The 72,089-nt window shown below is 37.1% G+C and overlaps 1 long non-coding RNA gene across 1 annotated transcript; it reads left to right on the top strand.

Annotated features, from left to right (window-relative positions):
• Positions 1–24,580: 24,580 nt before the first annotated feature.
• On the top strand, positions 24,581–31,878 carry LOC118802826. The gene is made up of 6 exons (XR_005006785.1): positions 24,581–24,686; positions 27,008–27,132; positions 28,243–28,284; positions 28,786–28,937; positions 30,000–30,253; positions 31,708–31,878. It is a non-coding gene; the product is annotated as an uncharacterized LOC118802826 (long non-coding RNA).
• Positions 31,879–72,089: the final 40,211 nt, after the last annotated feature.

The following is a 72,089-nucleotide window of genomic DNA, read 5'->3' as shown; positions in this document are numbered from 1 at the left end:
ACATATGTTGCCAAAACATGTATACATCATTCAGCATTAATGGTGTCTTCACAGATGTGCACATCACCCATGCCATGGGCACTAATGCACCCCTATACCATCATGAATACTGGCTTTTGAACTGTGCACTGATAACAAGCTGAGTAGTCTTTAGCCCGGAGGACACAGTGTCCATGATTTCCAAAAAGAATTTCAAATGTTGATTTGTCGGACCACAGGACACTTTTCCACTTCCCCTCAGTCCATTTTAAATGAGCTAAGGCCCAGAGAAGGTGGCAGCATTTCTGGATCCTGTTTATATATGGATTCTTTTTTTGCATTTTAGAGTTTTAACTTGCATTTGTGGATGCAGTGCCTGTTTTCACAGACAGTGGTTTTCAGAAGTGTTCATGCAGTGATTTCCACTACAGAATCATGTCTGTTTTTAATGCAGTGTACTTGCAAGGAAGGGACTACTCTTATTTAATTCATACATGCTGCCTCTTGGCTAGGTATTACAATATTATGGGATATCTTACCACAGCTATGCAGACAATACTCAGATCTATAGTCCCCTTCACTCACTCTGTAACTGCCTTGAGCACACCATTAACTGAATGGGAAGACTCTGATGTCATTTTTAGCAGTTACTAAATCAGCTTTCTATAATCTCAAGAACCTCAACAAGTTCACAGATTTTCTGACTAAAGCAGACCTGGAAAAACTAGTCCATGCCTTTATTTGTAGTAGGATTGATTAATGTAATGGTCTCCTAACTGGATTCCCAAAAAAGACAATCAAACAGCTTCAGCTGATTCACATTGTAGCTGCCAGAGTCTCACTAGGAGTAAAAGAAGGAACACCCCCTCATTCTTAAATCCTTAAATTGGCTACCAGTCTGCTCCAGAATAGACTTTAAGATACTACTAATATACTGGTCTGTAAATCGCTCAGAGGTGGAAGACCAGCACAATGGAACCAGTTGACAGAGTATTGCTCAGCATTTGCTTTTTCTGTGTGTTTTCCCTTTTGGCTCTGTTTATATTTAGCCTCAGCTTACCTGTTAACCAGAGCTAAGTCCTTGCTGTAGCCATTAGCCAAAAGGAACAACAGATTTCACATAATGTAGTGGAGTAAAGAGTAAGATATTTGACTTTGAAATGTAGTGGAGTGAAAGTAAAAAGTCGCCCAAAATTAAAATGCCGGAGCCACTACTTTGGGCCATTCAATCTCTGTACACCCGGAGTGAGAGTTGCATCTGTATATGCAGCATTAAGTCAAGCTCATTCAGTGTGAGTGTTGGACTCCGCCAAAGCTGTGCCCTGTCTACACTCCTGTTCATGGTATTCATGAACAGGGTGCCAAGGGTAAGGGTGGGATCTTTGTTATTTGCAGATGATGATGTCCTTTTGGCTGCGCTCACTGGAGTGGTTTGCAGCTGAGTGTGAAGAGGTTGGTATGCACCTCCAAGTCTGAGTATGTTTTTCTAGCCTTGAAAATGATGGCATGCCCACTCCAGACAAGGAGAAAGGACCTGCCCCAGGTGGAGTAGTTTAAGTATCTCAGAGTCTTGTTTACAAGTGATGGGAAGAGGGATCATGCGATTGGCTGCAAGCTGGGACAGGCAGCAGTAGTAATGTGGTCACTGTATCAGACTGTAGTAGTAAAGAGGGAGCTGAGCCATAAGGCAAAGTCTACATCCCAACCCTCAGCTATGGTCATGAGCTTTGGGTAATGACCCAAAGAATGAGATCATGAATACAAATGATGGAAGCGAGCTTTCTTCGCTGGGTGGCAAGCTACACTTTACCTGATAGGGGAAAGAGCTCAGTCATTCAGGAGGAGCTCAGAGTAGAGCCTTTGCATTGAGAGGATCCAGTTGAGGTGGTTTGGGCATCTGATCAGGATGCCCCCTGGACACCTCCCAGTGGGGGTTTACCAGGCACTGGGAAGAGACCCCATTGTTGTCCTGGGACCCGCTTGAGGGATTATACACTGTATTGCCTAGAAAACGGTAATTGTCTGACTGCATTGTGCCAAGTGTAAAGTTTGGTGGAGGGGGGATTATGGTGTGGGGTTGTTTTTCAGGAGTCGGGCTCGGCCCCTTAGTTCCAGTGAAAGGAACTCTTAATGCTTCAGCAGACCAAGAGATTTTGGACAATTTCATGCTCCCAACTATGTGGGAACAGTTTGGGGATGGCCCCTTCCTGTTCCAACATGACTGCGCACCAGTGGACAAAGCAAGGTCCATAAAGACATGGATGAGCGAGTTTGGTGTGGAAGAACTTGACTGGCCTGCACAGAGTCCTGAACTCAACCCAACAGAACACCTTTGGGATGAATTAGAGTGGAGACTGCGAGCCAGGCCTTCTCTTCCAACATTAGTGTCTGACCTCACAAATGGGCTTCTGGGTGAATGGTCAAAAATCCCATAAACAGACTCTTGTGGAAAGCCTTCCCAGAAGAGTTTAAGCTGTTATAGCTGCAAAGCGTGGGCCAACATCATATTAAACCCTATGGATTAAGAATGGGATGTCACTCAAGTGGGACAAAATTATGCATTTCTAAAGTGAGGTCAGAATCTATGCTAAGCACATGCAAGTTTCTCCTCATTGCCTGTTTGGTTTTCCTGGAAAGAAAAAAAAACATAGAGAACAACAGATTTCTTAGTTGTACATCTATAATATGGTGTTAATTTTATAAAGTGCTGTGTAGCTCAATGCAGATTTTGAAAAGTAGCAAACAAAAACATATTTAAAATTTCTCGTTGAGTCCATATCTCAGTACATGACTAAATACTCTTTTCCTGTAAATCAACTTATTTCATGACTTTTGCGTTATGAAGCCTGGGTCTTTGTCTTCTTGCATTGTGCAAATAGCTCCCAGGGAACGACCCACTTCCCAACATGTTAAAAACAAAAACAATTTTGTAAATAGCAGTCAACTTCAGCGATATAAAACCAACATTCTTTGTCATTATGTCAGTACAAATACTATATTGTATAGTTTCATTCAAACCATAAAGAATTATACATCCTGATCAGTCTTCTGAATCTGTTTGAATACATACTAAACATGAATTGCGTTTAAAAAAAACTTCATCATCATCATCATCATAACTCCACTGATAGACATTGAGTATGGCTAGTGAATCACTGTATAAAATAAGATTGATTTGCTAGAGACTCCACCTTTATGATAAAAAAACAACAGCAAGACAATAATATATGCAAATATATAATGGTTATTTTTGACCATTAATTGAAACTATTGGAGGGAATATTAGATTTAAACATAACAAAAAAGCAGCATCACACTCATTATTATTATTATTATTATTATTATTATTATTATTATTATCATGTGAAGGACTGAGAACAATACATATGACCATGATGATGGATGAATAATCGAGCCCCTCTAATGTGTTATGACCCGGTCTAGGGTCAGGCTATAACAGAAAATGACACTGGGCTCTCTCCCCAGACCTGCTGCCAGACCAGACACCAGACACCATTTAAATCGCAGAAAACTGCAGGTTTATTTTCTTTAAGGCTCATCTAGCAGAACTACCCTAACTCCCTACATTATAGGAGAAAACTTGGCTAAAACAAAAGGCACTCGTCCCCTACTTTTCCCAAATTCACAAAGTCTAGTAAAGCTTACACAAATTTAACAAGCAAAGAGAAGCAAAGTAGAATGGAGTAAAGTGAAGAGTGCCAGGCTGGTTCTGGATAGATCTTCTTCCAGTTCATGTCAGAGAGGAGAGAGCCCTGAATGTCTCTTGAGATGGTGGGTTGGATGTTAATTTATACAGGGGTGCACCCCATGTGGCCAATCACAGACTTGCACTTAATGCAAAAAGTTACTGTTGTCGGTGGTCGTAACAAATGGAAAACCATATACTGACCATTCCGCTTTTTTTTTTTTTTGGCTTACCAGTAATTTTGTTTTCATCACTGATATCTTGCTCATCTGTAAACTGGCCCTCTCTGATCACCTGTCCTAATATTCTTTCATTTTATGCTCATTTCTAAAACTGTTCTTGGTCATTCACACCCTTATCTGGCATCCTCTGCAACCAGTGTCTGCTAAAACCAGGGCATCCCTTTATATTCAGTTAAAGATCTTAAACCCAGTCTTGATCTTAGTCATTTATCATTTCAGTCTACAGCTGCTAATTATGGGAATACACAGCAAAAACGTGACTTCATATATTTAATTTCTGCTTTTATTACTGCATAAAGAATATTTATAGTTATGCTTATACCTGCTAAACTTGCAAATAGTTGTTTTTATTTTCTTGATTTTGTTTGTCTATTACTTTTTTTTGTGCTGCTCTGTTTTTTTTTTAATATTTTCATATTTTTGTTGTTGTGCTTTGTGTTTTTTTTTCTTCCTCGTCTTTTCCTTCCCTACATGTGTTTTTGCTGCTTGCTAGTAATACTCTGTCAATAAGAGTTTGTTTTTAACAGCCAGCCTGATTAAATTAAAGATTAAATAAAAAATAAAAACATAATTTTTCATTTTATCCAGACTGTGATCAAAAGCAGACACACACAGTGATTTGATGTTTAAGATAAACTGCTCTGCAGATCCAAGAACAGATTAAACATTTTTAAACCTGTTCTGTGACTCACATAAACTTATTTCAAGAAAGTTCAATGTAATCATTATAAAAATGTATCATTTATGCTAATACATGATCAAACAGCAGAACGTACTGCCAATAAACTACATCTTATCCACCTTATTGTTCATGTGATTTCGAAATCACAACTATTTAATTTGAGATAATAAATGTAATATAATTTTATATCCCTTTAAATGTTTCTAAGGCATTTTTTGAAAGTGTGCACTCTGTGGTGGTCACTACAGCTGAGTGAAGATAAAAGTACGGCAAGGACAGCAATCATATGAACATAAACTTCTCAAGAAAGCGCAGAGCTTCAAAGGATGTGAATGTGGCTTCATAATCACTGCTTGAAAAAAAAAGCCTGATTGTAAATCTGTGTCCATTACACAAAGTAATTGAACTGTTTTAAGATTTTATGCCTTTATCTGACAATGTAAACAGAATGAAAAATTACTGAAATTACTTTATTAGTGTGCATAATTGGTGTAGCTTTAAATAGGATCCTCTGATTAAAGCGTTTCTCACAGATTCAGATTTCAGTTCACAGATCAATTACAAACAAAAGCATTTAAGCATCCCAACAATAAAGCTTATTGATATTTATTTATTCCCACATTTCTATCACATTAGGACGTTAGTAGCGTTTAACATTGTCTGTTTATACTTTGCTGGGAGTTATAAGTCACACAACGCATCATGATGTGCTTGAATAAGGTGGATGAATCACATAGTTCCAGTCCTAAAATCTGATTGGCTGATCCGCAGACATACTGAATGGATGAGTTTGGTGTGAAATGCTCCATTTTAGAGTAACTTAACGAGCCAGAATTGCTCACAGTAGTGGTGATAGGAACCAGATGTCCACCTCTAAAAGCTCCCTTACAGAAAGTTATTACATGAAATGGTTATAAATACACTGACTGATGTCTGAAACATTGTTTTACAATAGTTTTAAGAAAGTCTTTGTCTAAAACACATCTTTTTTTAAGATTTCCATGACAGAGAGTTAAATGCATAGTTTTGTAAGACCAAAAGAAAACAATGTTTTCAGATTTCATCATCCTCTACATTCCACATAAAACTCAGAAGACACCTGTAGGTTCACTGGTGGTTTTGGATAGTAAATAAAATGTCTATACTTGTGTTGTAGTCATGGCGACCCCTGGTTCCTATCACCACTACTGTAAAGAAATCTAAACCATTTCACACCAAACCACCCTGAATCTCTCTGTTTACATCTCAACAATTCAATTCAGTGTCAGGCATTGAACTGAAGTATTTACTTAGAAGTGAACTATGTGATGTGTGCATTGTTTACTCATAACTCAACATCACAGGCAGGAGATCAGATGCATGCAACTTTAATAGAACTTCGTTCACAATAGGAAAAAAGAAAAAGACATTGAAAAGTGGTCCTCATGCTGTAGCTGGAGACTGTTTTCCTTTGTTGTTTAAAAGTGAACCGAGCATGGCTCCTTTCTGCGAAGAGGAATCCACAGGAATCACAGTGTTAGTTATTTCTGCTTTATGATATGATTAATTAATATGAGCTGGAACAGGAGCTTACATGGTACCAAAAAAGGTCAGTTTTGATTTCATCTGGATGCCAGATAACTGAGACTTACCTGTGTCTGTGTGAGTAGCATGTAAGTCTATAGACAGACAGAGCTCTAAATACCAATGCATACTTAACAATGTAAACTTCCTACTATGCAGACTTATTTCTGAATGCAGTTTATTGTGTACATTAAGGCCTCCCTCAAGGTATCACTCAAGTATACGACTTACTTATACGCCCCTTTCAAAACACTGCTCTGTTTACTCATTATTTAACCCTCCGGGGTCTAAGAGCATTTTCTTAATTTTTGCATATCTTCTTAATCACATATAATACGATACCCATACATTTTATACCACAATGTTGAGAACAATCTTGGCTCTCTCTCTAAAAAGATGCCCTATTTTACCCAGCACAAGGGTTGGCAACTCAAATGTTAAGAAGAGTTATTTTGTCAAGTTTCAGCAAAAATCAAACCATCTTGGGAGCCACAACATTTCATTATTGAAGTAACATTTCACCATCTTGGCTGTAAATATGTCTCAGTATGTGGTATTGTACTAGTATAAGCTAAAAATATAATATAAACAAGAATGCACTTGTTTATATTATACTTTGCTTTAAGCTTTAGCTCAACTATGCTTTTCTCGCATCTCCGGCAGGAAACTTTCCCACAAAAGTGGAATAGTTTCTTGTTAAATGTCTCTAAGGCTTTGTTCACTCAGCAGGTAAGAGTGTCCCAAATCAGCTATTTTCCTTCATATGTGACACAGATGTGTTATGAGGCAGTGTAAATGGCAAAAAACACACTGAATCTGACATTTTTAATTCTGATTTGAGACGCTTTCATATGTGGTACTGAAATCTGATACATATCCGATATGCAGCAATGTGACTCCCAGCCAGATCGGAATTCATGCGACATTTACGTCAATCCAACTCAACATTCTCCATCATTTCACGCTGCTAAGATCCCATAAACATTTAGGCTGATGTTTCTGTGCCAAAAAATTAGAAGGCACTTATTGCCACCGCTCCGTGTTCAAAGAGATTTTGAAAGAAATGGCTGAACGCAGTCATAGGAGAATGAGGCAGCAGTGTCAAGGAAAAGTAAAGAATCTGAGGACGCAAACCAAAGAAGTGATCGTGCCCTTTTTACGGCGAGCTCAAACACGTTCTGGGTGATAAGCCGAGCTGACAGCCATCTCAAATTCATGATCACTCCTGTGATGCTGGCGAAGATGAAGCTGAACCCTTTGGAAGTGGACCTGCATTCATTGGCAGTCATGATTGTTCACCTCTGGATGAACGGGGAAGCCTTGTTTCTTTGCACATGCGGGTTAGTTTCGTAGCATGATCTGTTCAGACTGATGTCACATATAGATCGCATTTAAAAGATGTTGTGAACAGCCAAACCAAAAAAATGAGATTTGGTGAGAAAATCAGATTTGGGCCACTTTTACCTGCTATGTGAACATGTTCAACTTTCGAAGTCAGCTTCTCATTCACCAGCTTCTTGTTTGAATTTTCCCGTTCCACCTTAAATGGTGCCTGAGTCGCCAGAACTGTTGAACTCAAGCACAGCCACTGTCATTTTATTGGCTCCCTATTGAAACACCTTCATGAATTAGGGCATACTCCATTACTATTATGTAATAGTAAATTATATGCAAATGAGGCACAGGTATGCTGGCACTTGATTGTCTCATTTCCACATCACATCAGACGCAGAGTAATAGAAGGCAGCCACATCTGCACTCTATTTTTAATGTGTTTTTGTTATGGTTATGGCACTGTTCTATACTGGGCAAATAAAAGGAACATTGTGTGGTCACTATTTTTGGTCAGTCTTTGCATTTTTAATGTGCAAAGATGCAACATTTCAAAATGCCAAGGATCAAGAAAACCTTTAATACATGCTTTTATAAAATTACCATTAATATTCATATTACTGTTTAACGGTAAGAGCTGTTAACTGGGGATTGACCAACAAAACCAGAAATAATCATACTTATTCATAAAGACTAGCTCATTATAAACACTACTGTGCAAAGGTCTGAGACAACCATAACATGGTTTACTATTTATCATGCATATTTCTGCTAGTACATACACTTTATAACATTAGAATATATTCAAATAAACATACAACACAGTAAAACGTGTAGGTTAGATAAATACAGTGTTATCTGATCCTGAACATACAGTGGATTTCTCATCAGCAACTACACCTTGACTGTATCTGTACAACCTGTCCTTAATCACGTACCTGCATAAAGTGTCGATCACCATAGCGAACGTATGTGGCGATGTGCTCACAGTTGTTCGTGAACGGGTTCCAGTGTCCACAGTTTCCATGCAAGCGATTAATCCTTTCAGTGATGGTTTCTCTGGAGAGCTGTTGTGTACCTTCATCAAGGTAATTACTCTTCCTGCCATTGTCTCCTGCTTCCCTCATCTCACTAAACTGACAGCCAGATGAAGGAGGTATTGCATGACCTAAAAGAGGAACAGACTCATTACAGATAAAAAGAGCACAAATTCACATTGATCTTTTTACGTGGCCTACATTGTAAAAGTTAAATTTGAACTTAAAAAGTTGACAGAACAACAATCTGTCTTTTGCTCTGTCAACTTATTGTTTGACGTTCAGTTTGAAGCTTTATTACTTATTACTTTCAAGTTTAAACTTAATTTTTTTATTGTGTATGTTCTTTTGTCACCAGTTTCTAACAAGAATGGATTACTAACTGGGCCAGTTGGTAAACATGAGATATATAGCCTTTGTACAAGTCAACAAATACATTAAATAAATTAAGAAAAGTCAGGTCTCTGGATTTCTTATATAATTATTGACTGGCCTTAATTAAAAATGGCATATTTTAGATGGTTTATGATTGTGGTTTAATTTGAAAAAAGGAGAAAAAATTAAAAGTTTACACAAAAAAAACTATTACAATGTAGACTGTACATAACTGCAACTGCGTAACTGCAACAATAATAATAATAAATTGTAACTGTAATAATCAGTTATATATCTTCTGTCACACCCTGCATCTCCACTAGAGGGAGCAATGGCTTTGGGACTGCGCTTCACCACCCTTGATGCACATGTGGCTTAATTCCAGGCCTAAAAAAGTTGGCTCATGTCAGCTTAGTTGTGTCAGATCTTGACTGTTTGTTCTTGATTTGTTTTCATCTCCTTTTTGCTATGATGTGCCTGTTTTGACCTTTTAACCCATCTTAATGTGTTTGCCTGCTCTGAGAATCTCCATGAACATCTTGGTGACTGCCTCATTGGTGTTGCCCTACACTTGTGCTCTAAACAGGTTTCCAGAATTTGACATTTTCAAAATGTTTACTACTGGTTTTGGTCATTTGCATATGTGTGAATATGTCTTGGGCATATGAGGTTACCTTTGCTGTAAAAAACAATTAACCAAAACTTTGATCAGGCCATATTAAAATGATAAAGCAGATTTCATGACTTTTTTTAAACTGACACAACTTGGTCAGATTCTCCTAACTCACATTTTTTCATAATGCATCTGTAACGTCAATGATACAGTTTAAGTAGAGCTTACTTTCAAAAAGGAACAGAAAGGGACATCATCTAAGGAGGGTCCTTCTAAAGTCCACTTAAGTTGATCCAACTTAAACATTTGAAAAGTCATGTAAGTTTTCATGCATATAGATTTATAATCTCAATAGATCACACCTATAAAAGGCATCTAATGTTGTTCATCATTATACCTAAAAACATTTGGAGGCATAGTTAATAAGCAGCTTATTAAGGTGTAATTAGTGTGAAATGCTGCTCATATGAAGTTGATTCGCCATTGAGTCGACACAGAAATCAGTGATGAGACATTTAGAGCAACTAGTGCAAGTTTTAATAGAAAACCCTAACCATTGTTATTGTATCTTCACTGCTTCTTTCAGCTGAATTGTTTTGAAAGTGATATTATTTACCAAACATGTGGAAAATATCCTGTTTATCTTTTCTTTCTTTCAGATTTTCAGACCCGACGTACACGGCCCAGTGGATGTAGACTACACATCTTTTCTGTCCAAAGGTGAGACTGCGATCAAATGCAAGCATATCTCCAAACTGAAACTGAAAGTACAAATAAATATGAGAAGCACTTAAAACTGACAGCTGAACTCAAAACAGAAAAATAAACTCTGTACATTTTCAGGATGACTTAAGGGTGAAATACAGCAGATCTGATAGAAGAGTGCACAATGAAATGGAAAGTTTTCAACCAGTTTTAACAGCTACAGTATCGTAAATAAAGAAGTATTAATATTAATGGGCTTCAGTGACATTGTTGAGGGATGAATTTGTTTCATTTTATTTGTTATTATTTATTATATGTGAGTCATTAGTCTTAACACTTTACTGCATGGTGTTGCCATATGGCAAAAGTGACCATCTTTTACTTTTACTAGTGACTACTTTGTTTTTTTTTTTTGTTTGTTTGTTTTGTTTTACAGACTTTATATATTTAAACACAATTTTGTATAAAATGATCAAATATAATTGAACACGCTTGGAGGAGAACACTAATTGCCAGTTCTGTTACATCAGCTAACAGATGCCTGCAATGGCTAGCATCGTGCTGAGTGATGGAGGAGATGGGGGGGCCATCCTGCCCACCCAGAGAAAGTGAGGACAACTGTGCCCTCTTGGGCACCCGGCCACGGACGGCTGTAGCATCACCAGGGATCGAACTTGCGATCTCCTGATGATAGAGCAAACATTAGATGGGAGTCTTATTGAATTTTCACTTTCCTCCGGTCAGGAAAAAACATTTACAAAATGAAGATAATTTAAATAAACCATAAGAGAGATCTGATTAGTAAAGTCTAGTAGAGCATACAAATTAACTTCAAAACATTTCTTTATGCCAGATTTGGAGATGTGCAAGTGTTCAAGAACTGTCAGGAGGTTTTGCAAATAATTTGCTGAATAATATGATTCAAACAGCACTGATATGGGCATAGTTGATATTCTCAGGGAAACATTATTTAACAGCTATTTCATTGAAACCAGTTAAACAAAATTTTGATGGGTGAATCTTTTTAAGTTCAGATTTTCTAAACTACAAATTTAGTTATAAATAAAGAATTGAAATGACATTAATTCAAACTCAAAACTTCAGAAAGTACATTGTCATACTAAAGTGTCATACACAATGAAGAAAAGTCACTTGAAGGTACTTACAGATGCAGGGCTCTGTTTCACCACATCATGGCAGAAGAAGAGAGAAAAATGCACACATTCACTCAAATATGTGATGATACCTGAATAGAAACCATAAACTGGTGGTTTCTGTGACTGTGTCAATCTTTAGAGCGCTTTGGCACATACAGCTCAAATTCTTAGTCTTTAGAATACAGTAGAAGATCAACTGCTTTTCATTCAACATTTGTGACTTAAGATTTCACATGACAGTTTTTTGATAACACTGGTGTTGTAATCAAGGCCATTACAGGAGAGTCTGAGTCGATACGGAGACCAGACTGAGAACATAAAATAAAAGGAAGAAAAATGAAATTTCTTTGTTTTTCATTCATTATACCTGATATATATTAATATATAATATATACCTGATATATATTAATATATAAATAATATCAAATCACAATTTTTACAGTAAAATATTTATTTTTGTATTATAGTCTTAGTCCAACTGGAAGCAAATGATTGTGAAGTTCTTTTCTGTTCTAGTTCTTAAAAACTTGTTCAGAATCACCACCTAATGTCAACTGAATATTAACCAACACACATCCATTTTTATTATTAAATGAAAATATTAATAATAACATTCTGATCTGCTCTCAGGGGATGTTTAAATATTAGAACCGACAAACGTCAAACAAATAATACTCCATCGTGAAAATCCAGCATGTAAAATCAATTAGATCTTCAACCAGCAGACCAGATTTTAAACATGTGGAGAAAAGAACTGTTAATTCTGTTTGTGTTGTTAATGTTCAATATTCAAAGTTATCAATCCCTATAATACATAACATAAAATAAATTCTGTAGGCCTGTTTTCTTACTAAGAAAATTAACTTAAACATCAAAAGGTGGACATCCCTCTAATTAATGTACATAACAGAAGTGTATCTGCAAGTAAACTTACATGTCCAGGTTGTGGCGGATTGCACTAGAGAGAAAGAAATCCAGAGAGAGCAAAAACAGTTCAATTTATGGTAACACTCTATTTGAGTGGTCCTTTGTAGATGATTAACAAATCCTTAACAGATTATCCGTAACACATCAACAATATATCAGTGAAGTAGCAGTAGTGAAGCTTCTGAATATATGGAAGTAAATATCTTGTAGATGTTCTGTTGATTCATTACTTACATTAAATAGGTGTATTATTAATATGTTTCTTCTTTATTAATATAATTATTAATATGTTACTTAAACAAAACCCAACCCTAACCCTGGCCCTAATCCTGAGCCTAACCTTAACCTCAACCCATAACCTAACCCTGGCCCAAATCCTGAGCCAAACCTTAACCTCAACCCAAAACCCAACCCTGGCCCTAATCCTAACCCTAACCTTAACCTCAACCCAAAACCTAACCCTGGCCCAAATCCTAACCCTAACCTTAACCTCAACCCGTCATATGTTTTTCATGTTACTGAGAGTCTGTTGACTGTTTGTTTCATTTAAAAGGACCAATCAAAATAAAGTGTGACCCAAAGAATAATAAAAATATTTTTATATGTACATTTATTGCACACATAGCCAAAATGATTCTGCATGTTGACTTTGCTTCAAAAAAGATCCCATTTAAACTAACCATCCATTTGAGTGAAGCTGTCCTGCGTAAAATAGATGCAGTCATGTGCAAAGCTTTGAACACCCCTAGTCAAATTCCACGTTTTGTTGATTTTCTACACACATCCTCTACAGAGGACACACCTAACTAAATATGCCTGTAACGCTTCCAAATGAGTCAAACGCTCACAGATAACACAAAGCTTTGAGGCTTTAATAGAAATAGGGTAATCCAAACATGGGGTCAAAAAAACAGAGAAGGTCAAAAGCAGAACAAGCTACGTTCAAAAAACACAGCAAGCAAAGCCAAAAGGGTAAAAGCCAAAAACAGGGCCAAAAATACAAAAAAAGGGTCAAACTCTTGAGAATAAACAAACTAGAACAACCACTCAGTTTGCTCTGGAGAAACAAGGGTAATACTTTGCAAAGTGTGAGCAAAAACAGTGTTTATAGGGAAGGTGGAATTGGTTACAGGTGCAACACTTCAGTACTCAGGTGATGATGACCTTGAGTATGGTTTGTGATTTCTGTTGGGTGAGTATCACATGGGATTCTGGGATTTGGAGTTCGGGAGTGGATTGTTGTGCTGAGTGTGGTGGACTACAGGGCCGAGGGGAGCTGTGGTAATGGCATTCAGCTAATTTTACTGCACAAGTTCCATCTAAAATATTGCCATAAAATGTGCCATCATTTTGGCACAGGCCATATTTTATGTTTTATTTTTCTGCCAATGTGTTCAATTCAGTTAAAACAGTAACTGAACCATAAAATGTGCAGAAGTTTGTTCTGTGTAAAGGGCATGTTAACTTATTTTCACGTAGAAAATCTTAACAACATGGAATTTAACCAGGGACGCATGAACTTTTGCATACAACTGTAACAAAAACAGCCATAAATAATCCTCTGTATATCACCTAGAATTAGACTGGTTTTGTGACTGATTTAAAAAGCAGTCCGGGCTGAAACACTGCTTATAACTTCAGCGTGAGTGGGCGAAGCTAAATCGCTGTAGGCTGAATAGGTGGATATAAGTAAATTAGTTGGTATTCATAACATCACAGAAACAGGCTGTTTTTGCAGCTTGGTTTCCATGTATGGACTGTATAAACTAGGGAGTGAATGGCACGTTTTGAAACTTTAACAATGTTTTTATACCACATCAAAACTCTTTTATTCCAAAAAAAGTTTGATTTTATTTGATATGTGTCTTCTTAGCTATAAACATGAGTAAATTACATGCTGAGATTCTAAAAGGATCAATTACCGTGAATGGAGCAACAGAAGGAACAAGCTGGAGGAGTGAAAGCAGCACGAGCACTCTGCCAAACATCTCCATCACTCTCAGTGAGTCTTCAGGGAGGAAAAAATCTGCTGAGCGTCAGAGAGGAAACTTCTGTTTATGTTAATGTGCATAAACGTTGATAACTAGTTCACTTTAATACCGTGTATTCCCTATTGTAGAGAAGACCAGTAAAATGCATGTTGTCTTGATCTCGTAACAATATCAACTGTCAATTTTAACAGTGATCAGACGCACCCTGAAGACTCTTTTTATACCATAAAATTAGCTTTTTCATCATAAGTGTTTGTGATTAGTGAGCCGCACAGAGTTCACTCCTATGCTATTGTAATCTCCTCTTGGTGTGTGTAATATAGCAGCATTCAGAAGCAAATACACAGCTCACAGTGAGAGCTAGACAGGCTAAAGTACGGCCTCCACATGGGGAGGTTAGTCTAACACACTCTGAGAAAAAAGGTGCTAAACTGTCACTGGGGCAGGACCCCTCTTGTCACTGGGGTGGTACCCTCAAGGGTACATCTCAGTACCTTTAGTCAGGGAACATAACTGTACCATAATCCATTAAAATGATATTTTCTGTTGTGTTGACTCCACACACCCCATCTCGTCTCCAGACTTTTTATTTTATTGTTCTGTTTTTATGAAAAGGTACAAATATGTACTTTTCCTCTGGGAAAAGCTTATTTAATGTTCACAATTGAACCTTAAAACCACTGTTGTCCTTTGAGGAAACATTTACATTGTTTGTACCTTGATGAATGAAAAATGTACCTGCACAGAACCTTTATTTCTAACAGTGCACACTGTTACAACTAAAACCACCAAAGTAAACAGTCAGAAGAATACATATAACATCCCCCATATACATTTACAACAGGGCATTTTCACTAATCATATTTATATTTATTTGGCTATATTTTATGTATCCAGGTTAGACAGTTTGCCTGGTTCAAACAATGTAGAATTGTATTGAATTCATTATGTTCGCTTTGATTTATCAGCCTTTTTCAGCCACTGTTACAATTCACCCCTCAGTCTGTTACAGTTAAACCCCACCTGTGGGGTAGGTTCTAACATTTGCACTCACATGGCTTTTGGCTGAAATGTTCACGAACGGAACAGATGGAGCACCAAATTAAAATTATTCATTTGTAGAAATGTGTAGGCTCAAATATTTTCACAACTAAAAAACATGCATAAAATTTCACATTTAAAATTAACATTTCACATTCTGAATAAATTTGTTATGCCAAAAACAAACATTTAAGAGATTAGAATTCAAGATCATTTAAAATGGTAATTATCTAGAATTCAAGATCATTACCATTTAAAGCACTGACTCTCAGTGTACAGGCAGCAGTATGTGTGATCTTACTTACCTGTGAGGTGTCTGGTGGTGCTGATGCAGGCTGATGCTTACAGAAGGCTTAAATATAACGTCCAGCAGTCTGGCCTTAACCCTCATTTTAATTTGCCTAACTCAAACTGCAGCCTCCAGACTGCCCCACCGCCACTTCAGGGACACGTTCATCTGATAGGAGCTTCTGCATTCTAAACAAATTATGGAAATTTTCAAGTCTTCTTTTCGTTTATCTTAAACTTACTCATGAAATGATTAACCCCTTTAAATCCCAGGCTCATTACATACTAAGGCTTAGCATTCAGTAACTACAGGCACTTCAATGCAACCTGCTTGAGCTTATGTGAGAGAAAACAGGGAGCTGATGAAAGCGTTCAAGAGTTTGCATTTCGCTATCATGCTTTATGTCTACGATGGAATCTCTCCATGAAAGAAAAAGACATTATGAACGCAATTTTATGTAACTGCAAAATGACTACAAGTATTTTAAGGGGGGACAGTTTTCACGGTAGATGAGTTGGCATGGCTCAGCACTTTGATAGAGAGAGATCTGTGTGAGGAAAGAACGTATTGGAGACAAGTTCAACAAGAAGCCCAAAATCAAAATAAAAGCCGGACAATAGACAACCAAAAAGCCCTCCAACCACAACGCTGCATTACATTGTGAGCAAACATATCTGGATGTAAAAACACTCACCTTCCCAATCTACTTGAGAAGTCACAGATATGATGCTGTAGTTGACAATGGCAGCACTTTTTTGCTGATTCATGTATCATTAAGCGGTCATCTTGGTCGCATGAAAACCTTGAGGAGGTCACTCAATGTGGCTTACTTGCCTGAAATATGCAAAGACGTATGGATGCACTGCAAGCAATGCACTACCTGTCAATGCTACAAACCAACATTGTCCAAATTATCGTTACTGCAATCCAAACCTGTAGTAGAGCCCAGACATATGTTAGGCATTGATCTCATGGGTCCATTTCCACAGAGCAGCAAAGACAATGAACATCTGGTGGTAGTAATTGATTACTGCAGCAAATGGGTTGAACTATTTCCCATCCATACCACAGCTAGCCAACATCTTAACCCTCAAGATATTCACTCGTTGGGGGACGCTGGTTTATCTGGTATCTGACAGAGGACCACCATTCACATCTCAGTTGTTAAACACCATCTGTAAAGAGTGGGGAGTGGCACAGAAACTCACTACCGCTTATCATCCACAGATTACTTAACTGAGAGAGTGAATCAGACCTTAAAAACCATGATAGCAGATCACTGTTCTTGGGACCGTTGGATTCCAGAATTCAGATTTGCAATCAATTCACACACACATCCACATACCGGCCGAAATTGCTTTAGGACTCAAGCTCAAAGAACCATTAGAACACCTTGTACAAAAAACACCCAATCTGTCTGCATATGAGCTTGTGCAGCAACATCAGAATCTATGAAATAGAGTTAGAGCCAGTATGGATAAGGAACAGGCCCGACAATAGAGGTATTGCAACACTCGGCGTATGAAGTAACAGTACCAGGAGGGCGATCTTGTCTGGGTACGTACTCACCCACTGTCTCAGGCGGGGGAAACATTCATGGCCAAGCTAGCTCCCAAATGGCAAAGTCCAGCCAAAGTCATTAAACAACTTGACCTGGTCAATTACAAAGTAGCTATGCTTGACACACCAGATCAACATGTTACCTACTATGTTGCAAATATTAAAAGATTTTACGGCTTGGTAAAGCCTGAAACAAGGGGGGGGGGACAGTTGTCACATTTTCCGCTTTCTCTCATGGTAATTCCTACCCCATCCACTAAGTGGATAGTACTGCTGTAGGAGGCCAGCTTGCAGCCAAAAGGGGATCCATGATTTAGCTTTGCAGGCTTAGTGGAAACGGTTAGCTCCATGCTTCATTAATGAAGACCTATGTTTGTTGAATCTGTAGGTTCTTATACTGAGCGTAAGTTTGTTATTGTTTAAGTATATTTAGCCAAACTTTGTGTAAGTTGTATTCACGTAAGGTTTTGTGCTGTTTTCTTTTGCATAAGGGTTCTTTTTATTCTTGCTTATTTTTGTTTTGTTTCTTTCTCTCTTTGCTCACCTTTGCAACAACTGGTATTTCTTGTATGGACTTTGGGGATAAGCTCAACACACAGTTCATTTAAACAAAGCTTTCATGACTACATTGGCTCACATCGGCTCAGAACAGGGACGATTTCAGTTCTGACTTTTCTTCAACAAAACAATACACTGGATTCGTGAACTGTGCTGGGGTGAAGGATAGGTTCAAAGGACAATTACCACGGTGAGAGCCATCCAGTTCTCTTGCTATTTAGGTATTTCTCTATGGACACAAAGACTGAATGAACTTTTGAAAGACATTGAGAATAAACTGACTGACCTTTACATTTTTGTATGTATTGTGTTATTCTTTATCCTTCGTTGTGTTTTGGTTTTAATGCAATTCAGGTATAGTAAACAAGTTAAAACACTCTTAGTGGATGTACTCCCCCTTTTTAAACTCTGATAACATGTTTACAAAGCCGTAACCATTACATGCTTAACAGTTATTCTGCATAACAGTGTTCCATTCATTATTTTAGAACTTGAAGATTTCCTTTTAAACTTTTATTTCTTGAGCTCCTTTAATAGTTCTGGTGTATCTTCTATAATTTGGAAATCAAGACATCAATAACAGATTCCTCAGTAAACATGGGGAACTATTTTATTTGGCATAAAGATGTGCAGATGTTAGTTGGGAAGCCTAGCCGGCACTTAGCAATCGCCTCTTGGTGGAAATTAAGGAGGACCATTTGTTATTTAGAGCAGTAGAACAATAGATAGCACAAAATAAACATGTCATGGGAAGTCACATGCAGTGTCTGAAATGGTCCCCTGATCACTATCCCCTACATTTGAAAATCTGGGTCACTCTTCAGGGCACTATTATAGGGAACAGAGTTTGTGATGGGAGTAAACGATTTCGGACACTACGTCATTACTGTGCGACGGCAGATTCTGCGGCATAAACACTATAAACATCATTCCACCAGTCCACTATAACCACTGAGTCTGACTGCACACATCAGAAGAGCTTACGTCTGTCTGTAACAGGTGTTAAGAGAGCTCTGTGGAGATGCTGCCATTGTAGCTGGGCTTGTTAATCCTCTTTTGAGAAGAATCTTAAATCAACCAACACAGTGCATTATGGGTATCCTCTGTCTGCTAGGGTACATCGGTTGAACACTACGTTTTGCAGTGCATTGTGGGACTGTTTGAGTGCACTGGATCCTCTGTTTTCGAACACCACCACAAAATGGTGGAACCCCAAAATAGTGCACTATATAGTGAATAGGGCACAGTTTAGGACACAGCTACAGTGTATTATGCTGGCATGCATGTCCACTAGAAGTGTTAGACATTCATCACTGTAATACTGAACATTTACTTCGTGCTTAAAGAAATGCATGTAGACGATTTATTGTAATATACAGTTCTGTGCAAATCAGAATCCACCCTTCACCTATTTCATTTGCATTTTCTTCTTCATTTTTCAGTATCAGGGAAACCAAAAAAACATATATTAAACCAAAAAATAAAGCCTGAATAATTGTATATAATATCAAATTCGTCTGTGTTTAGCGTGTCTACCCCTTCTCTCAAAGATGGAAGCTTTAAGTGCTGTTTATCTGATGGGGACAGTTTTGGTGTCTACCAGGTCTTGCGCGGTTGTTGGGAGTCCCATTTCAAAACAGAAATTGGACTCCTAAGAACCACCTGGAAGACCTGGTAAACACCAAACTCCCCCCATCAGATAAACAGCACTTAAAGCTTTCATCTTTTAGAGAGACGAGAAAATCAAGCTGCTTCAGATCTGAAAACATCCACAGGAGTTTCTGTCCATCCTTCCACTGTGAGAAGAGAACTCAGCGCTATGGGTCTGAAAGGATGTGTTCAAGAAGCCTCACTGAGAAAAGGAGACAGACACATCAAACAAAGAAGCTGAACAATGGACTGACCACCCCAGAGTCCAGACCTCAACATCACTGAATGTGTTTGATTACTTCAAAAAATGATCTCACAGATTTCTTTGAGAAACTGAAAGTGAGTCTCCTGAAAAGAATGGAAGCTGTAATAAAGGTAAAGAGTGACACACTGAACACTCAGCTGAGATTAGATTTAGATGTTGAGGCTTCTGTAATTCTCTGTTAAATATATGCTATATATACTTTACCTACCAGATGCTATATAGTATATATTCCATTCTATACTATACTATTCACTGAATGTTTAATGTATTTTTCCATTAACTTCCACCTTACTTTTTAAGTGTTTTACTCAATAGTTCAAGAACGACTGTATCATCAAATGTAAAAAACATCTGTGATTATTTATTTATGTCATTTTTATTCTTCTCTGCCTTGGAATTTGATCTACACTTCTGGTGAATTCTGGATATTAATTTTCTAAAAACTAAAACTCTCAATGTTCTACAGCTTTCTCTGTCATTCTAAATCATTACAGCATTTATCTGGAACCAGATTTAATGGTTTAATATTATTGATGATATTGATTCCACATTTTTGAACCATAGTGTATATAGCATAGTGATATTCTTCAAGATTCACCTAGTCATCATGCTGTAATGAGAAGCTGTCAAAGGGTTTGACTGATCTACATATGTCGTTATTTTATTATATCTTTGTGTCTACAATTGTAGGCTTCTCATTCAATGTATCAGTAATGCAAAGCACACTGGGCAGATTAAAAGAATTTAAGGCAAATATAATTAAACCAGTTGATTTGAATGACAGTTAAACTCATAAACTGGCTCCAACTGCAAAGAGAGCTTATCACTGAGTTTTACATATTTATGGCTCACTTTTCCACATGTAGTAGCGCAGTAGTACGAGGGTATTTTAGCTGATTCCTCTGTACAAACCTAAATCATGTATATTTTTAGGATTTCTTGCTTAAATGGCTTACTTTAGACCACTGAAGCGAGCGCTCTGACTTGGACATTTTAAAACTATGTCAAAGGATATGTGCACATTACAAGCCCCACTGGTCAATTCAGATTTTTTGTTCAGTCTATGTTTGTGTAAGGCTATGTTCACATTACCAGGTTGAAGTGGCACAAATACGATTTTTTGCCCTAACATGATTCAGATTTGATGTTTTCAGGGCTGAGTGGACACACAAATCTGATCTTTTCAAATCTGACCTGAGCCACTTTCATATGCAGTCCTAGATTGGATACGTTTCCGATTCATGGCCATTCGACCTTAATGTAAACGCTCAAATCGGAATTCATGTGCTTTTTTCCACTGCGCGTGCGACATCATTTAGTGTTACTCTGGCAGCAGCGCCGAACAGAAGTTAAAGCCTGTAAACAGTGGAAAAGTGACACCTCAACTTTTTCGCCTTCGTCTCGCTCTAATAATGAACAGCTGAGACCCATTCAGAGTAATGTGAACGTAGCCAAAGTGACCTGTTTCTGTCTTTTGTGTGAATGAATTCTCATTAATAATGTCATGTGAATCAACCATGTGCATCATAACAACAACATCAGACAAACTGACTAGCAGAACAAGGCTTTGTCACAAAGATCTTTTGCTGTTTGTTATTAGATTAAGATGAGGAAATAGTCAGGTGCCCTGCTTTTGCAGAGCTTATTAGCATGAAATAAGAACTAGACCCGAGCAATCTAAGTACTCAAGTGCTCATTCATTACATTTGTATTCATTTCCTTATTTAGTATTCGGGAGTGTTTAGACCCCGACAAAATTCTAGATCACTCTCATGGTTTCCTGGCAACTTTCAGAGCCACAGTTTTATTTATCACTATTTCAAACAATGTATTTTATCATAATGCCACAAGAAAATTGCACTTACACATTGATTTCATTTGAAAGTTAGCAGTGGAACATGATTATGAATGTCATGATTTTCTCTCTTTTTTACTTGTCACACTAAATGGTTTCAGATATAAAGTGTAATTTTAGACAAGGAGAACACAACTAAACACAAAACAATTTTAGAAAAAACAAACATTTTCTTCATTTGGTGATGATGGCTCTCACTGTGCGTGTCTAGTTTAATCGATCCCAGTTTTGAATAGAATTAGATTGACTGTGTAACCTAGGGGCCAGTTATTTTTTCACAGTGTTGGATAACCGTTTTCTTTCAATAAACAACATGATTGTTTAAAACGTGTATTTTGTGTTTACCCAGATTGTCTGTGTCTTAAATTTTGTCTGAAGAGCTGAAACAAATTTAGTTGTGACAAATACGCAAAAACAGAAAACACCAGGAGGGTGCAAATACTCTTTCACAGCACTGTACATTTTCCTTTCAGTGGAGAATGCTGTGTAGACCTGGACTAGGCTTAATTCCGAAAAGCCACCCCACAACATTACAGTACATCTGAACGGTCTTGTTACATCCTTAGGATATTGACTGTAATAAAGGATGTATAAATGCGTACAACTCTTATGAATCAAAAACAGGAATATGTTATTAAAAACTAAACATCTAATGAAATGGCTAAAACAAATATACTTCGTATTATATAAAGTCTACTTAAATATACACATATTTACTCAAACTTATGATTATATATAAGAGATACATACTGTTTTTAGCGGTGCATCGAGAATAAGTAGTTTGCAGACACCAACAAGTATTGAAAGCCTGCTGTTTTGACCTTAAAAACATGTTATGATGTATGATGCTGAATAGGATATGTATCTGATCTATGACCACATATTAAAAAGGCTCAGAACTGATTTGAAAAGATCCACACAGCTCTAAAGATCTGGCAAAAAATTGGATTTGGTAATGCGAATGAAAGCCTCAAAAGAAGCTCCAGCATTTCCCCTCCTCTAAAATTTGTAAATTCAGCTCATGAAGGCCGTACTAATCACAGGTTTGTTCAAACTTCAGTGCTGCGGCCCACCAACACTGGAGGACACGTGGTCTAAAATATGGATTTCCTCTCTTTGGCCAATTCTGTTGTTGATTTACGTTTGTGATTTGGGTGAAGGGTTTTATTAAACTGCGTGCTGTAGGTTTCTCTTACATTTCATCACATTTCATCAATGCAAATCACACCCGGCTGGATAGTTAACACAAAGCAAGCGTAATCAAACTGCTTCATTTGAATGACAGTTTAAAGTCATAAAGGATGGCACTTTATTATACTACTTTACAACTTGATTATTGTGGTATAGTCATTACAATATCAGATCAAACCACAATTTACAGTCATAAAACTAGATCCAACTGGAATGAAGACTTAGCAATGAACTGATCATTTGAATACAATTTTGTGGTTTCACATGTTACACAAGAATGATTAGTATGATTATTCCCATTTACAGAGCTGTTTCAGGAGTAAGATGTGCAGTTTAGGGATAGATTTACAAATGTATAAATGCCAGCTATCATTTACACAGTGGCAAATTGCCATGATGAAAGAACCAATAGAAATGGTCCAAATGACATGTAATTACAAAATCTTGTTACTTTTACTTACCTAGTTTCGAGTTAAGAGCATATTTTCCTTCCTATGTAAGAGGAACCTATATGTAATAACAACATGTCCTATATATATAATAACAACATGTCCTATATATACATATATACATATATATACATATATACATACATATATATATATATATATATATATATATATACATATATATATATATATATATATATATATATATATATATATATATATATATTACCAATATGTAATTGTATGGCCCATATGTGTTATATATATCGCAAAATCTTGTATCTCCAGAATGTTAACTTTACAGGAGAAGGAAAATACCTACTTTACTTTTAATGTAAGTCAATGGAACCAGATTGTTTTCCAAGTAATTTTGGACCATTTCTTTTAGTCCATTCATCATTAAATTTACATACAATGTAAAGGGTAACAGGTATTTTCAAATTATGTCAAAAACAGAAAAATGTAAAAAATGGAGATACAAGGTTTTGTTCCTGACAACAGCGATATGTAAGCATCTATATGTAACAATAATGTTCTATATGTCGTATATATATATTTTAGTACCTCTGAGTAATAATCATGTCCCATAATTATTAAGCATTTGTAAGTGTTTTTATGTAATAATAATATGCACTTATGTATTAGCCTACATAAGTACCAATATTTGATATGTTCCATATGTGTCTACCTACACTGTATGTCCAAAAGTTTGTAGACACCTGATGATCCAGCATTTCTTCTGAAATTAAGGGTATTCATAGTGAGTTTGTCCTCCTTTGCTGCAGCAACAGCCTGTGCTCTTCTGGGAAGGCTTTACACTAGATGTTGGAACATTGCAGTGAGGATTTGATTGAGCATTAGTGAGGTCAGGTACTGATGTTGTATTCTCAGTTCTCGATCACTCCAACTCATCCCAAAGGTATTGGGTGGAGCTCCCTCAGCCCAGAGAACACAGTTCCACTGCTCCACAGCCCAATGCCGGGGGTCTTTAACCCACGCTTGGCATTGGGTATGGAGACCTAGACTCATGTATGGCTAGAGTGTCCCATTCTATTCGATGAAGCTTTTCTATGGAGACTATGCAAGCTGTTGCCCAACTGAGCACCTGTGTCAGCAATGGGTGCACCTGAATTCACTAATGAAGAGTGTCTGAAAACTCTTGGACACATAGTACATATGTAAAAAGAGTTTTCTAATCTTAACCCTAACCTTAACCTCAGAAACCAGAAAAGAAATAATGTTGCCCTTTGAAACATTTTTGTCCTGAATTGTATAAAAACAAGTGCACGTACACACACATGCTCAGCACTCTGCATGTCTCTGAGTGAACTCGCTGATAACTATGTTATATGATATCTCCTATCACACAAACTCGCCCCTGGAGTGACGTGGCAGGAGTCGGCTGTGCAGTCTGGAGACTGCAGTTTGAGTTTATGAGGATTAAGGCTGAACTGCTGGTTGATGTATTTAAGCCTTCTGTAAGCATCAGCCTGCATCTGCATCGCCAGACACCTCACAGGTAAGATCACTCATACTGCTGTCTGTACACTCAACATTTAGTGTGTATTTCTTAATGACTAGCTATAACAACTCTCCTACACACTGAAAAAAGGGGTTCTTTTGTAAAGAAAATGGATCTTTACAGAACCATGAACATTTAAAGAACTCTTTGGACTGAGAATGTGTTGTAAATGGTTATATTAATTTCTATTCACTCATTTCTGTTCTAACACCGACATTCTGACGTTGTCACGCTACACAACAATAGAAGAGATATGATTGTGTATCCTTACACTCTAAAAAAGATCCAAAGACAATAGTTATATATAAAACCATTAACACCCAAAGAACCATTTATATGCTTAAATGGTTCATTGCATCATGGAAGAGTTCTTCAGACTGCAGAGTGTTGTAGATGGTTCTTAATAGAATCTTTTTGAAAAGGGTTCTATATAGCAGCAAAAAGTGTTATGCTATTGTTATTGCGATGTCATGTCTGTAACAGTAGAAGAACCCTTTTTGGTGCTATATAGAACCATTTTCAAAATATATATATATAGCACATTCTCCATCAGTCTAATGAACGATTTCATCATACAAAGAACCATTTAATCATACAAAGGGTTCTTTGAGTGCTCATGGTTCTATATAGAGAACCATTTCCTTCCCAAAAGGACCTTTGAAGAACCATCATGTTAAAGAATGTACCTTATCAATACACAGTAATAACACGTGAGACTTTATCATGTTTGTCTTTTTAATTTTGTGTGTTAAATTTGATGTATTAGTTGTTATACACAGTGTAAGTGTGAACTGCACAAGTTATGGAGTTACAGACTCATCAAAACATGCTGCTTTTTATTGCTTTAGCACCTTTTAAGGTAAAAAGGAACAGTTTTAATCATGTTAAATTAATCTTTAATGATTTTTGATATCTATATTTTTTTGTTTAGATTAGAGAAATGATTAGGACCGAAATTCTGTGCTAAATTCAGACTTGTCTCTACAGTAACCAAAACTCATGCTTTCTAACTGTTACACTGCCTGAGAGGTGACAATAATGCTGCTAAGACAAATTTCAATCCAGCATATCATGTTCTCTTTGACAGTAATCACTCTTCGAGGCCACCATAGAAACATACTGAAAAATAAAATTCAAATAAAACAGAGTCAGTGTTGGCCTTTTGTGTGTTTAACAGTAACAGTGTAAGTTCTGCTACATGTGATTAAATATAAAATTACTCATAAGGTAATCAAAAGAAAACCCTAGTTTATGCAGCAAATAGCATTACTCCAAATTGGCTTTTCAAAAGAAGGAAAGAAATATTCTTGCCTTAAAATTGACACATAATATAGACAGCTGCCAGTCCCACTTTATATCAAGTGTCTCTAATAACTGTATAATTACACATGAATAACAAATGCAACAACAGTGTAACTACTGATGATTTAGTCGATGTTACAGATGGATGACAGAAGTACAGCCTATGTAATTACACATGTGTATCAACTTCAGTTTTGCCTTATGTGATTACGCAATCTTTTTGATACAACAGATCTTTTGATACAACAACAAGTCTTTTCAGCAGTAAAAGGAAGTATATTTTACATAACATTGCAGTTGTTTTACATAATTACTGTGGAATAACTGTGTTGTAACAAGGTAACCTAATCACATCACATTGATTAATACCATTCTGTAATTACATTGTACATATATAACAACTACACAGGAACTTTCCTGTAGTGTAGTGTTAAAGTTATACTTTAAAATGAGTGGACAGTTCCAGTGTAGTTGTTATGTAGGTACTGTGTAATAATGGATGGTAATATAGACATTGTTTTGGGGTAATGCCACACATTTAATTAATGTCATAAAAGTTACATTTTAAGATAAGGGGACATCTGCTGTACTGTCACATTACAGAAAGGTTTAAAGTTGAAACTGGTTACAATGTCACAGGAAAGCTGGCAGATAGCATGTAAGTAATGTCTTAACTTAAGTAAGTTATTACATATTTTCTTTTACTGCTGGAAAAGACCAAAAACAACTGCTGTTCCAGGCTGATTACAAATGTAATTATATTTGTGTTATTATCCATGTGTAATTACATGAGAGAGAATAGGCTGTTACAACTATCAAGATACATTTGTGTAATTACTTTCATCTGTTACAGTGACTAAATAATTAGTAGTTCATATGTAACTACACAGTTATTAGACACACTTTATTGCAACCCAGTTGCCATTTTATATTATATAAACAAATGACAAAAATGGAGACACAAGCTTTTGTTCTGACAGCGATGGCAAGCTTCTAACTACAGATTCTCTCGGCAGGTCTTCCTTTCTGAAGAGCGTGAGCTGCTGTGAGGGCGATGATGATGATGATGATGACGATGATGAGTGTGAAGCTATTTGTGTCCATCACAGTTCTCCAGCTTGCACATTTTGACATAACTGCGGTAAATGCTCTCAATTTTTTGAAGAGCAGTTCAGTGGTGTAGAGAATTGGTGACAGTTACCACCAATGGAATGACAGGTCATCATCAGACTCTTATACAGAGCTTTTGGGCTGGACCACCCCTTAATCCGAGACCCGAGACACAAACAATCGCGAGGCAAGTCCAGCGAGACCTAAAGCAATAGCGCAAATAAAAATCGATTTAAAAAGATATATAAACCAGTGTTTATATGTAAGGGCTAATGGTGACCTGAAACCTCATGACACCCAACAAGCCTTGTTCAAATTGATTTTAACAGCTACACATCAGCTGAAAAGCACAGAACTGGCACGGTGACATCATAACATTCAAACTAGTTACATTTAATAAGGAAGTGCTTGCCCACACTCCACATCATTTCACTGAAAAACAACAATAAATTACTGGCTACTAGTTGCATTACTTTCACTGTAAAACTGTAATTTTACATATTTAAGATAATATATTTTTATTTTAAAGTTAAAGATCATCTAAAAGAAAATCAAAAAGCAAAAAAGTGAAATATAAATATCCTAAACCGCATATTAAGTAGGGGCTAGGTGCGCCAGTGTGCTGATCGAGCTGATGGAAATGTAACCTCATTTACATAATTTGCTATGTTTCATTGAGAAATTTAGTTCAAAAGTTCACAACATAATAAAAGTAGGCCTTTATTATTCTCATTCCAAATGTTTTCCATTATCCCGAGGTATTAGACAGGCCTCTCCACCTCATTTTGCCTTTGTCAATAGCCCTAAAAGCTCACCTCAGTTCAGTCTCAAATGTTCTTTCTGTTTTTACAATGGAAAAATAATACTATAATAATAATGTATTAAATGAAATAAAGCCATGAAAAAAATAAATAAATAAACATGTTTGGATCAGATAAGTTAAATTTACAGAAAAGAAAACGTGGATGAGTAGCATCAACTGAATCATCAGAAAACAATGGGGATTAGGGAGGTCCTGTCTTTTATAAATATATAATTATATATATATATATATATATATATATATATATATATATATGTGTGTGTGTGTGTGTGTGTGTGTGTGTGTGTGTATATTGCACATTTGTGTATCTTTCCACAGGAAGCATCTGAATTCAAAGGCATGAAATCACCAAGCCCAGCGGTAACTAAACAAATTAATTTCCTAAAAAAAAATTTTAAATGTAAAAATTAAACAATGATTGACTCACTTGACTCACCTTACAGTAACTATGTAGTGTATACTAATGTAGTGTATACTAACCCCAGTGCTGCATGTTACAGTCCTGCAACTCCTGAAGTCTAGAGGTGTAAATTGATCACATAATTGATGTTATGGTAAAGTTTACCCAAGAGAATCTATTGCTATTGTTCACAAATCACATTTGTTTAAGTTGTTGTCATAAGTCATTCATTTCTGTAACTGTGCCTCTGTTCACAATTACTAGTCAAAATATGTTGCCATAGTTAAAGGCAGTCTACAAGTTATTTGTCCTTATTAGTTACAGAAAGAATAATTTAGTTAGTAATTTAATAATTGGATGAAGGTGCCTATTCATACTGAAGTGATGTGAGTACATCCATGAAATAATTGTATAATAAAATGGCTGCTTCCTTTGGTTAACCTGTCTTTTCTTTATTTCAGTATAAATTCGGGGACATCATTGCTTTTGAATACTTTAGCAAAGGTACCGGAAAGCAACAGCTGGCCCTTTGTGCATTTTGCTGTGTATGTGGGTGAAGAGGAAGGACTGAGGAGTTTAAAAAAGCCAGATGAGAACATTTTCCTCCTTAATGGTAAGAAATACTGACGAATGTTTTTGCCTACAAAGAATAGTTTGAAAGAAAAATCATATTTACATAATTATCCCCTTCAAATGTAATTAATCAGCCAAGATACTTGGTGATTGCTTCTTTAGTTTTTGAGTGATAAGGCTGGAGTAGCAAGTAATGGAGCACCAATCAGCATTGTGCAATGAACAGCATGAAATCATTGGTGGAACAGAGAACAAACAAAGCATCTTATCTTATTAGCATGACTATATCTTTAAACTGGGCTATGCTTGACTTTGTTGGTATGAATGTGGTGGTGTTAAAGTGTGTGGAGACAGCAACCTGGCTCAGAGAGATGCTGAAGATCTTTCAGCTGTTCGGCATAGTCACGATCTGGGCAGGGTTTCCCAAAAGCACCTTAGCATAAAGATGGTCCTTAACCCCTTAAAATCCCAATCTTATTGCAGGCTAAAGCTTATTCTTCAGTAACTACAGGGATTTCAATAAAAACTGGCTGAGCTATTCTAGGTTATAGAACAGTGTAATAAAACTTTGGACCTGTTGGCCATATAAGATTTTAAATGGTACAGTGAGCATCACAATAAATATTTTCTCTACCAGTGATCTTAACACTGAGATGCTTGGGAAACTGGGCCCTCGTATGTTGTCAGACCCACAAGTCTTGACATTAGCACCGGGGGACCGGATTCACAAAAGTGCCTTAAGAAAGAAAGTCATCTTAGATGTGCCTTTTTTCTAACTACAAACTTAAGAAAAAAGTTGATAGAAATTATTATCTGTATTTTCTACGCAGGAGTGCACTTTGCCACTTTGATAGTGCTGGACAACCTGCCCCTAGCTGAGCTGAAGGCTGCCTTGTCTCCTGATTAGAAGGCAATCTTAAATATTAAGTTTAGCTGCTTACAAAATATTAATATTTCACTTTAAATAATGAAATTTCAATAATTAGAACAAACAATCAAGTTAAGCAGAAACCTGAATATGGATAACTTCTCACGAATGAACTCAGTTGGCTGGCTCTTTATATAGCTCTATGTCTAATTTGTAATTACTCTCCTCTGTCAGGGATTAGGCCCCTTCAAAAGGAGCCCCAGTGTGTGTTTGGTAAACTGAATGATGTCCCACAGATGCTTGATGGCAGTATGACATTAAGGAGAAGTTTGGCTAACTTCTTGGATGACGGACTTAAAGTCAGGGGCAAAGAGGACATGATCAAGGAGATCAAAGCTCTGCGCTCAAACTGCCAAGGCTGGAATCCTTTAGTGAACCCCTGTAAGCACTTGGCCATGCACATCCGCTACGATCAAAACAACATCGAGGTAAATATGCAGTTCTGCTTGAAATGTGTTTGTCAGCAAATGATGTGCTGCCAGTGAGATGGAATTTTGCCAAAGAAAGTAGTGTTTTAATCACAAATTAGTATGTAAATAAGGAGTGGAGCTGTGCTTTACAAAATCCTAGTCAGATTTATTGTAAAGAAAGGCTGCACTTCGTCGTTGTCCAAAGAAAACCATGTATCTCAATTTTTGACGATTTTTAGTTTTCCACATCATTTCAACACAGTAGCTGTCCTTTAGGTTGTGTAAAAGTTTAATGATGCATGGACTGATAGAAATGCTCTAAAATCACTTTGAACAAAACCTCTTTACATTGACTTACATTGAAAGGTAAGAGTGTATTTGCCTTCTCCTGTGAAGTTACTATTTTGGAGATACTTGTTTTTCATTGGACAGTGATGATATGTTAACCTTTTACATAAATGCTATTATATCATTATTCTAATATTGAGGGCCCAAGTTTTATCCACAAAGAGCCGATGTGGGTGCAGGTTTTCATTCCAGTCAGGTCGGAACAAAGATGCAGATAAGATTAGTGACCCCTGTTATAATATATGATATATGATACTCCAAGGTGGTCTCCTAGAGGAACAATGGGAAATTAGAAAATTGATTTGAAAAGTAAAAAGCCATATTATTTGGACATGTTCAAGAAAATAAACTATGCTTTTGTTACTGAATGACTGCCAAATTTTTAAAGGGCTCTGAAATGGGAAATTATGGATATCAGCTTAGATCTGCGCCACGTCTTTTCACACTGGTACATCTGATCCTGAGAGTTTAACCAGTGTTCTGATGGTAGACTCGTTTTTGAGGCTAATTTGTGCCTTATTTACATCTGGTTTTAAAAGACTAAGGAAAATCGTTATTCCATTGAGTGCACTATGTTACCAGCCACACATATCATATAAAATCTGCTCCCTCGTTTTGTGCTGCCCTCCCTCCAATGTCCTTCTGCAAAAGGCTGAGTACATCAGGCCCAGGGTGTATTTTTTTTGCTCTGTGTCCTGAGCAGAGGAAGGGTCCCTTTTTAATGCTAATTTGCATGACACAGGGGAATTGCTAAACAGGCTTAGCTACTATCAGGTCCAAATAAGAGGACATTGTACCTCCACAAATGTATAGTGCCAATAGTTGCATTATCCAAAAAAATATCATGAGTTTGCACATTTTACACGCTTTGAAAATAGTCCATGCTTTTTTTCGCAAAAACTGTATATCATATCATGGCAGTCGGTCCAAAACCTTTATTTCCATTTCTTTACTTATTTACAGTATGATAACTTTCATGATGTTGTTTTGGAGATATTAGGTTTTGTACCAACAGCAATGGTGTATCATATTACAATATAAAACATTTAAATCTGCCAATTCCATTAACCAACTAAAGCTAAAATGACTAACACCACTACTGCTGTGTTCTTGTCTCCATTTAGCTGAAGGAGAAGTCTCCTGGAGAATGTGTAATTAAGAAAAAATAACGGGAAAATGATGATAATTCTGCTTATTCTAACTCAACCACAGAATACGACCCAGTTTTCATTAATGTCTCTTCTTTTTTTTGTGCTTTGTGCTTTTTTTGCCCTAATAAAGCTTCCTGCATCAGATCTGTGGTCATCATTTTTGAGATCCTTATTGCATGGAGAATTCATACAAGCTGATGCTTCTGTTCTGTACAAAGAAACATTAATAAACGTAGCTCCAGAATTCTATCTTTCACAGCCAGCCTGAAATTGATGGACTACGATTTTGAAATTTGTAATCACAAGCCAGCTCAGTGTACTCGACTGGACAGATGAGTTAAAAACCAGACTGACCATTCAGAGCTTTGTTGTCATGGTTGTAGTCCAAACAAATGTGCAACAGAGCACAAAGGCTTTAATACGACAAACAACAAGCTGACTATAAAAATGCAAGTTAAAGCTGAAAAGGCTGGGAATGTAGTGGGTGGTATGGCCAAAAACATGTATCACGGTAAACATTTCACATTAACAATCATTAATTGGACCTCTGGGTTAAAGTTGTTATAGTGTGTTTATACAGATATGTCATACTACTTATTCCTCTTAAATATATTACATTTATGAAAAGCATGTTAGATAAATCAGAGGGGTCATACGCTTTCATATGGCCAATTTTGCAGACGAAAAACCTCATAAAATCTTCACATATTTCGGCAGTTGCCTCAGGGGTTGTGGTAATGGCAGAATGCAGTGCTGTATTAATTGAATACTTTAGGGTCTATAAGAATGTTGCACACCAAGAAACCAAATGACAAAACAAGGTCTAAAATATGTCCATGCTCATTTGTAGCATCACATTTACATAGCTGCACTTCAAAACGAGAATAATCTCCAACAATTAACAAACAGTGTTTAAAATAATCTCTAAAACAGTTGCCAGGCCTCCCCCATGGCCAGTGGTTCTCGGTGTGTTAAAAAAATGTACAATCACTAGGAAACAACTCAAAAAGGGGGCTTTAATCACTAGTAGTTGAACAAGTTTCAGTCACAAAGAGAAAGTCCAGGCCACGTGAGATGAAGAAATCATTCAACATAAAAGTCTTATTCCCAAATCACTTACAGTTGACTAACACTGTTTTAACTAGAGCCGGTTCTGAGACTGATTGTTAAACATTGCCTGATGAATGAATGATTGACAGTGTATATTCCAGATGATGACAGTTACTAGAATTGATTGCTGCTTCAACCCCATGTTTAAGTGGCGAAACTCTGAGCAAATAGATGGAATAAGCTCGTCCATAGCAACACATAGCAGGCGTGCAGATTGCAATGGGGTGCCCAGTGAATGTAGCATGGGCATCAGATTATTCCCATAGCAATTTATAGTGTGTCAGCCTGAGGAGGCCAGACGGGCCTTAGTGTTTAAGCGCAGCCGTTCCAGTGTTGTGTGGTATTTTACAGTTTATGTGAAAGTAAGGCATAGTACAATCCATAAATAAATTCAAACAGGACTAGGATCACCAGATGCATATTTAGGGCTCCTGACTCCCCCCTCTATACAAACAGCCAAGTTAAAACCATGTCAGCCAGCAAACCACTGAACCACTTCAGATACTGTGTTTAGGTAAAGTAGTTGCAACTACCTACAAAAAACATGGACCACCAGCAACTTGTGAAAGTGGAAACTCACTTGTTGCTCACTAATAGCCAGACAGGCACGGAGTGGAGCATGGCAGCAAGGGCTTGGGTTAGTCAGGTGACTTTAAATTTCTGTACAGGTAAGTCCAGGAAAACGCCAGGTGTTGTGCAGTCCATTTTATAGGCATTCGTCCAGACTGTATATTGCCTGCTTGATCTCAAAAAGTGGCGTCAATCCATCAATAAAATTGTTTAACACAAACAAACACTAAAGAGCAGCAGCAGACATCTATGCCAGCGTTCGCTCACCTGGAAGAAGTAAAACAGTGCAACAGTGTTTGCCTTGTGTTAAGTTATTTATAGTTGTTTTTCTCTTGTTTTTACTTAACTATACAAGTTTAAAAAGAAAAGTGATCCAAAAGTCACAGAAAGCAATCAGACTGCATTACTTTAATACAGTAATCCTTTGGATTCATATTTGTACAGAATTCAAATGTTGAAGCACATTTTTGCAAATACTGACTACAGTTGTCTTCGGTTGTCCTAGTGATGTATAGAGTAAGGCTTGGAGATCAGAATGGATGAACACTTGTTGCTCTCACATGCATTAGAACAATTACAATTACAAATATATTATACAACATATGACCAGAACATTTTTACAATAAAAATAATTGCTATTTCTTCTTGGAATAGTTGTTAAAGCACCTGAATGATAGTATTAGTGCTAAATATTTAGAGAGTTGGATTGATTTTTTTATCAGTATACTTTAGTTTGTGTTTGAGGCTGTACAAGGACAGGCAGGTGTTGACTGTATGAGATTTGCATTAAAGACAAAGTTATATGGTCACTGATGTGACAGGACAACAATAACATGAGTGGACAAGGTTCCATTTATATAAGGTAATTATGACACAAACACACACCTGCAGCTGAGAGAGAAGACTGCAAGAACCCTCAGACAGTCAAGAGTCCTGCTGAATCTGTAAGAATCTCCTTTCTCTTTTCAGTCTGAAAATCTATAACTAATGAGTTACAAAAATATTGGCACAATCAAATGTTGCATCTGATTATTTGAGAGTTTGCCTATGATGTCAGACTTATGAATGCAATCTGAAAAATGCTAAATCGGCTCTGTTTTCATTTAATCATTTCATGTAATCATTTCTGATGCATGTAGTCTTTTATGTGGGTGACTAACTTAGTTAAGCCCGGTCTAGGCTCAGAGTCAAAGCTAAAAACCTGTTAAAGTAAAATAATGATCCACAAGAGGCTGTGCATTACTGTTGGCACGACAAAAGCAGGGTAAAACCCCTTACTTGTGGTAAAATCACTGTAATGCATGGTTTCAAGTGCCTTAAGCTGCTTATAAAACAGTGACAAAATAAAATATGACGATATCTCAGAATTTTCAACAAAATCATTTGTTTATAGTCAAAAATAATCATAATACACAATGCCTCTATCAAGAAATGTCTTGTTTGTTTAGAGTAGGCTATTAACGCCATGCAACTATTAACTGCTGATGGAGGACAAAAACTTTCAGTCGCTGTAGTGATTTCATCAAATTTTTAGTTTTATTTCCTATTTAATAAAAAAAAACTTATTTTGTTTAATAGAGTCATCATGCTTGTTGTATTTAAACTGTGCAAATAGTAATACTCTAATTTTATTGTTAAGTTCAGGTGGACAGTGAACCATTGAAATATAAAGTTACAGGGTTAAACATAAAATTATCCGATCAGGATTGTTATCTCTGTGGTGTCTAGGTAGATAAGGCCAATCAAGCTCTCCCATTAGTAGGACTTCAGGAGCTGTACTAAAGACCTTAAACGTTAGATTAACCACCAAGATAATAAAGAAAGTGGGACCAACTTTCTTAGAAAAATCATTACTCTAGTCCTTCTGGATGTTCTAGATACGTAACTGACTGAATATATAGTCAACATTTCAGTCGGTTGTTGCCAGGAATCCTTACTGAAAGCGTCACTGTAAAAGTGAGACATCTAAGCTTGAATATATGGTAACGTCTGTTACAAGCTTCAAGTAAAACATATGGAATGTCTTCCACAAGCTTTAAATGTCTGTGTTTAATCTAGAATGGACAAAAAATGTTAATGTAAATCATTATTACTTTAGTCCTAACGTAGTACTAGACTCCCATAAGGCCACTAGAAGAACTTAGCATTATCATAGAGGTGATTTTTGGCCCAAACTCAAGGCCTAGCTCTATAAAATAAAAGCATAACTGTGTAAATCACTGCAACACAAAGTCCACAGTGGTTTACTGCTTTATTTTTTTGTCATTCTGTCTTCCTCTTGCTAGGACCTGAAAATGAACACCACCCTCACAAACTCAAGCAGCTTGGATTTCATTCCCATCGTGATTACATCCATCCATATTGTCAATTTCTTTCTGAGCCTTACATTGAACATCTACGTCATCGTCCTTCTCTTCCCCAGCCGTGGTGTGATGGAGGCCTCTGATGTTTTTAGCTGGAATCAGGCAATTTCTGACATTTTCTTTGTGCTCTTGGGGCCTTTCCACAGCCTGTGTAGCATAAACAAGAACTTGTGCATCTTTGTAGCTTTAGACTTTTTCTTCGGTGTCAGTTTGTCCTCTCGCTGTGTGTTCCAATCCTGCACGTGTTTGGAGCGTTACCTGGCTGTGGTCCACCCCGTAACCTTCCTGAGGTATAAGCCACTCCGTTACCGGGTCGCATGCTCCATCTCAGCCTGGATGTTTTCACTGGCAATTGGCGTTACCTGCGCATGCATTGACCGTGATGTGTATTACAGAGTTTTCTTATACATTTATGTCATTGTTTTGACTGTGGACGTCTTCTGTTGTGTGTCAATCCTGAGAAAACTGAGGCGTTCAGGTCCACAAGATAAGGAGAGTGATGTTACTGAGATGAATGCTGTCAAAAAGAAGGCCTTTCAAGTAGTCTCTGTTAATTTGCTCGCATTTCTTTTTCAAAATATCCCACTGTGTATAGCCTTTGTTATTCAGTACAATGTGCCTCTACATGCATTTGCCGGGGTAGCAGTGACTAGTGTGGTGGTCAACATGGTTATTGGGCTTTTGCAGCCAGCCTATGTGCTCCACAGAGCTGGTAAACTGCCTTCAATACAGTCTACACCCTTCTCCACCTGTTGTATTAGCTCTGGGTAGGTTGGAGGATGAATCGTTTTATGTAAAAATTGCAATTGTAAGCCATGTGGCACCTGAGATAAATTATTAGGTAGGCCTCAGAAAAAGGCCAACTTAGTAGATACAGTTTCCAAACACCCTAATGTCCACAATCTCATAACATCAGGCTGTAGGCCATGCCTGACAGCAGTGCAGTCCTCACCCTACTTATTCCAACACTGTGGTGATTAAAAAATAATTTGTCATTATGTCTTACCTATGATGGCTCAATGCATTGAGATGAATTAACATTATATATTATGTTAAAGCTGAAAGAAGTGTCATTACTGAGTGAGGGGAAAAAATCAGGCTAAGAAATGGTGAGTGTGCACTGCTGCAATTCTGAAATAATCATTTAAAAGTCAGAGACGTTGGGTCAAGAGTTTTTGATATTATGTCGTACATCTTTGCATATTAACGTCACATGCACAGGCTCAAAAAGAAAGTCTGCTGTTGTGCGCTTGTTTCTTTCCCTTACTTTGCGCACACAAGAGCAACAAGATGGTGCTTCAACACCAAAAGGTTGGTAGAATTTCCCGAGATTAACAGCGCACAGTGCGATAACCCACAGACTCTTTGGGAAGCAACAAAGTGTTTTATAAGAGGATTTTGCATTTCTTTTTCTTCCAATCTCAGTACTTTTTAGCTTGACTAGGCTAACTAGCCATGTTTTCATTCTTATTTTTAATCTCTGTTTTAAATTTTGAGTTTTATTCACTAGGGCTTCTATTAAATAATTCACAGCATATGCAACACCTTACAATATACATCAAATGAAACTGCAATATTTGTAACTCGGCATCTGGTACATTTATGCATATGTTTTGGGAATCTTCTAAAGCAGAAAATATATGGACATGTACAGCTGATCTATTATCTAAATTACTTAATCTCAGTAGTACACTGTTGCCACATTTATGCCTTTTAAATGATAACCCTTCAGTTTTCTTTGATTCAGCAAAAGTCAATGGCAGGTTTTATAGCAACCAAAAAAAAAACAACTTACAACTTTGAATTGCACCAGTTTTCAGCTATGAATTTCTGGATATCTAGTTTTCAAAATATAGTTTGAATGGAATATCTTACAGCTAAGTTTAACAAAGCAAAGGAATCAACAATTAGTAAATAGGAAAATTTATATGACTCTATTCAAGAATTTTTTCATTTGAATTATGCAATATTTATTGTTTGATTATTTTGTATTGTCTTCGTCTTTCTTTGATCTGTGTGTATTCCTAACAATGTAAGTCGCCGTCCTGCCTTCCCTACCCCCGACCTTTCCTCACCCTGTTGTAAACTTCAATAAAAAAAGTTGATTAAGACAAAAAAAAGTCCAGCTCCATGTTCAGGTCTCAGTCGCAAAATCAACATCATACTGATAAAGATACAGTGCCCTCCACAAATATTGGCACACCTGGTAAACATTAGTGAAATGAGCTGTAAAAACATTCTTTATTGTTTCTGCTTTCGAATATTATTTCAATATATGAAATAGAGAGTTTTCTCAAATCTATATGTACCACAATTGTTGGCACTCATTCTTTTGTACAGCCTCCATTTGCAAAGATAACAGCTCTGAGTCTTTCCCTACAGTGCAAAATGAGTCTGGAGAACACATGACAAGGGATCTGAGACCATTTCTTCATCCAGAATCTCTCTAGATCCATCAGATTATAAGGTTCACACTTGGGGACTCTCCACTTCATCTCATCTCACAGGTTTACACCAGGGGGCTGGGATGACCATGGCCAAACTTTGAATCTGTGGTCAGTGAACAATTTTTGTAGTGAACCATTTGTTTAATTGGGCTATTGTCTCTGTTTGACTTTGGCATGGCAGTAATGATATGTCTGGTGAGGTGTTTGGTTACTAATGAAGGAAACACCCTTCCTCACCTGTTGTTTTAGTACCAGTACAAGAAAATCTACACAGATAAAGGCTTATGAACTATCATTCACCCTGCTTTTGTGACACTTATCCATGTCTAAGGATGAACTGGACCCAGAAGGATAAAAACCAAACAGAGTTTATAGCTAATCTAGGATTCTAGTAGGTTTTATTTTACATCACACACTTTATTCTGAACATGGATTAGCAAATCTGAAATTCAAACCTTGACATGATTCATTTTGATTGCCCTCCATGATGGATTCACAACTGTAACTAAACAGCAACAACATCGCTAAATATTATTTTTACAATTTTTTGTCTTTTGAGTGAAAACTAATCCAGGACAAAACTAGTCCAGAAAAATTGGAATTCCATGTCCATTTAATTTGTACACATGCAATTTGTAACTGTAAACATACATACATTAGTGAACTTCTGCTGATGTGGGTTTTCTCCCTTTCAGTGATGCACAAAACCTGTTCATATTAAAGGAGGACGGTCCATTCACTGCTTAACCTCACACATCTACAAGCATGGCCTTTGTCTTATAGGCCACTGGATGCTGTCATTTAATTGGCTCCCTACAGAAACATTTGCATGAATTAGGGTGTTCTTGATGAAAATGTTATGCAAAAGAGGTGCTGGTTAACCATTGCTTGATTTCATGCACTGAAGCTGATCTATTATTTGCACTCAAATCTCATCATATAAAGGTTCATGAATCAGAGCAGTCTGTACGTCAATAAAGGCAGTCAAAACTGTGCTCTTTTTTACTCAGCTCTGATGAATAAGGTTCCCTGTGTGGAACTCTCCACATTTGACAACATAAATATAAACACATTTCTCATTGCTTTTATTCAGAAATCAAATGTTAAAGCACATATTTGCAAATACTGTGTACAATTATTTTTAGTTCTACCAGTGATGTGTAAAGTAAGGCTTGGTGATCAGCATGGATGACACTTATTACTCTCACATGTATTAACACAATTACAATTATAAATATATTATACAGCACAAAACCAGAAGATTGTTAAAATACAAATAATTGCTTATTTCTTCTTAGGATAGTTGTTAAAGACCCTCTCCATCAATGAAATCCCTAAAAACTCATCTTTGTTCATCAAAATTACATATTTTACAGTTATTTCCAAGAAAAACAAACCCTAATGCTTTAAAAGTTTGAAAACCAGTGTGGAACCTTAAGAATTGTCACTGCCGAAACATTATTTTCTGAAATTAAGTAAACTTTTTTGCGTTTTAATAAAAAATATTATAATTTTATGTGTGTACATCTGTTCAAAGCTGTGTTTGCACAGTCACTACTGAAACATTTGATAAAGCTTAGGTGGTGTTTTGATTGTGTTGGTAGTGACAAAACTGGAAAGTCTGTGTAAAAGTTATGGGACATTTCACATTGTATTTTTTTCCCATATATTAATCTCAGCAAATAGTCATATTTATGTGTGCTCCATAAATGATGAGTTACCTTATTTATGCTTAGAAAATCAACATAACATGTAATTTGACTGGGGGTGTTTACACTTTTGCATAACTGTAGCTACAAACTACAAAGCAGAAATATATGGAAAGTGGACCTGACAAAATGGACAATGAGTGTAGATACAGGGTTGGGGTACCTAATAAAGTAGCCAGTGAGTGTATAGCAATTGTGAATTTCATCTACTGCTTTTAAAGTATCTGTACATTTACTTTCACATATTCAAGTTCCAAAATATGAAAGTGCAGCAGAAATAACTGATGGCACCACTATGTGCTTTTCTCAGTGGATGAAGGAGAAGAGTTCTAGAATGCTGCAAACAAAGAGAACTCAACATAAGAGGGAACATTCATTTATTAGCTCTGCTGACTGGGCTTCAACTGCGGCTTAAGACTTGCTTTTCAACAGCTTTCCTTCTTTTGTGAATGTAGATTTAATTAAAATATAATTATAATTAAATGATCATGTTGTTGGTTGAATTACATATTCATAAAAAAAGATCACAGATATTAATTAAACTGTTAGCATTTAAAACTTTTTTCTGTGTTCAGTCCAATAAATATGAGGTGTTTAGGCCTGTGCTAGTAAAATATCCTTCTTATTTAGGAAGTCATATTTAAAATATCACAGTGAGTTCTTCAGTTGTGTTTTAAAAATAATAATAATAATAATAATAATAATAATAATAATAGCAAAAAATTCCATCCAGTAATTTTGACACTGTTCCTAACATTGAAGCTGTGTAAGCACCAAACACAGCCATTAATCTTTGCCAAATGAATAAACACAATAAAATGCAGTTTGCCTGATTGGAGAAGATTTGCATTAATGAGCTCTTTACTGACTCTGTCCGTCTCTGTAGGAAAATCACTTTGAATGGAAATATTCACCAAACTTGCTCTGGGTTCTCATGGACAAGTAAGTAGAAAAGCTCTGATGACATTTTTTAACCAATAAGTAACCATCCCAACACTGAACCAGACATCCAAGCCAAGACATTTAGGAAACTCTGTATTTCAGAGTGTACAAACCCAATTTTAAAAAATGGGACAGTTTGTGAAATGATAATAAAAACAGAAAGCAGTGATTAGAACATTCTCTTTGACCTGTATTAAACTGAAAATTTTAATGTTCAGGCAACTTGCTAGGCCACCTCCGGCCGCTAGGAGAGGCTGGACAGCCAGGACTGAGTAATTAGGGCTCGGCGCTGAGTCTAATCCCCTTCATGGAAATCTGCGTAGCACGTTAGCACCCTTTTAATTTGTTTCTTGTCTAATTTGTTTTCCCAGCATTTAGTTCGTTTCTTTTCTGAGTTGTACCTTTCCCCCAACCGTCAGTCACGCTCCACTTGAGGTCCTCTAGTGTCCTCCAGGTGGTTCATCTCATAGTGCTCCCAACTACCAACATAAGGGTTGTCGGTTTGATCCTCACTCAGGGTGAACCCCCTTGTGCTTTACGGAAAATGCTAAAAAAAAAAACATGATATGATGTTGATCTATGAACTTTGCTTTTTGTAAATATATGTTCATTCCAAAGTTGATGCCTGTAACACATAACAAAAAAAATGGGACAGAAGCAGGTTTATCACCTTTTCTTTTAACTGTGCTTAATAATTGCTTGTAGACTGAAGACACTAACTGATCCAGTTTTGAAAGATTTCAGCTGTGCAAGGATTTCTTTGTCATATTTTGAAATTCACAGCGCACCACACATTTTAAATAGGAACCTGCAGCTGCACCTGCACTGCTGTTGTAATGTGTGCAAAATGTCTTTTGACGTTGTCATGTTGAAGTAAGAATGGATATTCTGAAAAAGATGGCATCCAAAAGGCAGCATATGGTGCTTTCAGAGATCAGCAGATTAACCACTAATACCACCCCATGCCATTACATACTCTGACCTCAATACATGTTTCTGGTAAACATCAGTCCATTTCAGATAAGCTTGAGATCTCAGCAGCATTTCTGGACATTGCTCATGCTGTGATACCCATCCCAGAAACATGCTAATTTTTTATGCAGAGCTATCTGAGGGATTGAAGGTCATGGGATTCAGTTGTGGTTTTCAGCCTTGCCCTTTACACACAGATATTTCTCAAGATTCTCAGTATCTTTTGATAACATTGTGCACTGTAGATGGTGAAATACCTATAATCCTTGCTAATTGTTATTGCTCTAAAACAGGTGGACTATTTGCTCATAAGGGACTCTTTCATACCCAATCATGATTACATCACCTCTTTTAAAATGTTTCCTGAATAATTAACAATGTTACTAGTCTAAAACTGCTCTAGTGCCAACTTTTTTGGAATATGTTGCAGGCACAGTTTTAGAATAAGCATATATTTATGGAAAAAATGTTTTATCCCCACATTTAAAATCAGTTGTCTAAATAACATTTAAACCTGTGGATCAAGTGTGAATACTGTAGGAATTAAATATTTTCTTTGTCAGCACATAAAGCTTATTTCTGGCCGAAGCATGCACTTTATGGAGAACCATGTGTGGTGCATTATTTTGTCATGACCCAAAATAACTTTAAAATACCTTTAAAGTTTGCTGGCAGTCAAAAACAATTGCTCACTGGAAACAGACAAAACAGAAGTATCTATTAGTATTTTGTAAGTCCTGCTCTGGCCTTGATGTTTGCTTCAAACTGCCCTATCAAATTTTCATAATGTTTTATTAAAATGTTCTAAATGGCCTGTTTCCCACACATTCTTCACTGCTGTCCAGAGACCTTCTATAGCAGCTGCGTTTTCCCTTCTCCAAACATTTCCCAACACAGTCCTCCTTGATCTCAATGGTATTTACATCTATCTGGTGATTATACTGGCCATTACAGCACCTGAACAGCCTCACTCCTCAAGCAGCTCCATCACTTGATGTGTGGCATCTTGCTTTGTCATTTTGTCATATAAGGTCATTTTTGTGGTTTAAAGTTGCTAAATATCAGGGAATGACTAATAAACATCTGAGCAAATCTCTTTGACTGACAATGTACAAAAATTGCTTACTTCCTCTTTGAACATTCATTGGAGAGCATAAATTTAGAAAACAGAAGAAAGAAAAAGTGAACTTCAGGTTGATGGTTCTATTATTTTACATATTCTTGTGTCCTTTTATTTTGAGGGCTGTTTCAATATGAGGATGGGTGCATTTATAATTGTATGAGATTTGCATGAGAGACAAAGCTTTATGATGATTAATATGACAGGACAATGACAACAATGCCCGATGAGATATCACAGGGGTTCTGTTTCAAAATAATTACTACACAGACATACACCTGCAGGAATGAAAGAAGGAAAGACGAGAATCACTGCGTTGGTAAGAATCTCCTTTCTACATACAGTCTGGCTTTGTAGTTTCTATTTATGATGAATATTGAACCAATGAGATGCAGACTATTTCCACAATCAAACATAGCATTTATTTATTTGGGAATTTTGGTGTTTTACTTATTTACTGTCTCTTCATGATGTCCAACATATAAAAAGTTATCTGTGAAAATCTGTAGATGTGCAGAAATGTGACATAACCTATACTGTTTAGTAAGTGTTTAAGATCATTATAAGTAAATATGATCTTTTATGTAAACAGCTGACAAGATAAGCTGTTAAAGATGTTAAAAGTATTTGTCCCAGGTCTAAAATCAGAGCAGAAAAATGTAAACAGTGAGGTAAATATGAGTCTACTTAGCTGTCATGCTATCAGTCAAATATGGCACATAAATAAAAGTGAGAAAAAAGCTATGCCGCTAATGTTACATCATTTGTAAAACATGTCTGTATAAGGATCAATGATTAATAAGGATTTCAAAAAGATTAATTAAATTCAATGATTCATATTTGTTATTTAGCTTTTTATAATAGGATCTTCAACACCCAGAAACTTTTACAGTTATTTAGACATGAATAAACTGGTATTCGTACATGGACACCCAAAAAATTCTTTGTCCTTGACCTCATGTCGAAGAAACTCAGTATTATTTGTAATTATCATGGTTTGGCTAATCAAGACTTCATTAAACTAAATCAAATTAAATTAAATGTTGATGGAATTGGACAAATGTATGCAATAGCTGGGGTTGCCAAACCTTTGTTCTTCTCACTAGCTCACATCTGTATTTCTAAAAAGATTCCATTTTACCGTATTTATGTTAATTAGTATTTATTCTAATGTTGAAAAACTGTTTTGAACATTTTGCTTAGGGGCTTAAGACTGTTGCACAATGCTTTAAACACAGTTGGATGCAAAAGTTTGGGCGCTCTTGGTCAAAGTCCAAGTCCAAGTCCATATTATGGTTGATTTTTCTAGGTAAAAAATAAGTGAATACATCCTCTGCACAATTACTGTTTATTTAATGAATTTAACATACTGATAAAATACAATAACAACAACAACAAAAAAACACAAAATGTGGCCTGTGCAAAAGTTATAGTACATTTTATATTTTATGTTTAGTTTCTTTCCAATACCTCAAACTCAGCAAATTATGTCCCATAATTAGATATTTTTTGAGCTGGCACTAATTTATAGTATACTCACCTGTTTTTTTGGTCTAAATTCACTGCAATAAAAGCCTTTTTAAAGTATGGCCTCAAGTGACTTACTGCTTTGTTCTCAATCTCCTCCACTTTGCTTGTCTCCTCTTTGTCTCTGCAGGACAGAAAAATGAACAGCACCCTCACAAACTCAACGGTTTACCCAACCTTATGGTACTTCTCAGTCTCACCCATCTTCATCATATCTATCCACACAGTCAATTTCTTCCTGGGCCTTCCTCTGAACGTTTACATCCTCACCCTTCTCTTCCCAAGACATGGTGTAATGGACACCTCTGATGTTTTCAGTTGGAACCAGGCTGTTGTTGAGATGTTCTTTGTACTTTTAGGGCCTTTCCACAGCCTGTGTAGCGTAAAACTGTGCTTCTTTGAAGCTTTGGGTTTCTTCCTTGGGACCTGTTCGTCCTCTCGCTGTCTGTTCCAGTGCTGTGTGTGTTTGGAGCGTTACCTGGCTGTGGTCCACCCTGTAACCTTCCTGAGGTACAAGCCAATCCGTTATCGGGTCATGTGCTCCATCATGGCCTGGATGAGTTCACTGGCAATTGGCGTTACCTGCTCATGCACATTTCCTTACATGCCCTACAATGTTTTCTCAGTCCTGTACCTCCTCATTTTGACTGTGGACGTCTTCTGTTGTGTGTCGATCCTGAGAAGGCTGAAGCACCCAGGGCCTCGAGGCAGGGAGAGTGAAGAAGTAGAGATTAGTGCACCCAAAAGAAAAGCATTTCAAGTTGTGTCCATCAACCTGCTGTTATTTTTGATACAAACCATCCCAACCTCTATTACATTTGGTCTTCATAATGCATTGTCTGTGTATGATTTTGGCATGGCTGTAATGATTTTTCTGGCAGTCAATACTGTTACAGGGTTCTTGCAGCCAGTCTTTGTGCTCCATAAAGCTGGTAGACTATCAAGCATTGGGTCTCTAAAGAAGAGAACAGCCTCCTTCACTTGTTGTTTTAGGTCCAGTAAAGGAAAACCTACACAGATCGCTAAAGGTTTATGGACTGTGTCGTTATGCTGGGTCCTCCTGCTTTTGTTATCTTTTTTTTTTTTGCATGTCTAACAGTGGACTGCACCAACAAGGGTAAAATGAAACATAATTTAGAGCTAATCTGGGATTTCCTTCACATTTTATTTTAAATCATTTATTTTATTTTAACTTTAAGCATGGTTTAGAAAATTTGCAATTAAAATCTTGACATGCAATTGATTTTGATTGTTTGCCATGATGGATTTGCCAGTGTAAATAAACAGAAACAACATTACGTTCAACATTATTATCTTTTAATTTTTTGGCCTTTGTGTAAAAACTGGTAAAACAGGGCTGCATTAAAAACAGCTCTCACAGACAAAGAAGGAATTTAAACAATTAAACAGTCTTCTACTTTTGGATGCAGAGGTTTATACAGAATGTGCTCCTGCTGATGTGGGTTTCCTCCCTTTCAGTGAGGCATGCAAAAGCTGCAATTTGAGTTCCTCCTTGTGATGAACCTTCAGCCTGCTTAATGTGAGTGAGTGAGTGAGTGAGTGAGCTGAGTGAGTAAAACCGTTAAAATAAAATGGATGAAATCTAATCCTGATATTTTTAATCTAGGTTTAAAGTTTGGTGCAACTGGATTACCAGATAAATCTTGGTTTAACCCAAGTTTAAGCTTAATCTGTATTGGTGCTACCTACTCATTTGAAAGTTCATTTTAAAATGTACATTTTACCATTTCACCCTTTTCCTAATGAAATTCAGTTAGGTAAAGGAAAATAGTTTGATTTTTTGGTGAAGCGAGCCTGGACCTATCCTCACCCATAAAGGACTCTCCCTTTCCCAGATTTCATACCCTATCGTGTTTTTATCACTTCTTTTAAAAATGATTTCTGAATAATCATTTTTAAAAGAAGTGTTTCAGACAATGTTCCTAGTCTGAAATTGCCCTAGATCCAACTTTTTTTGGAATATGTTGCAGTCATCAATTTCAGAAAAAGCATATATTTACAAAAAAAAACGTAATAAGGTAAAACTTTACATACGCTCACTGAGCACTTCATTAGTTACACCTACCTTGCATCTACACTCATTGTCTATTTTATCAGCTCCACTTACTATATAGGTGCACTTTGTTTTTCTACAATTACAGACTGTAGTCCATCTGCATAATTTGTTATCCCACATGTACTGTAATGTAATGGTCAGGACCACCACAGAGCAGGTATTATTTGAGGGTGGATTATTCTCAGCACTGCAGTGACACTGACCTGGTGGTGGTATGTTAGTGTTGTTGTGCTGGTGGAGGTTTTAAACACTATCCACTTACAATGTGTCCTAACAGCTTGCGATCAAACAAATGTAATATAGCATCGCATCGTAAAGGATGTCTACACTGGAAACGTCAAATGTGTGCATCAAGTCAAAACCAATAAACCATGGATCTATCAGAAAATAGCTGCTTTACTGATGGAGCTGTGAAGCAGTGGGTTGGGTCATTTAATACAGTATGCAATAAATTGTTTTATTCCCACCTTTAACATCAATTGTCTAAATAATATAATAAAAATAACATTACACCATCCTGGTTTTCAGCAGCTTAGCTGTATATGCTAACTTGCTAAGTCTACTTAGGTAGGTCAAATAGCTAACACAAAACAAACAGTATTCATCTCTAACTTCCAGTACTCTGGCAATTTCTTTCCAAATTGTTTACTGGAAGGGTTGTAGAGACCCTTTTCTCCACTTTCTCCTCTTCTATTTTGAGGTGGAACAGCAGAACAATGTGACGTGTCAATAATAGAAACAGGCCATCCGTCAAAAATGGCATGTCGCACCGTGTTCTGCTGCCCACAGCTGGTATACACATGTCACAGATTATAACCACTCTATTGTAACATATAGTGGCTGTCTTATCCCACGTGAGAACTGAACCAGCTACCCCCTCGTTACAAACCCAATGAGCTATGGGATAAGCCACCGATCAGGCACAGAGCAAGTGCAGACCAGTAGAGACTCAAGAATGAAGGAAAAACAAAGAGAAAAGTGAGGTTGCACCGAACAAGACTGAAACTTGCAACCTTGCGATGTTGGAGGGTTGCGCTACCACCAAGCTACTGCAACAGTGCTAAGGAGAGCCTCACGGAAGAGTTGATAAGCAAAAAGAGGAGCTCAGACCGGACCAGATCAGCATCTTCAAACAAAACAGATCCAGAAAACTAATGGGGAAAGTAATCAACTGAAAAGGACACTTGAAGTTTTCTGTTTTTTTTAATACTTACACAAAGAAGGGCACTGGGAGAGAACCCAGATTTTAACAAAGAACCTGCAAGAATACCATTACCAGCTCAGCAGAGAGACATGCACATGTTACCACTCAGCCCTAATGACACCCTAGTGGTGACTTTTCTCCTCCTAGTGGCAGGAAGTGGCCTAGCATGAGGCCAGGACATTCCCGTGCCCCCTCAGGAATGGCACCCGACGTTCCCAAAACAGCCGCGCAGTTTCTTCCAGAAAGCCTGGATAAACTCAGGGTCCAGGATATGTCTAGCCGGGACCCAGCACCGTTTCTCTGGCCCATACCCCTCCCAGTCCACCAAATATTTTTTTGGACCATGCGAAGAGATGTAGGGCATGCCCATGGCCTGTGATGGCCTGAGTCTTAGCTGGGTCCATTCTTAGTCGGTTCTTGGAGACAACAAACCTGATTAAGTTCACCGACTGGGCATGGAGGATGGCTTTCTTCAGCTTAACACACAAATGATTCTCGAGCAGGAGCTGAAGTACTCGACAGACATGAGTTATGTGTTCACCTACTGAACGACTATAGATAAGGATTATCTTCAAGACAGACAAACACATATTGGTTTAACACCTCTCTGAGAACCTTGCTAATGAAACGCTGTGGGAGACAGTGGGAGCGTTCATGAGTCTGAACAGGACAAGGTACTCATAATGCCCAGATGGAGGAATAAATGTCTCCCTGGCGCATCCCTAACAATGTTATAGGCACTGTGCAGGTCCAGTTTGTTAATAATCAAGGCCTGCTGCAGTGCTTCGATGCAGGGTCGAAGGCCCCCATCCTTCTTTCCTACAAAGAAGAACCCAGCCCCAGCTGGTGAGGTAGATGGTTGTATGAACCCTAGTGCCAAAGCCTCTGTAATGTACTCCTCCATGGCTGTTTTCTCTGGCCACCACCCCTCCCAAAAGAAGGTCAATGGCACAATCATATGACTGGTGTGAAGGTAGGATTTGAGCCTTCCTCTTGCTGAAAACCACCAGATTGTGATAATCAGCAGGGACTCAAGACAAGTCTGGACTAACTGGGCTGGTCTTATCCTGATTAATGGTCAGCCATCCTGTAACCTTCCTGATGTACAAGCCAGTCCGATATCGGGTCATGTGCTCCATCACAGCCTGGATTTGTTCACTTGTAATTGGCGTTACCTGCTCATGCACATTTCCTTACATGCCCTACAATGTTTTTTCAGTCCTGTACCTCCTCGTTTTGACTGTGGACGTCTTCTGTTGTGTGTCGATCCTGAGAAGGCTGAGGCACCCAGGGCCTCGAGGCAGGGAGAGTGAAGAAGTAGAGATTAGTGCAGCCAAAAGGAAAGCATTTCAAGTTGTGTCCATCAACCTGCTGTTGTTTTTGATACAAAGCATCCCAACTGCTATTGTATTTGGCCTTTATAATAAGTTGTCTCAGTATGACTTTGCCATGGCTGTAACCATTTGTCAGGTGGTCAACTCTGCTACAGGCTTTTTGCAGCCAGTCTTTGTGCTTCATAAAGCTGATAAACTATCAGGTCTTTGGTCTCTAATGAAGAAAATGCCCTCCTTCACCTGTTGCTTTAAATCCGGTACAAGAAAATCTACACAGATCGCTAAAGGTTTATAAGCTGTGTTGTCATGCTGGTTCTTCCTTTTGTGCCATCTTTTTTTTACATGTCTAAGGGTGGACAGCACCAACAAAGATAGTATTAAATATAATTTAGAGCTAATTTTGGATTTCCTTCACATTTTATTTTAAATTGTTAACTTTATTTAAGCAGGGATTAGCAAATTTGCAATTAAAAACTTGATATGCACTTAAGTTTGATTGCTTACATGATGGGTTTGCCAATGTGGTTAAAGTAAAACATCATTAATCTCATCATTGATCATTATTTTTACTTATTCTTGCCTTTGTGTACAAACTAGTATAGGGCTGCATCAAAAACAGCTCTCATGGACAAAGAAAGAACTAAACCATTTAAACAGTCTGCTATTTTTAGATCCAGAGGTTCATACATTACTGCGCTCCTGCTGGTGTGGGTTTCCTCTCTTTCAGTGTGGCACACAAAACCTGCAAGATTCTCCCCCTTATGGAGAATCTTCAGCCTACTTAATGTGACTGAGTGAGTGAGTTACATGCCAGTAAAATATATTTTAATTTACTCTGTTTCCCAATTAGCACTGTGGCACATTTTGGAAATTTAAACGCCTCAGTGGCATATTTAAATTTAATCCCTAAATAAAGTTTAAATTTGAATTTATCATAATGGATTAAATTTAATCTGGGTTTACAGTAAAACTAAAATCATTATAATAAAATATTTTAAATGTAATCCTGACTATTTTTTAACTAGGTTCAAAATGTGGTGCAACTGGATTAGTAGAAAAATCTTGGTTTAACCCAAGTTTGATCTGTGTTGGTGCAACTCACTTATTTAAGTTCATTTGAAAACATTAAATGTCAATATTTCACTCTTTTCCTAATGAAATTCATTTAGTTGATGGAAAACAGTTTGAAGAAAATGATTTTTGTTAAGATGGTAAATGAAAAGTGTAAAATAAATAATAAATTACATCAAAAGATTATCCTCCTTTCTTCTTATCTTACAAGGCAAATAGGCTGTGAATTAAAAGAAAAAAAAATCTTTGCTGTATGGGTTTCAAATGTCTGGAATAAGCAGAAATAACAGATGCCATTTTATAGTTTTTTATAAATAAAATGAAACAAAATACTTCACTGGGGGGTAAGCAATATGACAACGTTTATGGTATATTAACATGCAACTTTTATCACTGTGCAGGTAATAGCACAGTAATATGAGGCTAGAGCTTTACAACATCTATGTTATCATGTTTTCTGTAGGATTCTAAATTGATTGATTAATTATAAAGGATGTTCAGTGTAGGTGCACCAAGCAGAGATGCTGTAGTTGGGACTGTATGGGAAAACTCTACTGTCAACAATGTAATTTGTCATTTAACCCATAGAAATGTTGTCTGACACCCATCAGAAGAACATGTGCTAAATTGATATTACATTGTGAACAAAATTCCAAGAAAAAATGTATTTCATACAACAAAGCAAAATATCAAAACTCTGTTCCAAATTGTTTTTAGTTATGATTTTTTCCCACCAGGTTATAAAATGTAATAAATCCCCCCAAATGTGTTAATTTATTGATGGGGCAATTTTTTTTATCAGAGTTCTCTAAAACCTGATCTTTCAGTCAGTTTTCAAATTTATTTTAGCAAAATGTGGGTTTAATGCAGATTTCCAACATTTCTATCAAACCTATGAAATATTAATTTCTGCATGCAATATTTGAAGCTACACCATAAGTTCAACCTGGTTTCACAACTAGATAATAATTGCTAAAAAAAAAACATGGAAAAAACTATGAACTACATAATACTGAATTGTGTAGTTAGACCATTAAACCATTTTTTATCATTTTTGTGTTCAGGATTTTTTAGGAGGGCCTGAAATCATGGCTCAATGATGTACTGAAGACATACTTAGCATGACCCATTCCCTAACCACATAACATTATAAAAACGAAAGCACATTAACATCAGTGGTTCTTTGAAACCTAAACTTTCAGTCAGTTTTCAAATTTATTTTAGCAAAATATGGGTTATTGCAGATTTCCAACATTTCTATCGAACCTATGAAGTATTCATTCCTGCATGCAATATTTAAAGCTACACCATAAGTTCAACGTGGCTTCACAACTTGTACGTTTTATATCAAATGGGACTAATTTCCCTCAAACTCCGTCCTAAATAAGAATAGTTAATATATTTAGATCCTGTTGAGCCATGTTGCCATGTCAAAATTGCATTCCCTTACAGTAATTTAGCACATTGTTGCAAACGTTTTACATTCCCTCACTGAAAAAAAATGGTTTTAACTGTAAAAAGTAATAAGTATTCACATAAGTGTTCACTCCAACAGCAGTAGATTTTGAGTTTGATCACTGGCAATGCCCCAGCCATCCGTAAGTGGGAGCCCAAGAGGAGGACACGCCTGATGGGTCTGTGTGATGGAAGGATTCTGATTCTGAATTAATGAGTAAAAAGAATGATCTTATATTGTTACCTAAGACCCCACTTCGCAGTACTAGAAATGTGAGTTAGGAGATCTTTTGACATTGTGTAAAGTTTTATGAAAAATTGACCAATAGAAACCGCCCAAAATAAAACAGCCTGAAATAAAATCTTGACATATAACCTTGCATTGAATGTTGAGAGAACTTTTTGTCTTCTCCTGCAAAGTAAATTTTTTTGGAGATTGTAAGTAGTTTTAAGGCTTGGTGATCAGAATGGATGACAGTTATTCCTCCTACACATATTCGAACAATTATAATTACAATTAAGAAAATTATGAACTGCTACTTTTATCTTAGAATAGTTGTTAAACCACCTGAACATCAGCATTTGCACTTTTGAGAGTCATAAATATTTAGAAAATGGTCCTGTTTTGTTTTGATTTCCATCTGTATATTTTAGTTTGTGTTTAGATGACAGGTACATTTTGACTGTATGAGATTTGCATTAGAGGCAAAGCTGAATGATTGCTGATGTGACAGGACAACAATAACACTAGTGAATGAGATTCCATCTATATAAAGGTTATCACACAAACTCATACCTGCAGTTGAGAGTCCTGCTGAATCCGTAAGAATCTCTATTCTCTTTTCAGTCTGATTTTAAACTAAAGGTTAAGATCTTTAAACTAATGGTTACTAATGGATTCTTTACTTGTTTATTACCTATAATGTCAGACTTATGGATTTACAATCTGTGAAATGTCAAGTTGTCTATATTTTCAGTGAGAATTTAAAGCTTGAAGTCTGTGTAAAGGAAATTCAGAGATATGTTTCCAAACACAATATACATCTTGGATAATAATGGCTAAAAACATGAAAAAACGGTGAACTATGTAATATTGAATTGGGGAGTTAGACCGTTAAACCATTTAACATCATTTTTACGTTCAGGATTATTTGGGAGGGCCTGAAATCATGGCTCAGTGCCACACTGGAGCCATACTTAGCATGACCCGTTCTCTAACCCTATAACATTTTAAAAACTAAGGTGCATTAACATCAGTGGTCTTCCCACCCGATTGTGAGTTACTAAACCTATTATAGCCTACAGTTTTTTAGTTAACTATGCCTTCATCCCATAAACGCATCTTCCCTTGATGACTGAGTTTGCAAACAGCTTGCTGGTCTGCCTCTACAGTGCGCAGTTCGCTAACTTCAGGTCAGATATGGCACTGTCTGCTACATCGTCCAGCCTGCCTTATTTGAGCCCCCTCATGCTATGCTTGAGCTAGGTCAGTTGCCAGTGCCAAAACGTAGGTTTTACTGGGAAACAGAGGACCTTCCACTGAGTTTTGCTGCTATACTACAAACCTCGGCCCCTGTTACACCTTGCCAGTACTCCACTACAGTGCTAGCTTCACTAATTTCGATTAAGCTATAGGCACTATCAGCCAGACGGCCTACTCTAGCCCCTTCAGGATGTTTGAGGTAGGTCAGTGCCCATCGGCTACATTTCACACTTTGAGCTTTGGCTCCAACTACGGCTCAGCAGACATCCTCAGACAGCGCCTGCAAACTTTAGCTAGGCTAACACCGCTATCAGCTATGTGTTATTTTGAGTAGCTAAGTGTACCCGACTTGATGACCATGCAAGGTAAATGCTTTGAGTCTCCAGGCCATACGTTTGCCAGAAGAGCCGCTTATGGAACAGGGACAACAGCTTACAGACAACTGCTTCTCCGTTAGCTTACGCTAGCTACGCCTTGCATAAAAGGGAGAAAAAAATCACCATTCTGTTGCAAACTGAGACAAACTAGGTTAAATGTAGGTTAAGGGGTAGGTCAGTGTCCTCCTGTCCTCTGAATTGGATTCTGGGTCTGGTGGTTCAAACATGCATGGCTGTACAAGTCCAATAAAGCTGATAGATGGAGCATCAGTTTTTCCGGTTGTAGAGGTATTTGACACTTGAGAGAGACTGCACCTTGTATGCTATTGGGCGTGGTTTCAGTGCCTTCAGTGGACACGCCCCCAGTGTTTGGTTGTGGCTGGGTGGTTAATAACACATTTTTCTGTGGTGTGACACACTCAGAAAACCTATTTAACGCTGCTGTACATGGGCTTTAACTTGTAATGCATACAGTCTTCACTGTGGATGACTAATTTATTTAGCTGGATAAATAAGCTAGCTGTAATTACTTCCATTGCAAGTTGTTGAAGTTGTAGTGAGCCATGAAAGGCTGTGCGTTACTGGTGCTGTGTTCAGAATTGCTATTACAGAAATAGAGCACTATATATAGTGTGTCGGCCACTTTGTAGTGTTTTTGAAAATCTTAGTGGTAAATTTCAGTCCCTCTACAGTTTACTACCTAACTTAATGCATCATAAATTTTAGTGTACAGATGACATACACTACAAATTACCATGTATACCACAATGAGATGGTGTCTTATTAAAGAAGACATTGTAAGAGTGTGCTGTCAGACAAGCAGGAGCACACACACACACCACTTCTACATACACATTTTTACTGCATCACTTTTACTCACATTAGTGAATTGGCAATGCATACTTTACATTAAATAATTTCACTGAAATAATTAAACTTCTGGAGGCCCAATTTAACTACATTAATTACAGTCAGCTAGTTAATGTGTTTCATTTGCTGATCCTAAAGTTTTAACCGGTGAACTGATGTTAGGTTCTTCTATCTGGCCATCTTCCGATAGTCAAATCACTGTATCTCTTAACCATAATAGATAATCATGATCCTTTATCTCTCTAGTTTGCCCTCATTAACTTTAAGGTGCTTACAAAACACCTGTGATGGAATAATCTCATTAACTAAAGTAAATATAAACACAATTCATGTATTGACATAAATGGGAGAAATCGCAAGCACAAACAGCTTTCCATCAAAATGTATATAATAACGAGCAGTTATCTTTTATTTACCTTAGCTGACGGATTAGCTTTTTCTCTGAGATGTAAAACTTGAAGAATGAGTAGCAAAACAGACACAGCAAAATTTTATTACATGAAATCTACTACCTGTGACAAACATCCATAACAAAACGTTGGTATGTCAACCATTAAAAAGACTTCATTGACTACTCGAGTACATGATTCAGTTTTAATTGTCTGTTTTCAACCTGGTGTGTAAATATCTTAATCACAGCTTTTTCTTTCCAAAATCAATAATACAGGTCAAGAGTTTATAGGGCTACTACATGAGTTTGATTTGTTTGTGTGACAGACCTGTGTGCTTAAAGTCACAAATTTTCGTCAGAACTCTGATGAAAAAACAGAACAGACCAGCATGCATTCCTTCCTGATCTAAGATGGTCTGGTGCTGGTTTAGCTGTTAATCCAGCATAGGCATACTGATTGACCAGCATATCAGCATCCAAAACACAAGATATGCTGGTTTTGCCATTACCTTAACACAAACTTTTTCTCTCTTATTAACCTTTATGGCCCAAATGCAAGGCCTAGCTCTATAAAATAATTCAGTGTGCCTAACAACAGCCCTTAAATTAAATCATTATAACACAGGACGTACAGTGGATTATTGCTTCATTTTTTGATGTCATTCTATTCTCCTTTTTCTAGGACACGAACATGAACGCATCCCTCACAAACTCATCCAGCTTTTCTCAGGATTTCCAGGACGTCTCAGTCATTTCCATCTTGTTAATATCTATTCATGTTGTCAATTCCTTTCTGGGCCTTCCTCTGAACATCTACATCATTGTCCTCCTCTTCCCCAGCCATGGTGTAATGGATGCCTCTGATGTTTTTATCTGGAACCAGGCAATTTCTGACATTTTCTTTGTGCTCTTGGGGGCTTTCCACAGCCTGTGTAGCATGAATTTGAACTTGTGCTTCTTCAAAGCTTTGGGTTTTTTCTTTGGCACCAGTTTGTGCTCTCGCAGTCTGTTCCAGTGCTGCGTGTGTTTGGAGCGTTACCTGGCCGTGGTCCACCCCATAATCTTCCTGAGGTATAAGCCACTCCGTTATCGAGTCACATGCTCCATTACTGTCTGGGTGTGTTCACTGGCAACTGGCGTTATCTGCTCATGCATATTTCCTTATGTGCCCTACAATGTTTTCTTAGTCATTTACTTCCTCATTTTGACCGTGGACTTTTTCTGTTGTGTGTCAATCCTGAAAAAGCTGAGGCATCCAGGAACGAGAAATATAAACAGTAAAGTTAGTGAGATGAATGCTGCCAAAAAGAAAGCTTTTCAAGTAGTCTCTGTCAATTTGCTGGCTTTTCTTATTGAAAATATCCCAATATTTGTAGCCTTTGGTATTCAACACAAGTTATCCGTGGATGAATTCAGCATGGTCACAGCAATTAGTTTGGCAATCAACATAGTTATAGAGTTTTGGCAGCCAGTCTATGTGCTCCACAGAGCTGGTAAACTGCCATTAATACAGTCTAGACCTTTCTTCACCTGTTGAATTAGCTCTGGGCCAACACAGTCTGCACAGCATACTGTGGCATTATGAATGATACTTTTTATTCATTTTTGACTAGTGATTTTTATTTTCATGTACTATAAATTTAACATCAAACAAGTATGAAAAAAAAATGTAGGTAGTATATGGGCCATGCATAATGATATATTACAAAAGTATCTTCCTCCTGACTTCTGCTCAAACACAATGTTAGTGTGTTCACTTACTTATTGTCTCTGCTTAGTATTTGACTTGAATTAATAAAAAATCTGTGAAAAGGTCCCGTTTCTGTGAACGGCATGTTTGAGATCTAACCACAGATTTTCATAATATTCTGAGCATGGTGAAACTATTTCAAAACCTCTTTCATCTTCATCTTTCATTTCTTTTCATTTTCATCTTTCATTTCTTGAACTAGTTTATTTTTGATGTATGTTTTGGATCATTGTCTCAATATAATATCCTCAATATAATGTTTTTAGGTTTTGGCTTCCTCACTGACTGTGGGACATTAGGCTCCAGGATTTATTGATGTTTAGTAGAATACTTTGTTCCCTCTGTCCCCACAACAGATCCACCCATGCTTAACAGTTGAAAAGATGTTATTTTCATCAAATGCTGCCATTTTTTAACCCAACCAAAGAGTTTAATTTTTTACTTTATCTGACCACAGTACTCCAAAATGACTCTGGTTTATCTGAAGTTGTGTTGTATACTTCACACACTGAATTTTGTGATGAGATCACATTTGAGGTGTCCTATTGATGACCCTTACCTGTAGATGATGTTTTTGCAACAACACAGTCAACTAGTGCATTAATTCACATGACAGCCAAATCTTCCTGTAAATCCTTGGCAGTGATGTGGGGGTATTGCTTTGCATACCTGACTGGTCTATGATCAGTTTTTTTCTTAGATTTTGTATTCCAGATCTTATGTTGACTTTAACAGTTCTCCTTAATCACCTTAATAAAATTCCACAATGAAAACTGTAAGCAGGAAATGTTTTAATGTCTTTTATTGCCTTTACTTGCTTTGTAAGAGACAATTATCTTAAGTTTCAGATTTTTGGTCAATGGTTAGAGGAGTCTGTGTCTGTTGAAGGTAGGCACACTATCTATGAAGTTTTAAAGGGTCACATAATTCAGTACACTCTGGAATTGTCTACACTTGATATAGATTAAGGCCTAACGAAGAAGTGAAATCTAACTGAAGTATGTTCCCATTTACATTTTATGTTTTGAGTATCACCTGAATCAATTAGGAACACTTAAATGGTCAGCCATGACTTCCTGTTTTACTGGGGTATAACTATGAGGTGACATACAGGCCACATTCCCTCTGTCATCCATCACTATGAGAATGAGCAGAGAATACAGTGACAAAAGGTTGTTAAGTGCTATAATCATAAAAAGTCTACAAGAAATAGTTAAACAGTTGAAAATGCACATTTCTACAATCATAAAATAAATAAGTTTAAAGCAACTGAAAAGAATCTGCCAGGAAAAGAATTTATGTTTATATTTACAACACACAGTAAGGAGGATTATTCAAGTAGTAAAAAAAATCTCCAAGGATCATAGCAGGGGAACTGCAGACATTATTTACTTTGGGTAAGAATGTCTCCCAAACTACAATCAGACTCCACCTGCGTTACCCATAAGAATCTTGTCTGGCACCCATCAGAAGAAAATGTGGCAAAATGTCTTGATGGTGCAATATTGATACCAGAGTTCTGTATAACTTGATCTTTCAGTCAGTTTTCAAATTTATTTTTGCAAAATCATGTTTAATGTCAAACATTTCTATTAAACCTATGAAATATTCATTCTGCGTGCAATATTTGAAGCTACACCATGAGTTCAAACTGGCTTCACAACAAAACATCCATTTCAGAGACCTTTTGACAATGTATATTCTTGAATGGGACTAATCCTATTTTATCAACTTTGCATTTTCTTGCAATAGTTTTATGTTCCTTCACAGTAATTGTGTGGGTCTTTGCAAATGTTTGAGTTTGTGAGTTGTGAGACCCTGGTAATGTCTCACCCATCCATAAGTGGGGGTCCAAGAGGAGGAAATTCCTGATGAGATTGTGTGATGGAGTCCCACTTACTAAAAATTCTATGTTGTTTACCTAAGTGAAGTGCAGAACTGAAAATGTATATTAGGAGATCATTTGTGTCAAAATTTCATGACAATTGGTCCAACAGAAACAGTCTAAACTGAGGTAGAATAAAATCGTATTACATTAGCTTGCATTGATAGTTAAGAATGTTTTTTTATTTCTCTTGTAAAGTTACTTTTTTGGAGACTGTAGGTAGTTTTGATGCAAACTGCTACATGTTTCAGATTTTCTCAATTATTTAAGCACAATCATTAAATCAGTGTTTTCAAAACATTGTGTGGAACAGCCCATTTTCTCATGTCTACATGAGTACAGTTGTCTTCAGTTTGTCAAAGTGATTTATAGAGTAAGAGTTGGTGATCAGAATGGATACTTACTCCTATCATAGAGCATTAGAACAATTACAATTAAGAATGTATTTTAAACTGCAAATGTCAACATAGAATAGTTGAATGTCAGTATTTGCACTTTTGAGAATTATAAATATTTAGAGAACTGCAAAAAATGGTCCTGTTTCATGTTGACATTTTGTCTGTAATCATTAGCTTGTGTTTAGAGGCTGTCGAAGGACATACATTTTGACTGTATGAGATTTGCATTAGAGGCAAGGCTATATGGTGAATAATGTGGCAGGACAATAATAACACGAGTGGACAAGGTTCCACCTGGATCAGTTACAACACAAATGCACACCTGCATCTGAGAGAGAAGACGGTCGAGAGTCCTGCTGAATCTGTAAGAATCTCCTTTCTCTTTTCGGTCTGATATTGAATTAATGACTTATAGATTGCTGCCACTTACGAATATACAATCTGTAAAACAAAGTCATCTGTATTTTCAGTAGGTATTTACAGCTTAATTTGTAATGCATATAGTCTTTTCTCTGGGTGACTTACTTATTAAGCTAGATAAATAAGCTCGCCATAGATTCAGAGTTCAAAAAAAGCTATTAAAGCTAAAAAGAACTTTTTAAAGATGTAGTTGATGAGCCATGATAGGCCATATGTTATTGTTGCTGTGTTCAGAAATACTGCACTAGTGTGTCAGACATTTTGTAGTGTAATTTGAAATCTCAGCAGTAAAATTCACTGACAGTTTAGTTCCCTACCTAAATCACAAATTATAGTGTACAGACAACATACACTACAAATTACAACCCCATTTCCAAAAAGCTTGGGACACTGTGCAGAATGGAAATATAAACAGAAAGCAATGATATACAAATCATGTAAATCATATATTTAAAGAAAAATACTACAAAGACAACCTATCATATGTTGAAACTGAAAAATTTCATTGTTTTTTCAAAAATATTTGCCCATTTTGAATTTGATGCCAACAACATGTTCTAAAAAAGTTGGTATGGGGGCATGTTTTCCACTGTGTTTCATCACCTCTTCTTTTAACATCACTCTGCAAGTGTTTTGAAACTGTGGAGACCAGTTGCAGAAGTTTAGAACGAGAAATGTTTTCTCATTCTTGTGTGATACATGATTTCAGCTGCTCAACAGTTTGGGGGCTCATTTGTCGTATTTTTAATTTCAGAACCCTCCAAATGTTTTCAGTGGCGACAGGTCTGGACTGTAGGCAGGCCAGTTTAGCCAATGGACTCTTTCAATACGGAGCAAAGATGTTGTAATACATGCAGAATGTGGTTTTACATTGTCTTGCTGAAATAATCAAGGCCTTCGTCTGGATGGCAGCACATGTTGCCAAAACATGTGTATATCATTCAGTATTAATGGTGCCTTCACAGATGTGCACATCACCCGTGCTATGTGCACTAATGCACCCCTATACAATCATGAATACTGGCTTTTGAGATGTGCACTGATAACAAGCTGAGTGGTCGTTTAGCCCGGAGGACACAGTGTCCATGATTTCCAAAAAAGAATTTCAAATGTTGATTTGTCGGACCACAGGACACTTTTCCACTCCCCTCAGCCCATTTTAGATGAGCTCAGGCCCAGAGAAGGTGGCAGCATTTCTGGATCCTGTTTATATATGGATTTTTTTTTTGCATTTTAGAGTTTTAACTTGGATTTGTGGATGCAATGACAAACTGTTTTCACAGACAGTCGTTTTCAGAAGTGTTCCTGAGTCCATGCAGTGATTTCCACTGCAGAATCATGTCTGTTTTTTTTAATGCAGTGCTGCCTGAGAGCCCAAAGATCATGTCCAGCAAAAACTTTTGGCCTTGTCCCTTACATACAGAGATTTCTCCAGATTCTCTGACTCTATGTAAAGAAATGTTATTCTTCAATTGTTTCACTATTTGATCATGCAGTCTTTCACAGAGTGGTGAACCCCTCCTCATCTTTTCTTCTGAAACACTCAGCCTCTCTGAGATGCTCTTTTTATACCCAATCATGTTACTGGCCTGTTGCCAATTAACCACCAGGTGTTTTTTTAGCATTACACAACATTACCAGCTTTTTGTTGCCCCCATTCCGACTTTTTAGGAATGTGTTGTTGGCATCAAATTCAAAATGGGCAAATATTTTTCAATAAACAAAATTTTCTCAGTTTCAATTAAATGTAGGGTTTAAATGATCTGCACATCATTACATTTTTTTTTCATTTACATTTTTCAACTTTTTTGGAAATGGGGTTGTACAATGAATACCATAATGCAACAGTGTTTCATTATGGTATACACTGAAGAAGAAGAAGGCACTGTAAGAGTCTGGAGTCACAAATACAGTAGAGCTTGCAACACAACAATTTTACATATAAATATAAATATCATTTTTACTTACATTAGTGAACACAGGGTTATCATTAAATAGGATCACTGTCATTTTAACTTTTGGAGTCATGACTTGACTACATTTATGACAGCTGGTCAGCTAGTTAATATGTTGCACTTGCTGACCTCAAAGTTTTACCTCAGTGAACTGATGTTAGGTTCTTCTAGCTGGCCATTCTCTGATAGTCAAAATCACTGCATCCTTGAAGCATAACAGCTCATCATGATTCTGTATCTCCATCTCTAATGGTTTGCCCTCAATATAGCTGCTTACCACAACCCCTGTTTTCACTGCACTCATCTTCTACTACCACAATTACCTGTAAAGGATAAACTAAAATAAATATAAAACAATTCATGTATTGACATAATTGGAAAAAAAATTCCACAAAAAGCATTCCACCAAAATGTCCACCTACAGGCCTGCTTGCTTCTAATTTTTGGTAACAGCAGCTCCCACAAGAAAAGTGTCTTTCCTAAGATTACATTTTCTTAGTCTTAGAAGAACGCCCAATTTCTGAATTTTTTTCTCATAAACACTCATCGGGATAGAAGGGGAGCTTAACATAAGAATCTCATTGTAAGACGTTCTATAGATAAAACGCAATAAAATACATGTATACATTCACCAAGCACTTTATTAGGAAAACGATATGAATACTCGGTAGGGCCTCCTTTTGCTCTCAAACCAACCTCAATTCTTCATGCCATGGATTCCACAAGATGTTGGAAACTTTCCTTTGAGATTCTGGTTCATGTTGACATGATTGCATCACGTAGTTCCCGCAGATTTTTCAGGTGCACTTTCATGCCACAAATCTCCTCTTCTACCACATCCCAAAGATGTTCTATAGATGTCAGATTTGACTGGGAAGGCCAATGAAGAACAACTCACTGTCATGTTAATGAAACCGGTTTGAGATGACTTCTGCTTTGTGACACAGTGCATTATCATGCTGGAAATAGCCATTAGAAGATTTTAAATTGTGGCAAGGCAGGGATGCACATGATCAGCAACAAGACTCAACCAGGCTGTGGCATTCAAGCAATGGTTGATTGGTATTATTAGGTCCAAAGTGTGCCAAGAAAACATTCCCTACACCATTACACCACCTCCCCCAGCCTGGACTGCTGACACAAGACAGGCTGGGTCCGTGGATTCATGCTGTTAACCGTACCATCTGAGGCTACATTTTTCCAGTCTTCAACTGTCCAGTTTTGTTGAGCCTGTGCCGACTGCAGATTCAGCTTTCTGTTCTTGACTGACAGAAGCAGAACCTGACCTGCTGTTGTAGCCCATCCTCCTCAAGGTTTGATGTGTTGTGCATTCTGAGATGCTTTTCTGCTCACCACAGTTGTTCAGAGTGGGTATCTGAGCTACTGTAGTCTTTCTGTCAGCTCGAACCAGACTGGCCATTCTCGACTGAACTCTCTCATCAGCAAGGCCTTTCACTCTGCAGAATTGCCACTAACTGGAGGGTTTTTTTATTGCACCATTCTGAGTAAACTCTAGAGACTGTTGTTGATCAGCAATTCCAGAAATATTCAAACCAGCCCATCTGGCACCAACAATAATGCCACAGTCAAAATTTACTGAGATAACATTTTTTCCCATTTTGACAGTTGATGTCAACATTACCTAAAGCTGCTGCCTGTATCTGCATGAATTTTATGCACTGCACTGTTGCCACATGATTGGCTGATTAGATAATTGCGTGAATGATTAGGTGTACATGTGTTCCTAATAAAGTGCTTAGTGTGTAGTTCACTGTGTAGCAAATGCAATATAGTAAAGAGTGAACCATTCTGAATGCAGCTTGTGAATCTGAGACATGACACAAAGCAAAGTAAAACTCCTCACTTGTGGTAAAATCGCTGTAATTCATGGTCTCCAGTGGTTTATGGCATTTAAAAAACTACTAAACCATAAAATATGATAAAAAAATGAACACATTTCAAACAAAATGTTTTATTTATAGCCAATAATAATCAAAATAAACAATTCGTACACCAATTAATGCTTATTTAGAGTAGGCTACTGTTGCTAAGGAACTTTTACTTTATATTTACTATACTTTTGCCTTATATTGGAATCATTTCATTTAATGAACATTTTAGTTTTTGGCCACATAATCATAAAAATATTGTACTATATCTGTGTTTAATATAAAACTCTTATTAGAAGTTGTATTCACCATATTACCACTGCAGCCTGCTATATTTTAGCATGCTTAGCCTGCTATATTTTAGCTTAATTCTTCATACTTCATTAGTTCACTCTATGGTTCAACACAGTCCATTCACAACAAAATAATTTTTAGTAGTGACACAGCAGTAATACAGAATTAAGCTGTGAGTCACTCATAGCTGTGCATATATCAAGAATTTTTAATTTTTTTTTACAAAAGCTTTACACGCAGCTCAGCCTATAGATTTCTGGATTGGAAATACTTGTTTTATGATACTCGATATACACACATGACTGCATACATCAGCTTATCAGTCTTATGATTTCTGTGAAATAAAAAATTAAATTTTATTAAATAGAATCATCATTCTTGTAGTACTAATTTCATTGTTAAATTTTAGTTGGAAAGGATTTAATTGTAAACCTCCCCACAGAAAACTGTCCAATCAGGTTTGTTTTCTCCCTGTTACCTAGGTAGATTCAGCCAAGCGTGCTCTCCTTTTGGTAAGCTACCCTAAAGAACTTACACATTAGATTATTTACCAAAGTAATTAAGAAGTGTCAGTGGAATCAACGAATACAGGTCAATTTTTTATAAGAAAAAACATCACTCTGGGTCTTCTAGAAATTCTAGATTGACTGTGAATATGAGGTATAATGCAAGCAGATTTTGGTTAGGTGTTAGGAATAGAAAACAATGGAGTATCTGGAGTGGAGTAGTGGAGCTCTATGTCAGGACTTTTCTGAAAGAGTTACTGTAGAACTGATACATACAAGCTCAAATATATGTTAAAGTCTATTACAAACTTCAAATGAAATACATGGAATGTCTTTTACAAGCTCCAAATCTGTGTTTAATCTATAATGACCAAAAAAAATTATTGCAACTCGGCATTAGCTTAGCACAATTTTGTGCCATTATGGCCTAAACTCAAGGCCTAACTTTATAAAATAAACGTGTGCCTAACAACAGCCCTTAACCAAATCACTGTAACATAAGGCATACCATGGATTACTGCTTTATTTTTTGATGTCACTCTGTCCTCCTCTTTCTAGGACCTGAACATGAACACCACCTTCACAAACTCAACCGAATTGGCTTTCTGGCATTACTCAGTCTCACCCATCTTTGTAATATCCATCCATGTTGTCAATTTCTTTCTGAGCATTCCTCTTAACATCTACATTATCATCCTTCTCTTCCCCAGCCGTGCTGTGATGGACGCCTCTGATGTTTTTAGCTGGAACCAGGCGATTTCTGGCATGTTCTTTGTGTTCTTGGGGCCTTTCCACAGCCTGTGTAGCATAAACTTGAAGTTGTGCTTCTTTAAAGTTGTAGGTTTTTTCTTCGGCACGAGTTTGTGCTCTCGCAGTCTGTTCCAGTGCTGCGTGTGTTTGGAGCGTTACCTGGCTGTGGTCCACCCCGTAATCTTCCTGCGATACAAGCCACTCCGTTATCGGGTTGCATGCTCCATCACAGCCTGGATTTGTTCACTAGCAATTGCTGTTGTCTGCACATGCACTTTTCCTTATATGCCCTACGAAGTTTTCTCTGTCAGTTATCTCTTCATTTTAACTGTGAACTTTTTCTGTTGTGTGTCAATCCTGAAAAAGCTGAGGCATCCAGGACCGAGAAATATGGAGAGTGATGCTGGTGAGATGAATGCTGCCAAAACTAAGGCCTTTCAAATAGTGTCCTTCAATTTGCTGGTATCTCTTATTCAGAATATCCCAATATTTGTAGCCTTTGGTATTCAAAAGACTCTGACTGAATATGAATTCAATATGGTCGCCACAATTAATTTGGCGATCAACATGGTTACAGAGTTTTGGCAGCCTGTCTATGTGCTTTACAGAACTGGTAAACTGCCATTGATACAGACTACATAATTCACTACACATGTTGTATTAGCTCTGGGCCAACAAAATCTGCTCAGCATATTGTGGCCTTATCAATAACACTTTATAAACACTGTTGACTATTTCAGGGATTAATTTTATTTTTTTATTTACTATGAATTTATAATAATAATAATAATAAAAATAATAATATAATTCCAGTGCATCACTATTCACATGCCAGCCATATCTTCTTTTAGACCCTTGGCAGTGATGTGGGGGTTTTGCTTTGCATATCTGACCAGTCTATGATCTTTTTTTTCAGAGATTTTGTCTTCCAACAGTTCTCCTTAACCTCCTTAATAAAATTTCAAACATTGAAAACTGTAAGCAGAGAGTGTTTAAATACCTTTTATGGTCTTTTCTTGATTTGTAGTAGTCAACTATCTTTAGTTTCAGATCCTCAGTCAATGCTTAGAGGAGCCTGTGTCTGTTGAGGGTAAGCACAGCTTCTTGAGAAATTCGGTAGGTTTGCCTTATTCATTACACTCTGGAATTGTCTACACTCGACATGGATTGAGGCCTAAAGAATTAGTAAAATCTAACTTAAATCTAGGATTCAGAACATCTCTAAATCTACAATCAGATGCCTCCTACATAACCACAAATTATTTGTTAGAAGAAAGCCTTTGTTCTCACAAAATTTAAAGCACCTACGGTTAGCCAGACATTTTCAGTGGGACTGTATTTTATGATCAGATAAGACTGAAATAGAACTTTTTGGCAAAAAAATAAACACCATGGGGGGGGGGTTTGGTGGAGACCCAAAGATGCAGAAAAGCACCTCATACCCATTGTGAAGTATGACAGTGGATCTGTGATGTTGTGGGGCTGTTTTTCTTTCAAAGGCCCTGTATAATTTGAACACATGGTATCATGGACTTCATCAAGTACTACAAGGATTTAAATCAAACCTTAATGCCTCAGCCGGGAAACTTAAACTGGGCCATGGTTACATCTTCAAGTAGAACACTGATCCAAAGCACACCTAAAAATCAACAAAAATGGTTCACTGACCACAAAATTAAGGCTTTTAGGCAAGATGAACTGCATACCAACAAGAAGGGAGGCAAATTTCTGACAGAGAACCTAATTTTCTCCATGTGCAACTTATCCACCCCTACTGGTGGAGACACATCAGCACTAACATCCACCGACTCTGTCATCAGAGTCACAATAGCCCCCACACTGAGAACGCCCTGACGGAGCCTCACTTAGACGAAAGCTATGATGATGTTCAACCATATCAGTGGCTCAAGACACCATAACCACACAAGCAATCCACACCATCCTCCATCTCCATCACCTCCTCAACCCATCTGAACCTCCCACCAATTATGGAGAAGTTGGTTTCAGCTTCGCCTCTACCCTCAACCACTGCCTCAGAGACTCACCAACCCTCCTCCCCCATCAGAATCACCAATAAAAGAGTTAGTTAAAGCTGCCATGCTGAAGTTCAGCCAAATTGATGAACCATTAAACAGAGCTCCCATAGTAACTGCTGTACCTCAAAGAAAGAGACAAGCTCCTCAACCAACAGAAAGGCAGCTTCGCCATCTTTCTCATCAATAACAGGGGCTCAACTCACCCTCCTTCTCTGAAAGAAAGGAGGTCACACCATTTTTAAGTAATGTGGCAAACAAATATTTTTCGGGTCTGTGCTGCTACAGTGATGATGTCAGCAGTACATGTTTTCAAAACAAGCTCGGACCCTGTGAGCTGGTAATCTCTTCCACAGCTTATGGAGCAAAGTGCATAGGTTATTAAGTTAGCTCTTCTCAGTATTAAGTCCTATTTGATTAATAATTTTATTACAGCCCATGAGCTTGATTCTGTGCCATGCATGTTACATGAATGTAGTGCTGAAACTGTAATAATTGAGTCGGCTCCACCAAATTTTAATTTAATAATGACTTATATGCTAGCAGGAAACATGGAAGTGTAGCTGCTGCTCCATTTGAAGATTCTTTCCAATGCAAGTAATTATTATTGAGTGATTTCGTGACCTTTGAGTATTTTGTGTGGTTCTGAAAGAAGCATGAAAAATATTACTAGTAACAATGATAATTTTATTGACAAATTTACAGATGTTATCTTTTATTTCCACTGATTTTGATCATTATTATTATTATTGCTAGTGATTTTAACACACATATTGACAACTGCCATGACAGTTATCCCAAAGAACTATATTGGACTCTTTTAAACTCTCTCAGCATGTGACTGGGCATGGTTATCTCAAAGGGTCTCAACATATCAGCCACTGTTAAGGATAATGCTTTGTCAGATCATTACTGTGTTGAAATGTGGACCTCACTAGACATCAAGACCAGACACTTTGCTTTAAGAAAAGGTTTATAAATGACAGCACAGCTACACTTTTCAAGAGCAAAATGTGCTCTGCACCATGCAAACCATTTGACTCTGCTGATGCTTTGCTGGATAGCTTCAACTCAAAATGGTCAGTGTTATGGCTGAGATTAGACCCGTTAAAGTTATAACTATGCCATGCCAACAGAAAGCACTTTGGAGGAATGCTACCACAGATCAACTCCAAAAGAGAATGCAGGAAGGCTAAACACAAATGGCATAAAACCAAGATTCACAAACAAATCTTCAAAGATAGGCTGCATGATTACAACACAATAATGTGCAAAGCTAGACAATATTTTCTCTCCAGCATTATCAACAATAACAAGAGCAGAATACTCTTATCCATGCTTGACAAACTATGTCACCTATATATATGGCCCCTGAATTAATCAGGCAAGTCATTAATGCTTCTATATCCAGAGCCCATGTCCTCTCCATCACCACATAAAGATATCACGGTTAAAATGTTCCAGTTTAGTGCTATCAATAATGAAATTTTAATCGATACAGTGAGTCATCTCAAATCCTCCACTTGTAGCCTTGACATGTTACCAACGAACTTTTAAAAGAACATGTTTCACTTAATAGTATCAGACATATTTCAGATAGTAAATACCTCACTTATGTCGTGTTTTTCCTAACAAATTAAAAACTGCAGCTGTGAAGCCTCTGTTAAAAAGAAAAATCAACTCTATTGAGTAATTACAGACTGATTTCAAATCTATCTTTCATTGGATAAATTAATGAGAAAATGGCCTTCAAGCAACTTACTGGCTTTCTGTCCTTAAACAACTGTCTAGACCAATTTCAGTCAGGTCTTTGGCCTAATTATAGTACTGAAACAGCTCTAATTAAAGTTATTAATGACATTCGTTTAAATACAGACTTTGGAAAAACATCTGTTCTACTATTGCTCAATCTCAGCACTGCTTTTGATACCACTGACCATAAAAATTCTAATAAATAGACTTGAGAACTGGGTTGGGCTCTCAGGAACTGTCCTAAAATAGTTCAGTTCATACCTGCAAGGAAGAGATTATTTTCTGAAAATATAAAATAATGTTTCTGAGAGCACCTGTGGTGTCCCCCAGGGTTCGATTCTTAGGCCACTCTTCATTTATTTATACATGCTGCCTCTTGGCCAAATACTACAAAACTATGGGACATCATACCACAACTATGCAGATGATACTCAGATCTCCTTGGCCCCCTCCCCAAACAGCTATCTCTGATCTCAGTTTTAGCAGTCATATCAAAGCAGTTACAAAATTATCATTTTATCACCTTAAAAACATCAACAAGATCAGAGATATTCTGACTAAACCAGACCTGGAAAAACTCATTTACAACTTTATTTCTAGCAGGACCGATTTCTGCAATGGTCTCCTAACTGAACTCAAAAAAGATGTCAAATTACAGCTGCCAGAGTCTCACTATGAGTAAAAGAAGGGAACACATCACCCCCTATTCTTACATCCTTACACTGGCTACCAGTCTGTTACAGAATAGTCTTTAAGGTGCTGTTACTGTTCTATAAAAGTCTTAATGGTCCAGTATTTTACTGTATTTTACGCAGAGCAGAACTCTCAGATCATTAGGAACTAGTCAATTAGTCCTGCCGAAGGTAAAGACTAAACATGGAGAAGCAGCGTTTTGCTACTATGCTGCTTTTAAAGGGAACCAGCTGACAGACAGCATTAGAAGAGCCCCGACATTACACACTTTTAAATCCAGGCTCAAAACATTCCTGTTTGAGCAGCTTTCAGCTCAGTTTAAAACACTATTAGCTTTTTTAGCCATTCTCCTCTGTAACATCACTTTATTATCCTAACTTAAGTTTTAATTCCTCTTTTAGAAATAAAGTTGTTTTAATCATGTTTTTAATTTCTATTCTCTTTATTTTTTATTGTTTTCATTCTCCTTTACTTTTTAAATAATGTATTTTGGCTGACTATTGGTGAGATGAAACATCTGCATGAGTTCAGTCATGCTTCATGTAAATGATATGTAAATGAGGTGCTGGTATGTCTCGCTTGATTTCACACACAGGAACTGATTCATCATTTGCGCTCAAATCTCTGCTCATTTCCACACTGTATGGTTTGGTGAATCAGACACAGAGCACTTCATACATCATTAAAGGTCGTCAAAACTGCCCTCTTTTTTGAGTCGTTTTTTAAAGCCCACTGTGTTGGAACTCTCCACATCAAAAGCTCATTTACTCTCTTAAATATAAACTCATTTCTCATTGCTTTTGTACAGAACTCAAATGTTGAAGCACATTTTTGCAAATACTGAGAGGCTGTACAAGAGCAGGGACATTTTAACTGTAAGAGATCTGCATTAGAGACAAAGCTGAATGGTCACTGATGTGACAGGACAGCAATAACACGAGTGGGCAAGGTTCCATCTCTATCAAGGTAATTACCACACAAATGCACACCTGCAGCTGAGAGAAGACTGCAAGAACTCTCGGAGAGTTGAGAGTCCTGCTGAGTCTGTAAGTATCTCCTTTCTTTTTTCAGTCTGATTATTTGTCTATTTTTTGTTAGTTTACTTATTTATTGCTTTGACATGAATGGATATTCTGTAAAATGTGAAGTCATCTATACCTTCAGCAGGTACTTATAGCTTAATTTGCAATATGGTCTTTTCTGTAGATTACCAAATTAGGTAAACTCAGAATTAAAGCATTAAAAACCTTTTGAAGCTAAATTGGCTGAGCCCCATTCAAAGACAAAGAGGTTCAAAGAGGCCATGCATTACTATCATTATATTATGGTTAAGGTGTGATCTTAGGCACAACACAAAGCAGAGTAAGACCTCCTAAAACGACTGTAATGCATGGCCTCGAGTGGTTTGTCATTTATAAAACTGCAATAACAATATCATAGAACTCACAAATGTTCAATAAATGAATTACGTAATAGTTATAGTAGTTTATAGGCTAGTGATGCCGAGCAACCATGGACTGCTGAAGGATGACAAAAACCTTCAGTTGCCCAGTTATTTCCTAAACTTTTTTAATTGTCACACAATCATGAAAATATCATAATATAATGGTGTTTAGTACAGAAATATTGACCTTATTGCTTACCAAATTAACACCACAGTGATATTACTAATTCCTGCTAGTGTTATTACATGTAGTGTGTTAATGGTCAAGCTAATGGTGCCACACATTTGTTTGTCTATACTTGGTTTAATAACACAAACTCAATTTCAAAAAGTTGGGAAAATGTGTGAAATGCTAATTAAAAAAACAAAGCAGTAATTAGTAAATATTTGATCTTTGTCAATGATGAACTGAGCTAACAGCAAAACAACTTTGCTTCAAAAAAAGAATGTCATTCTGTCTTCCTCTTTCTAGGACCTGAACATGAACGCCACCCTCACAAACTCAACCAGCTTGGATTTTTCAGTCTGTTCCATCTTGACAATATCCATCCATGTTATTTCTTTGTTTCTGGGCATTCCTCTAAACATCTACATCATCATCCTCCTCTTCCCCAGCCATGGTGTGATGGAGGCCTCTAATGTTTTTAGTTGGAACCAGGTGATTTCTGAGATGTTCTTTGCACTCTTGGGGCCTTTCAACAGCCTGAGTAATGCAAACTTAAAATTGTGCATCTATGAACCTCTGGGTTTTTTCCTCAGCACCAGTTTGTCGTCTCGGTCTCTGTTCCAGTGCTGCGTGAGTTTGGAGCGTTACCTGGCCGTGGTCCACCCTGTAACCTTTCTGAGGTACATTACCGTTATCGGGTCGCATGCTCCATTACAGCCTGGGTATTTTCACTGGTAATTGCCATTACCTGCTTAAGCATGTTTCATAATTTCCCTTACAAAGTTTTCACAGGCTTGTTCCTCCTCATTTTGACTGTGGACTTTTTCTGTTGTCTGTCAATCCTGATAAAGCTGAGGCATCCAGGACCGAGAGATAGGAAGAGTGATGTTGGTAAGATGAATGCTGCCAAAAAGAAGGCCTTTCAAGTAGTGTCTTTTAATTTGCTGTCATTTTTTTTTCAAAATATCCCATTATCTGTAGTCTTTGGCATTGAAAACTGTGTGTCTGAGTATGTATTTGCCATGGTAGTAGTGACTTGTCAGGCAGTCAACACAATTATCGGGGTTTTGCAGCCAGTCTATGTGCTCCACAGAGCTGGTAAACTGCCATTAATACAGACTACTCCTTTCTCCACCTGCTATATTAGCTCTGGACAGGGATGAAACATGAATCATTTTTATGCCTCAGGAAAAGTATGAGAAGCCAACTTGGCAGATAGTTTCCAAATGCAATCTCAAAACATTATGCTATAGCCCATTCCTGACAGCAATGCAGTCCTCACCCTACTCAAACACTTCGGCCCTAGAAAACAATAGCAATCAACCAGAATACTGGATTCACATAAAAACAACTAACACCGCTGCACCCTTCACTATAAAGCACACATCCACTTAACAC

Source organism: Colossoma macropomum, unplaced genomic scaffold (genome assembly GCF_904425465.1).
Source record: "Colossoma macropomum unplaced genomic scaffold, Colossoma_macropomum, whole genome shotgun sequence".
Taxonomy (NCBI): domain Eukaryota; kingdom Metazoa; phylum Chordata; class Actinopteri; order Characiformes; family Serrasalmidae; genus Colossoma; species Colossoma macropomum.
This window is presented reverse-complemented; position numbering and strand designations above follow the sequence as displayed.